Raw genomic sequence first — 72,089 nt, forward strand, 5'->3', positions numbered from 1 at the left:
ACTTAAACCTTTTCTAAAGTCACTTACATCTTTCGTGGAAAAAAAAAAATCATAAAATGTTTAAGTACTTCCATGAAAAGGTGTAAATTTTCAAAAAATGTCTAAGTTTTAGCAAAAGGTGTAAATGTTATGAAAGAAATTATTTGACAAAAGGCATAACTTTTCAGAATTAGTGTAAGTTATTTCATAAATGATGTAAGTAACTTCACAAAATGTATAAGTTTCATTTTTACAAAAAGTGTAAATTTTATGGAAAAAATTATTTCACAAAATGAGTAACTTTTCAGAAACGGTGTAACTATTTCCACGAAAAAATGTAAATTTTCAGAAAAGGTATAAATTTCATTTTTACAAAAGGTATAAATTTTATGAAAAAAATTATTTCACAAAAGGAATAAATTTTGAGAAAAGATGTAAGTATTTCTACGAAAATGTACATTTTCAGAAAAAGTGTAAGTTTTAGCAAAATGTATAAATTTTATGAAATAAATTATTTCATAAAAGGGATAATTTTTCAAAAATTGTATAAGTTATTTCACAATAGATATAAGTAACTTAAGTTTTGTTTTCAGTGTAAGTTCCACTAAAAGTGTAAATTTTATAAAAAAATTATTTCACAAAAGAAGTAACTTTTCAAAATATGTTTAAGTACTTCCACGAAAAGGTGTAAATTTTCAAAAAATGTCTAAGTTTTAGCAAAAGGTGTAAATGTTATAAAAGAAATTATTTCACAAAAGGCGTAACTTTTCAGAATTAGTGTAAGTTATTTCACAAAAGATGTAAGTAACTTTACAAAATGTGTAAGTTTTATTTTTACAAAAAGTGTAAATTTTATGGAAAAAATTATTTCACATAAGAAGTAACTTTTCAAAAACGGTGTAACTATTTCCACGAAAAAATGTAAATTTTCAGAAAAGGTATAAATTTCATTTTCATGAAAGTTTTATTTTGTAAGTTTCATTTTTACAAAAAGTATAAATTTCATTTTTACAAAGGTATAAATTTTATGAAAAAAATTATTTCATAAAAGGAGTAACATTTCAAAGTGTTCATTTCAAAGTGTTCATAAACACAAAAGGAGTAACATTTCAAAGGGTTCATAAACAAATTGGGACAACCACTGAACAGTTACCACCAACGGTTTCTCTGTTCTGTCTCTCACCCACACACACACAGAACAGTCACCACCAAACCTCACCCCCGCTCACCACCCAACCATTGCTGGCCACCGTCGCACGCCACCGTCGCACATCGCCAACGCTGCAAATCACCACCGCCGCTGTTGTAGGTTTTTTTCTCTCTCTCTCTGTCGATCTTGGTCTCTCTCTGTCGATCTCTGTCTCTTCCCTGTCGATCTCCGTTGATCTTGGTCTCTCTCTGTCGATCTCCATCGATCTCGGTCTCTCTCTGTCGATCTCCGTCGATCTCGGTCTCTCTCTCTCTGTTGATCGGTCTATCTCGGTCTCTCCGTCTCTGTCGATCTCGGTCTCTCTCTCTCTCTCTCTCCCTTCCTCTATATTAAAAACAAGTTCTCTTTTACATTGAGATACTTGGTTGGATTTGGACTTGGACTGGTTAATCCAAGCCTGTCTTACTGCCATTACAAACCCCTAAAATCTTGTAGCAATTTACCACTAACATTTCGCCAATCCAAATGCTAAAATTCCTGGAAGATCTTTCTGGTGCAATTATAGGGTTAAATTAACCATGGAGACCTTTTAAAAAGAAAAGAAAAGTTTGTTCCCAGCGCTCAAGGCTCCCATTTATTGTAGGTTTTGGGAGAGGTAGTAGGCAGACAACCTCCCCCCCACCTTTTATGATGTATAATTTACTCTCTTAATTATAATAATCCCGAAAATTATCATCTCATCTCAGTTCATGACATGCTTAATTCGTTTAGTTTCTATTTTGAACGCAATGTGCAGGCATGAGTCAAAGTTTATCCAAATAATTGTTTAGGAGATTGTGAGTAAATTGGATTTCACGGTCTTAAGTGTTACCCCCTATCAAACTGGAATAGATTCTCATGTAAAAGACATTAATCTGTGGTTCCAAGGTGGGTTGAACAATGTCAGCGTAATGGTGATCTGTGGGATGGGTGGAATAGGGAAGACAACCATTGCAAAAATTGTTTATAACCAAAACTTAGACAAATTTGAAGGTACCAGTTTTCTTGCAAATATTAGAGAAACTGCAAAACAACCTAATGGTTTGGTTTGTTTGCAGAGACAACTTGTTTCAGATATTCTGAAGTGGAATAAGGAAAGAATATACTGTGTTGCTGAGGGAATCAATAAGATTAAAGATGCTATGTGCTGTAAAAGAGTTCTAGTTGTTCTTGATGATGTTGATGATTTGGACCAAGTAAAAGCATTATTGGGGATGCGAGATTGGCTTCATCCAGGAAGTAAGATTATGATAACTACTAGACATGTGCAATTGCTAAAGGCTGATGAAGTGTACAAGTCGTATGTGGTTAAGGAATTGAATGATGATGAAGCATTTTGTCTCTTCAGCCGGCATGCCTTTGGACAAGACAAACCTATTGAAGCTTACATGGAGCACTCAAAAAGGGTAATACACCACTGTGGTGGCCTTCCGCTAGCTCTGGAAGTCTTGGGCTCTTCTCTGTCTGGTGAAACTATTGATGTGGAGAGAAAGTGCATTAGCAAAATTAAGAACACATTTTCCTGAGAAAATTCATAATGTGCTTAAAATAAGTTATGATTCTTTAGATGATCATGAGAAAAATTTATTCCTTGATATTGCTTGTTTCTGTAACACCTGCCTCTTACTTATTTGTTATTTTTATGGTTAATATTACTTGTGTCTTTATCTGCACCCTATATGCTTATTTATGTGCATCATGGTTGCTATTAGATACGTTCCTTATGAAAAAGACCTGTCTGATTCGTTAAATGGTAAGGTTATGAATTAACTAGTGGACCAAGTGCTTAGAGCCTAATTTTCCATAATTAGAAAGGAAGAGTTCAGTTAGCATTTTGTAGGTGTATTTCTAATTTAATAGAATTAACTAAGTTAATGAAGTCAATATTCCATAGTTAGGTATGGATGCTTACATCTTTGTTTTGTTTATTTATATTTATATATGTATTGGTGTTAGACAAAAAGAGGGAGAGATAAGAGAGTGTGAGAGAGTTCTAGAGAGAAAGAAGAGAAGTGAAGGAGGTGAAGGAGATCTTGAGCAAATTGATTAACTTAGCTCCTTGAGGTACCATTTCTTTCTAATCTCTTGCATAAGGCTAATTTTCACCTTGAACTCATGGGGTATGAGAAATGTAACAACCCTCACCTTACTCTTGTCATACTTGCATACATTCTTGCATGATCTTGCTTTGTTATGTTAATTTGAAGGTTTTGTCTTGCCTTGATTTGCTTAAAGTTGCTTGCATGATTTTGTTCTTTGCTTAGTGTGTGTGTGTGTGTGTGTGTGTGTGGCCGAGGTCGCCTTGAGCTTAGTTCGCCTTTGAACCCTTGTACTTAGAACTGTTTTGAGACCTTGGTCGACCCCCACCTTCACCTCGGGCATTTATTGCCGAGATGTTTTGCACCTTGTGAACCTTGTCCGCAGGCAGGTATGGCCTAGGCCGAGATGTGGCACACCCCAGCCAAGGTGTGGTACAGCTTAGTCAAGTGTCGTCCTCCCTAGCCGATGTTTTGTTATCCTGTTGCTGGATCCTTGATTTGAGCCGATGTCATCTTATTGCCGATGTGTCTTACCCGAGCTTGCTGCATACGCTTTGTCAGAGACTTGTCTTGTCTATCAATCACCTTTTTGAGCTGAACCAACCCGATAGCGCCACGTGTCCGAGCTGTTTGTTAAGACAGCCGGCAGACCTTGGAACACATCATTTTCTTGTCTCAAATCTTTGTTTTAGAGAGAGAATCTCTAGAGAAGTTCTTGAGTGAGAGTAAGTCTCCCAAGCTTGATCTTTGTGGTTTGAACCGTTGGATCCGAGTTTTGAGGTTAGAATCTTGATCTCCTTTGGTTGTTCTTGCTGATCATCTAGCTGCATTGCATGATCGAACTTGTGTTGCATGTCATGCATCGTTTTGAAGTTAGTTTTGGAAAGAGAAAATGGTTTTCATGTGTTCTTGAAGAAAGTCTCGTTTTGATCCGAAAGTTGGAACGAAAATCATGTTTTTGTGTTTGTTCTTGCATGACTTTCTTGAATGGGTACCCAGGTCCATATTTTGAACTCTTGGCATGAAAACTCAGATTTTTGTAACAAGTTGTGAGCTTGCATCCATCTTTCAAATGATCATGTTCTTCATATTCTTCAAAGGAAAACCCAGGTTTTCCTGACTTTGTTTAGCGGGACCTCGGCATAGTCCTGGACGGTACCCGGTGTGTTTTCATGAAACGGGAGCAGTGATTAAGCTTCCAGCTTGTTTTGCTTTGTCTTTGACTTGGATCTGGCAAGAATGTCGAGATCATTTGCATGTATATAGAGCTTGCTATGAGAATGTGACTTGCCATGTGATTGTAGGTCCTTGATATTTGCTTTGAGTCTACACCCGAAGAACTAGGTGAGTGGTATTTCTAATAAAGCTATGTTACACTTGCTTTTGATAAATCTTGTTTTGTTTGTTTTGACGTGGGTATTTGCTAAGCATGAATAAATAGCCTTGTTTTGATTGTTATCCTCGGAAAGTCCCTTGTGCTGGAGGACTCTAAACTTTCGCAGTACTAAGTATAAAAGGATACGGTCCTTGTTAAATCGGGCTACGGGCCTAAGTAACACAAGTCCCTTGTGCTGGAGGACTCTAAACTTTCGCAGTACTAAGTATAAAAGGATACGGTCCTTGTTAAATCGGGCTACGGGCCTAAGTAACACAAGTCCCTTGTGCTGGAGGACTCTAAACTTTCGCAGTACTAAGTATAAAAGGATACGGTCCTTGTTAAACCAGGCTACGGGCCTAAGTAACACAAGTCCCTTGTGCTGGAGGACTCTAAACTTTCGCAGTACCACTTGAATGATGAATACGGTTCATCCCTTGCTTCGCCGATGTTATGACACTTGAATGATGAATACGGTTCATCCCTTGCTTCGCCGATGTTATGATACTTGAATGATGAATACGGTTCATCCCTTGCTTCGCCGATGTTATGACACTTGAATGATGAATACGGTTCATCCCTTGCTTCGCCGATGTTATGATACTTGACTGATGAATACGGTTCATTCCTTGCTACGCCGATGTTATGATACTGGATGATGAATACGGTTCATCCCTTGTTTTGCCTATGGCAGTAAACATCTTTGGATACTTGTAATATTTGATTGATGAATACGGTTCATCCCTCGTCTTGCTAAAGTTTGATGTGTTTCGTTTTGAAGGACCTCGGCTATATTCATGCAAAACCTTTATTATTAGTACCATTCACTGAGTATTTGTACTCACCCCTCTATATATATGTAGGTGATGAGCAGGACGGCAGCGACGCCTAGATCGTTTTGGATGCTTGTTTTGGATTCGTACTTATGTCGGCTTTGCTTTTGTATTTACGTCGGCGATGCCCTGCTTTGCATGCCGGCAAATCTTGAAAATCATGCTTCTTGACTTGTATTAGCTGTATTTTGTATATGTCGGCTCGAGAAGCCTTTTGATCAAGATGTAACATGTATTTTACCTTGTTGTATTCAAGTTGTAAAGTTAATTGGAAATGTTTGGCATTGCTTTGATCTACGCACAGCTCTTATGGACCACTTGTATATGATTTATTGCTTCCGCATTTGTGAGCCCCGTTCATTATACTCTGATTGTGTTAAGTTTTTGAAAGTTGGCCTTCGGTAATTACGGATTACTGGCCATCACGGCACCAAACTACTAGGGGCGGTTTGGGGTCGTGACAAGAAACAAATGGGAAGCTTGAAAGCTAGGGTAGTTAATTAAATTAAAAACCCTAACAAGAAGAAGTCTCCAAATTTTGAAGAAATTAGAGCTCATCTATTTGATCTTGCTTGACCTTAAGTTAGGTTTCTATAATTTTGTTGAATCATTAAGCTTCACCCAATTTTGAAGTTGTTGACGAAATTCTTGAGCTTGAGGTTGAATTTAAAGGTCTACTTTTGAGTGGAACATGAAAATTGTTTGTGTATCATGATTGTGAAATTTTGGTCTTTAATTTGAGCAATTTTGAGTTTGATTTTGTGGAGTTTGGAACCCCAAAAACAAAGCTGAAACTCAGTTCTGGAGCACCTAGAACCGCACGTGCGGCTAGCGAGCCCGCACGTGCGGGAGAGCATCGTCGCACGTGCGGTTGGTAGGCCCGCAAGTGCAGAAAACAGGGGTGGAGGATGATGCATTCTGTAATAAAAGCACGTAGGGGCGCACGTGCAAATGGGGTCCCACACGTGCGGCCAAGGACCTCCGCACGTGCGGCAGCTTTGCAGCCTCGGTTTCATTTTTCTGTGTTATTTTTCCCACTCTCGAGCCTTTGTCACCATAATTTACATCTAATTAGCTAGTTGTGTGGAAATTAAGTGTTCTATGCTTATATCTGTTTGTGTAGGTCAACCGCCTCATTCCAACCGTCTGCAACACGAGACGGACTGTGAGTAACACTGCTGTATAAATATGTTTAATCCTGATTATCTTCTTCTGCTTCGAACTTATATTTATCTTGAAGGATTCCTATGATAATGAAAGATGATTTTACCATGATTCTCAGTGTTTGCCATTTGGTACCATTAACACTTATAGATCCCTTAGTTCCATCTTTCGGAACTCCTGTTTAATGTGAGGTTGACTATCAAACCTGATTTTCGGTCTTATGACCACATGTTCGGTCTTCTTGACCGTCTGTCCGGTTCCCATGACCGTCTGTTCGTCGTTTCCAGACTGCCTGTGTAACGCCCTCAAAATAACAACAATAAACCCATCAGATAAGACATGCATTTACATATAAACTAACCATACTCTTTTATTCATTAGAGTTCCATTACATAAGTATTACATGTTAACATCAAAAACAAAATGCCCTACGGGCTTACAGCTTTCCAAGTTAACACTTGGTTACAACAAAAGAGTACTAACTCGTTTACACATTAAGCCCTTGGCTTGAGGTTACATGTAATACATCAAAAGTTAAGCGACAAAAGTATGTCCGCCTCTAGCCTCCCAAGCTATGTCCTTGGAGGTGGCATGCTTCCTGCACCTGAAAATGATATTCCCATATAGGGTGAGCCACAGCCCAGTAGAAATACACTAAACCAACCATGAACAATGACTAAAATATTAGCAATTGATAGATGGTCAATACTGATACAATCACATAAATCACATATTTATGTCATACGACTTATGAGTCCAAGTTTCCTTTCATTTTCTCTTTTTCAACAGATAAGCATGCTAGCTCTATTATCTTTTCCACAGATATGTATAAAAACTATATCCCACATTCAGATAAGCATATAAGCTATATCCACATTCTACAACAGATATGTATAACAACAATATCCACAGATAAGCATAAAAGCTATATCCACACATCACAAAGATAAGCATATAAGCTCTATCTTCACTTCTTTAGACAAGCATATGAGCTGTATCTACGGAGTTCATCCCCTATCTTCTCCCAACACTATCCGGTTTAGAGGTACATCCCCTATCTTCCCCTAAACCGCGGAGTACATCCCCTTTCTCCTCCTCTACACATAACGTATACAAACACAATGGTTCTATATACAATCACTCAATACATATAGTTAATGTATTCTATCAACCGTCAAATTCCATGACACATTTCATGATTAGTTTCAGTTTGCCTAATCATCATGCATTGTCTACAACAATCACGACTATCCTCCACCGATAGCCCAAAGCAGTTATTTCTAGACAGAAAATAAATGCACAAATGGATATTCAATCAGCATTTCATTTCCTCATTTCTCCCAATTAATTATCCCAATTAATTAAACAATGTAATTAGGCTATTTTCCATAATTACCATTTCAACCCTTAGGTTCCATTTTCATCAATGATTTAACATTCATTCAATTTCTCTATGCCAAACATGCATCCAGGTTTATTATGAATAAAACCCCAACTTTTGTAAAATTACACAAAAGCCCCAAACTTTCACAAAATTACCAAACCAAGCCCAACATCTCAAAATACCAAAATTTAAAGACAAAATCCATAGAGAGGAGTAGGATATCCCTACCTCGAAGTTTAAGCCACAAAGGAGATGAAGACTCGAAGATCAACTTGCTCCAAATCCAAACTTTTTCAGATTAAATCGAAGCTCTCAACGCCCTCTATCTTTTTAACAAAGGCCCTAGGCTAGATTCACACCCTAGGGAGATCAAATCTTAGAGAGAGTGCAAGTTTAGAGAGAGAGGGTGTCGGATTTAGGGTTTAATCAAAGAAAGGGACTGAAAAAGTGATGTTTAAGACGCTGCTGTCCGCTGATATAAAACACGCTCGCTCGAGCGAAGACTTGGTCGCTCGAGCGACCAGACACAGAAAACTCTCGCTCGAGCCAAGAAGTTCTCGATCGAGCGAATAAAAACCCAGACCGCTCAAGCGAAGGAAGCTCGCTCGAGCCAAGAAATGGAACTCTCAGGTCCAGAACCAGACGCAACACTACTCTCGCTCGAGCGACAACCTCCTCGCTCGAGCGAAGGACCAAAAATCTGGGCAGCAACACTAGGCTCCCAAACACAACCAACCTGTAACAAACCTGCCCAACACATCCCATAACTCAATATACAAAGTACAAAGGATGCAAACACGATAATAAACAACAACCAACATCCACGGACACATGTCCGGATCACTATACAACAAGGGTAAACCCGGGATCGCTGTAGCCTGTATTTGCTGCTTTTGGTACACGCCATGTGAAATGTTATGCTTTTTAAATATTGAATAAGCTTGTTTAGTTTGTGTGTCATTTTACATTATACTTGTCATTTATAATCTCCTCACTCAGTTGTTATTCACTGGGTCTAGCTCACATTTTGGCATGCCTTGTAGGTGATCCAGCTTAGGAAAGGACGTAGCGGCATCGGTCTTACTCGAGTTTTGCCAAGCCAACCATCGAGCCTCACCGCGAGGTTCCTCACCTACTTAAGTTTGAACTGAGCCGATGTCCACCCTTTTGTTATGCATTCATGTGTTTTGGTCATCTGGTTTTTAATATTATAACTGTTGTCATAGGAGTATCTTTCTCCTCTTTTCCTTATATTTTTTTGACGAACGTGTAATGGCTGTTGTACTTATGCGTGTATATATGTGTGTGTATATATATGTATAGAAATGTCATCTGAATGCACAGCTCAATGGATGTTTTGTTTTTACATAATAGCTTCCACTATCCCCTTTTGTTTGCTTTGTCAGTTAGGCCTTCGGTAATCACGGATTACTGGCCGGTTACGATCCTAGACCTATGGGGGCGGGTTGGGGTCGTGACAGTTTCTTTGTTGGAAAGGACAAAGATTACACAATTAAAATACTAGAGGAATGTGATTTCTCCATAACAATTGGTATTCAAAATCTCACTCATAGAGGTCTCATAGAAGTTAATAAAGATAACAACAAGCTGATAATGCACTAAGTGCTTAGAGACATGGGTAGGGAAATTGTTCGCCGGGAATCACAAAAGGAACCTGGAAAGCGCAACAGAGTGTGGTGTCATAAGGATGCCTTCAATGTGTTGAGGGATAAAACTGTAAGAATTGTGCTTCTCTCTCTCTCTCTCTCTCTCTCTCTCAATGAAGGCATAGATTTAGTGCCTTTGATTATTTTTCTTAGTTCGTAAATATTCATGCAATATATATTCATGGCTTGGCCTCATTCCAAGGTACGCCTTTCAATTATTTTCTTCTTCTCATTATGCATGCACTTTGATGATTGATCAGTAATTAATTTTGTTTTGCTTGATTCTTCAGGGAAACTATGAAAAGAGTCAAAGAATTAGTTCAATTTGGGGGATTTTTGGACACTGGATACTTGCAAAGGACACTAGCTAAAGAATTTCAGCAAATGGAATCTTGGTATTCCTTTCTCCCATTCACATTTTTTGGCATACATGATCTTCACTTAGTCTCAATAGAAACTTTGTAAGAAATAAGGGCAATTTATTTCTAAGGCTTCTGACGAAAGGGAAGATTTATATTCTTTTTTTAAATATTGATCTCCACTCTTTCTTCCATCAAACATTAAAATAAAGAGTAATATTCAATGGAGAACACAATGTTGAAGTAATTGTTGCTCATCTATGTTACATGGACTTTGATACGGTTGTACGGATATGTGGCGAAGCGTTCGATTTATCTAATTTCCATTTCTATTCATGCAGGGACACCACAAAATATTCATGTTTCTTAATATTCTTTTTTTTTTTTTAATATACTAAGTTGGAATCGTGTTTTCAAGGTGACATAGAGCATTCCACGCATTACATGGAAGCTTCATGCATAATTATATGGTAAACTAGAATTACAAGACATTTTTTGGGTAAATGTCCAATTACACACAATGGACACCTAAGTATCATAGACACGGGCATGCCTACACGTCAGTTTCCAAAAATTGTAGGACAACACGCGTTTGGGATACGTTAAAATTTTATTTTTGAAAAATATATTATATATCATAAATATATATATATGAATATTTTATTCACAGATAATGGAAAATATATAACATGACACTAATCACATTAAAAAACTATATAGTTCATAACTTAAAAGTCAATATATCATTCAATAATAATTACATTCTAAACAATACAAAACAAATTATAGAACATTGTAATACACATGATGTATTCATTTTATAAATACTTCCAAACATATTTAGAATGCAAAAGTTGTGTTTTCTTAAGAATGTAGGACATTGTTATTGAAAAAATTCATCACATAGGAGGTATTTGGAGGGTTAAAAAAGTGTCGCTGAAGTATCCACGAAGTTTTGGTGAAGTGTCCACTGTCATGGATTTGTTTTTTTAATTAAGACACTTTGAAGAAGTGTCTGAAGAGTGTCGGTGTCGGACATGGATGTTGGACATGACACGCTTCCTTTGCAAAAGTTTTCCATGCTTCTTAACTGAACACATATCCCATACCCTTACCCAAGTGTTGAGTGTCCAAAATGGATACACATTTAGAAGAGTTCATTCTCTAGTCTTTCTTAAAAAATTAGGATTTTTTTCTTTCTTTCTTTTACTCTGAGAAAACTTAACTGAATAGTCATGTGGCTTGTTTCTAGTTATTAATGCCTTATATCATCACTCCACATTGGCAGTTTCAAGCAGGATTTCGAAGTGCCCTTTACTACAATTTCCAAGAAGATTTTTTTTGAGGATTTGTTATGACTGTTTCCAGTTGCATCTTCACCAAAATCTGCGTCCTTAAGTTTTCGTACATCAGTATCATACTACCAGGTATGTCCTTCAGCACATAAGGTTGTCTTTCAAATTTGATACATGCTAGGTTGCATGATAAATTGAATATCTGTTTTTCTTTGAAATTCATGGAACTTAATACAAGTTTTCTTTGTAATTCCTCTTTTGTATGTTTGAAATAGTTCTCCTTTTCTTGTCATCGTGGAATTTATTAGCCATGAGTTGCTGATAAAAAATTAAAAAAAAATTAAATAATAGCTATGACTATGAGTTGGTGCATAGTTAAAAAAATTTTAAAAAAATAAAAAAATAAAAACCTTCATAGTTGACCAATCAAATCATCTTAGTTGCGTTGATATCATCATAAGTGGATAGTCTAAAGAACTAGATCTCTATCACCTTTTGTGCTGGAAGGGGTGGCTATCAATCAAATTTTGAATAAGATTACAGACGCTCTATTTTCTACCGTTTACTCTCAATGGGAGTGGGGCTCATATCTTCAATTGGTGTGGGCCCCAATCCACCCATTTTGCCATTTATGTTTATGAGATGTTGATTGGCATGACGATTTGTAAATTTAAACCATTAATATAGAGCGTGATGATATGACTTCTTTATTATTGCAATTGTAGCAGCTTCAAGCACAATTTAGTTGACCACCACTTAATACAGGAGAATCTCATAACTGGAACATTTTCTCTGAAGGACAGGATATTAACTTGGAGAAAGGGGAACCATATTTGGATTGGTTGCTAATTTACATCTCTAGTTCATTTTTATGATGGTTTCTCGATATGTTTTATGAGTCTTTCATATGTTCTCTGCACAAACACTAACAACTAATAAGAGTGCAAATTCATTGAAATTGTGTAACTGCCTGTTTATGCTATCTGAGAAGAAACTTTTGGTCCAATACCCTTTTTTTGTGTGATGATGAATACTTTTTGAATGACAGAGGCATGTCCATATGTTCAATTTGCGATATGGTACGAGATTAGATTTTATCATAATTGTGCCTTGGTTGGTGATGCCTGCCTAGTAATTTATGTTTAGCCCCTACAAGTAAATTACTCTTAACAGTTTTCTTTTCCTCTATAGGAAGCTTCTGAGGCTGTTACAACTTATAAAACACATGAACAAAGGCTTGTTGATTACATCTCTTTTAGAATACCCGAGGGTTCATTCTCAAATATCAGAAATTGCATAGGCATCGCTAGGGGTTTTATGCATGATTTGAGCAGTGTAAAGAAAGGAAATGCCTCACTGGAAGCTGTCTTGTTATCCGTTCCTGATGGCTACCACAGCGTGGATCTCTGTCTATATGAAGTAATGATCTTAAGAGTTTCCATGTTTATGCCGTTAATTTTCATAACTGGTTTTCTATATGACCTTTTGTTGTCGAAAAAAGGAAAGTCAAATCGTACTATTATTAAAAAAATCAACTACCAGTTCTGAAAGCTCCAGTAACGGTTGTATGATGATTGTACAAGCGAGTGACCTTCCCTTTGTATCTATTTCAAGATCCACTGGTCTAAACTGTTGGAATCTGCATGAACAGAAGGTATATTCTTGTTGAGTTTGATAGAGAGACCTGATATACATGGGTTTATTGTGCTTGCAAAATCTATCAGTTTTGTTGTGTTGGCATGTCTCTGAAATTCTACTTTCTGTGAAATTGAACTTCTGCTTCTCCTCACATGCAATTTTGTTTGTGTTGTATCTTTAAAACACATCTGATGAATTTATACAGCATAAAAAGTTGTAGGTTAAACTTACCTCCTACAACTGACTGCTCACCTTACTGCATCTCTTTCATTGTTTTAGTTGTTTGTCCAATTTGCCTTCAAGATAAACTTTTAGCTCACAAATATGTTATTTCTGGGACTCTGTCGTGTACCTGCAGATGGAGAATGAAAAGGTTCAGAATATTCCTCACTTTGTGGTTGCTCCCTTGGCGGTCAGTGGTAAGTGCTTCTCACCTCATCTCAAACCTCTATTTTTAAGAAGTTTTATAAAGAACAATAACTTTTATTTCTGCCATATTAAATTGAACTTCTTTTGTATGGAGTCTTAGTTACTCTCTAGATGCTCGTGGTATGTGGGATATGTGTCTGACGTGCATCCAAATCGGTTATAAAAAAAATAAAAAATAGAGGAACAGCAACAATTGAAGGCCTTAGCCTCAACTTAAGAAGATATGCCAACCAAGAGTGCAAGCGGTGCACAATCCCAAAATTAAGATTTTGTTGCAGAACATGCAATGTTTAACGAAGGCAATTCATTGAAGCGACGTCGCCGAGGCTTATTCTCTTTTCTCTGTGTTATTCCTGCCTTCACAGAATCATTTTCAGAATCAGATGAAGATGATTTCAAAACTGATGCATGTTCACAGATGCACAATTCAAGACTACTTCAGCTTAATAATGTAAGACTCAATGTTCGATTCATTAATATTTATTTGTTTGTATTTATTTGGTTGTTATATTCCATCTACTAGTTATTTATTTGTTTGTTTATTTGGTATGAACACACTACTATTTAGTTTTTTGTTTATTTTGGTGAACAAGAAAAAGAAATGACAAAGAAAGCATCAGTGTTAAAGTAAAACCAATATTTTGGCAAAAATTTGACACTTAAAGAAGGAAGAAGCATTCAAAAATTTGACACTTAAAGAAGGAAGAAGCATTCAAACCAATAAAAAGGCTAGTAGTTATATAGAAAGATAACAAAAATAAGGAAGAAGCATTCGAATGGTAATTGACACTTAAAGAAAGAATACCATTCGGCGAAGACCAAGTCTTTCTCATTAAAAGTTTCTTGGGATTTTTCTTGATACATGTTTATTCTCTTGATTGATCTCCTGCAAACATAATTTGCATGGTTTATTGGTTCTTAGTTGGAGATTAGTTCTCAGATGGTTGGCCGGAAGGACACCTCAAAAAGTGTTTTTGACGTATGGACAGAGGTAAAACAATAATTTGTTAAACTGTTTAATTGTCATTTTTGGCATTATCAATTTGCATATAAATTCTCTTTTTATTACTATTGCTATTTTTTTTCTGGATAAATTTTTCAAAAGAGAAAAGTAAAACAAGAAAGGAAGACAGCTAGTGGCTGCAGCAGCATCCCCAATGAATTTGACTTTCTACACTCCATGATTTCTAACCGGTAGGTTAAGAACTCCAGTTAAAACTTTCATTTTTTCTTTCATCATTTCTAGTGAAAGGTCATCTATCTTGACTGTTCAATGATTGCCAACTATCCAGCGATGACTACAATTTAATTTTAGATGGGGCCCATGAAAATAGTTTACAACTTCACTATCATGATCCAGTTATGCGAAAGACTGTAAGTCATAATTGCAATAAAAACCTTTTGTGCTATGAAATCTGATACGAACCCATAAAGTAGCTTCCCTTTGACAAATAGGACTTGTGACAACTGGCAGCATGTAATTCGGACCCATAGGTTGGGAGTTAGAGCCGAATACGCCTTAAACTTAGTTGAAATAGGGCATTCCGGGGGCGAAAATTGAAAACAGCCCCCGAACCACTGTGTGGCTCTCACGGACAGCTTCCCCTTGACAAATAAGACTTGTGATAACTGACGGAATGTAATTAGGACGCGTAGGCTTGGAGTTAGACCCGAAAACGCCTTAAACTTGATCGAAAAAGGGCGCTTCGAGGTCAAAAATTCAAAATAGCCCCCGAACCACCGTGTAGCTCTCACGGACAGCTTCCCCTTGACAAATAGGACTTGTAACAATTGACGGCAGGTAATTCGGACCCATAGGTTGGGAGTTAGAGCCGAATACGCCTTAAACTTAGTCGAAAGAGGGCGTTCCGAGGGCAAAAATTCAAAATAGCCCCCAAACCACCATGTGGATCTCACCAACAACTTCCCCTTGACAAATAGGACTTGTGACAATTGTCGGAATGTAATTAGGGCGCGTAGGCTTGGAGTTAGACCCAAAAATGCCTTAGACTTAGTCAAAAGACGGCGTTCCGGGGGCGAAAATTCAAAACAGCTAACGAACCACCGTGCAGATCTCATGGGCAGCTTTCCCTTGACAAATAGGACTTGTGACAATTGTCGGAATGTAATTAGGATGCATAGGCTTGGAGCTAGACTCGAAATTGCCTTAAACTTAATTAAAGAAAGGCGTTTTGGGGTCAAAAATTCAAAACAGCCCCAAAACCACCGTGTGGCTGTCACAGACAGTTTTCCCTTGACAAATAGGACTTGTGACAATTGATGGAATGTAATTAGGATGCGTAGGCTTGGAGTTAGACCCGAAAATGCCTTCGACTTAGTCGAAAAAGGGCGTTTTAGGGTCAAAAATTCAAAACAGCCCCTGAACCACCGTGTGGCTCTCACGGACAGCTTCCTCTTGATAAATAAGACTTGTGACAACTGACGGCATGTAATTCGGGCTCATAGGTTGGGAGTTAGAACTGAATACGCCTTAAACTTAGTTGAAAGAGGGCTTTCCAGGGGTGAAAATTCAAAACAGCCCCCGAACCATGGTGTGGCTCTCATGGACAGGTTCCCTATGAAAAATAAGACCTGTGACAATAGACGGAATGTAATTCGGACCCATAGGTTGGGAGTTAGAGCCGAAAACGCCTTAAACTTAGACGAAAAGGGACGTTTTGAGGGCGAAAATTCAAAATAGCCCCCGGGAGGGGAAAACTTGGGAGTATGAGACATAGGTTGGGAGTTAAAGTTGAAAATGCCTTAAACTAAACTGAAAAATTGCATTTCGGGAGGGGAAAACTTGAGAGAAACTTGTCTGGACATGCAACATACGATTATGACTATAAATACACAATTTTGAAAACATTATATACATTCTAGTTTTATATAGTTTTCTTTTATAATTTGAAATGATAGTGTTATTCAATCAATACTAATGGTTAATTTTATTTTAACAGATGGTTTTTGGCGTGGAAATGTGAATATTCTTTATTTGTGTGTGGAGGACATTGCTTTTTTTTATAATCTGTTATTATGTTGTCCTTTATTTTTTGTGGATTACTATTGTTCGTACAGATAACTATTGGCGTCGTACAAATTAGCTTTGGCATAGAACATATTACATTTGGCATGGTACAGATTACCATTTGACATGGTATTGTGGATATTTCTTTTTTTGTGTACGGAAGACATAGTTTTTGTATAATCCTCTATTTTGTATAGAATTATTATTTTAAATTAGATTATGCTTGGTTTGTATGGAATTTCTATTATATTTTGAATTTGACATTAAAAGTTAAATTTTCTTAGATTGTTATTATTTTGCTTATATACAGGGTACAGGTTGCATAGAATAAATATAGGGCGAAATTAATATAAAACAAAACTGAAGAAAGTTTTTAGTGACTAAACATTTAGTAGCCAAAAAGAAGTGAAGTTGTTGACGACGAACCAAATTGGTAGTCAAAAGGAAATCAAGGTTTTTTGGCGAATAAATATTTGGTAGCCAAAAGAAATCAAAAAATTTTGGCGACTAAATAATTAGTAGCAAACAAAAAAAAAAAAAACGAATTTTGTTTTTTATAAACGTTACCAATGACTATTTGTTTTTATAAATGTGATGTAATTTGGATAGTTTCTTTATAGATGATGTAATGTGAATGTAAATTTGATTTTGGTAATCCATGTATGTGTAGATTATTGATGTGTAAGGTTGTAAATTTGATTTTGGATGCCGATCTATTCGGCATAAAATGCATCCATATTGCAAGAGTACAGAACAATTGATTGCACAAATGATTGTGAGATTGGAACATTGCCTAGTGCCTACTAGATTCACTATGATTTGATTGTATACAATATTTAAGCAGATTATACAAGGATGCCAAACTTTGGCATGTTTTTTTTTTTTTTTTTTTTTGTCATGGCCATGGGTTCCAAAATGATTGGCTAATTGATTGGTGTTATCACTTTTTTTGCAAGAATTGATTGACTAATGGGTCCCCAATCAATTTTCAAATCTATTGGAAAATGCACTGCCTTGATAGAAATCAATTGGCCAATCCATTGGCCATAATCCAAATAAAAGCTAAAACCCAAAATCTTGAGTGTTTAGCCAAGCTATGGGCTTCCAAATTAGATTTTTTTTATAATGACAAGGTTTGAAGTTAACAAATTGTATCATTCACAATCTCCTCATAAATTACTATTCAATACATTAAAACATCAAGCAAAATACATCATATTTCAAACATCAAGCAACTTATCCTCATTGACAATTTTCAAAAATTTAGAAGAAGATAAATAAATAAATAAAGAAAAAGGCAATATACTACCATATTTCAAACAATAAACAACCTGGTGAGGTCATATTCACCAAAACACCACCCATAAGAATTTTTTTATACACAAAACATATCATACTAAACTCCCAAAAGTAAGCAAAAAGTGTTCATAAATAAATTGGGACAACCACAAAACCCATAACATATTCAACTATCAATTTAGTCTAAGCATAGTAAAACAATGAAAAGGCCAAGGTCAAGGCTCCTTAGAAAATCCATCTCCGTCTTTAACATCTTCTGTTCCCAACTCTTCTTCGTCTCCCTCATCATCATCATCTTCATCTCTTCCAACTCTTCTTCGTGTCCCTCATCCTCACCTTGTCCTCCATCCTCGTGAGGGATATCTACATTTTTTTTTGTCAATTCATTCAATGTCACTTACACACATTTTAGATCATTCTTTTCTTTCTCCTACATCTCTTCTGAGATTCTCAAACTTGAATGTCGTCCTCCTTAAATTTCAAACCAACATGCAACTCTTCCATCTTTGAGTTTAAGCTCTCCATATCCAATCTGGTAACAGATACAGTTGCTTCCAAATGCTTGATCATAGCATCTGTGTGAAAAACAAGAAGCAAGTCTATTAATAAAAATTTAGATCAGAAGCCAATTGCTGATATCATGTGATAAGACTTACAACTCCTAGACATTAATCCACTAAAAAACACTTCAAGCACATGAGTATAGAAGTATGCCTCTGTTTGCAATTGGAATAGCTTATGCTTCCAATTGGAATAGCTTATGTAAAACTCCAAATGCATTAAAATTCATTAAATAAATCATTAAGTTAAATGTTTGATATTACTATTATCACTAATATAGGAAGAGCGTGGTGGCAGCAGCAGCAAACTGGTAATAGAAACTGAGCTCAATTCAACTCACTCAGCACTCCTTATTGTTACAACAACTATTCAGATTGTCTTCAAATGTTAATGATATTATGACAACCCATATTTTGGTCAAATCTATTAATTTCTCAAATAAGGAAAGGTGGTCACGTGAGGCATAGACCTCGGCTGCACCTTACTCTAGGCAAGATGTGAACCATTAGGGATGTTAACCTCAAAGTGTTTTCATGCAGCTTTTTTAGGATGCAAGCTTTAATTTGCTACTCATTAATACATTATTTCAATGAATTTGTCTTGAACCAAAGTAATTTGAGTCCTAATGGGGTAGCCAGTCCAGAAACAAACCATAAACAAAAGCAATCAATGAAGACGCTACCTTTTTCCTCAATGACATTGGTAGTTTTGCACTGTTTATCTCTGAAATATTTCTCCCTCTCCTCTTTTTCAATGCCAAGTTCTTTCAACTCTCTTTTGCCTACATTCAGAATTCAAACACATTTTATAACTCTGAAAAAAAGTGAAGAAAATGGAAATACCTGGTTCTTTGCTTACAAATTTATGATAAGCTTCTGTTTGGCAGCATCGATAGTTTTTATTGTTGGAAATTATCTGAAAACTTTTTATGATATAGGAAAAAAGGATAACTTACAATTCCCAACAATTTCCTCTGAAGACTCAAATCTCAAAGACGACGTCTTCATTTGGTTGTGCAAATTATCAAGAGCTACTGCACTGGAAGATAGCTTATCTTCAAAAAATTCCTTGTCTTTCTCAGCTGGTAAAGCAGATGTAAAATACTTACACCTTCGAAAAACATCATAAAGCCAGTTGTCGGAAAGTTGAATAAACTAACGAATACCTACCATCATGAACCTCATTGTGCCAACACAGTTTTTTTTTAGTCAAGCATTTTTTTCAAACAGTTAGAGGACCCTTAATATCAGATAACATTTACAGACTACCATCTATTACATATATACAGATATACATAGCATGTATATATTGATGAGAAATAAATATATAGGAGAGGCTGAAATGTCCAATTGAAATTAAACTAATTTGAATCAAATTGAATATTTAAAGGACAAAATTAAAATTAGAGGCTGAAAGTGGCATGAACTTATTTTAGGAAGCATAAATGTATTTTATTTGGAAAACAAATTAACTTTTTTTAGGTTCAAGATACTTACATGGTCCAGTAGGAGATTTCCATGCCTTTCTTCCATCTTCCTTACCTACAACGACAGATAAGAGCAATGATCCAAATCCAAAAACAATTTCAAAATGGGAACAACAAAAAAGTGCTAGAAACAATTGCATGTTCTAAAATTACTATTAGATGATGCACTAACCTACTTCCTGTAAGTCTCTGTCTGAGTTTTCAACACATGGTACTGTTACAAAATTCATGAAGCTTTGGATAGTTAGCTAAATTGATGCAAAAAAATTCCTATGTATTCATTGTAGACATAAGAGGAGAGATTATGAGGGAGTAGGAGAAAGCATTGAAGCAACAAAAAATGGGAAACTCACACAAGGAGAATAGGAAGATTGAAATGACATTATGTATATAAAAAAAATGCAAAGGAATAATTTAAAATAGAAGGGAAAAAAAGCTCAAAAAGGCTGTTCACACCAACTGTATAGACAAAACAAATCATTAATGAGCCTCTAGGGTGGCCCAGTGTCAGGCCCTTATGCCCAGCTCACCGGAGTTGGGGGTACAATCCCCAACTCTACCAATTAGTGAAGCTGTATTGTGCAAGATAATTTATTTATAGTTTTCAAAAAAGGTCTCCAATGAAATTTTGATGAAATTGCAACAAATCAATGGAAAATATATGAAAAGGAGATAAAATGGAAAAAAAAAATGTGACTTGAATCGGAAACCAATATCTTAGATCACAAATAAAGGGTTCTAGATCTTTGAGAAAAGTAAAAAAATGTATGTGCCTGGGAGTTAAGTTCAAACACACTCATCATCATGTGCCAATTGGATCTATAGAATGATGTGGATTTGCAAAAAGAAAAAGTAACATTTTTTCCATGACTTGAGTCAATAAGCAATCAATTGCAGCATTTACTGTTACTGACTTGATGCATTTAGATGCATATGCATTTTTTGACTATGTTAACCATGCAACACTATGTACCATAAATCATAACAGACCTTATAAAAGTCGTATAAAACAAGCTAGATTTCACACTTCGCTGCTAACCTTTGCTATAGAGATTAAAAATAAGAAATGATCTATTTTGCACAAAAAACTGTAAATGTAAAGGTGATAAAAAGAAGCGACGATGAAGAAGAAAAATAATTGAAGGGAAGAGAAGAGGAACAAAATTCTACCTGTGAGCCACACAATACGATAGTTCTCAACCATCTAAGCCCACAACTCTTACCACATCGCTTCAAACCTACATTTATGAAGACAAAAAAAAAAAAAAGGATGGTAATGTCTCTTTTTCTCATTTCTTTCTACTATCATTATACTATTTAGCTTCTAAATTTTAATTTCAAATTTATTCTGCTCATGTTTAAAAGAATCAAGCACATTCTTAAGTTGAAAAAAATTTCAATTGTAAGTTAAGTAATCTCAATTTTTTTGGGTTAAAAAAGTTGAAAAAATCAAATAATCTAGAATCTAGAATTGTAATCAAACACCATTAATTGACCTTTTTTTAATCAAATAACAAAATATGCTTGCTCTCAGTTTCTAGCTTTGTTTTTGGACTGCTCTTATTTTTGTTGTCCAATTGTCAAATTGTCTAACTCACAATCACACAGACTTCAGACAAAAATTTCAAAAGAGAAAGGGAAATAAAGAATCATTTTCTTCCATAAATGTCTCAAATTCTTAATATGAATAGAACGTAAGGAAGTAGTTTATTTCTTGTACTTGATTTCTGACCTCTGTTCTATTTTGTGGACAAACAATCATATGAAGAGACAAAAAAAGTCACCCAAACAATCCTTCCCCTTCCCCTTCCCCTTCCCCTCCCCTCACCCCTCACTACAACAAATTTGCTAGTCAATAGATATTTCAGCTTTTGTTTCACACTATTGTACAATTCCAAGTAATCTCTTGTGGTCAACCATGACAATAATTTGAATTTTGGTTGCACAACACTGCACAAATGCCCAAGTCCTTCAATAAAAAAAAACTGAAACAAATTTAAAATTCAGGGTCTATTTGTTTGCCCATAGTGTAGGTGGAAAGATAATGAAACATTAATTGATAAACTTATGTACTTGCAATTCTTTAGCATTCAGTAACTAAAACTACTCATCATGAGTTCATTGATAGAGATCAGTAGCATTCTTTTTACACTCCTCTCATTACACTCTCCTATCTCATCAATTCTTAATAACCCTAGAAATTGTCGTCTCTACCTATACCAAAACGCAATAAAACTCAAACCCTAGCATAATTTTTATCTACAAATTTAAACAATTCTCCTATCACACTTCCAATCATAGTTGAGCAAAAAACCAAAATTCACATGCATAAGCAATAAATAGGTCAAAATAAAGAGACCCATCTTCCATTTGAAGACAGCCAGAGAGGGGCAAAAAGAACTTCCTTTTTTTTTTCCATTAACGAAGAACAAGAAAATTAAAATTGGATTTAGAGAAGCATATAACCACAAAAAATTAGAAGGTAAAAATAAATTAAAAAAAAACTCATCTAGCTCAGCAGTACCCAAAATTTATACATCCATTCAAAACACACAAAGTGCAATATCTAAATTCTCAACATAAAGTTGAAATTTTGGTAGTTAAAATATTTGTAAATGCCCTTGCAGTTTTCTCAACATCTAAGTTCTCAACATAAAGTTGAAATTTAGGTAGTTAAAATATTTGAAAATGCCCTTGTAGTTTTCTCAACATAAACTTGAAGTTTATGAGGAAAGCATAAATGTCAAGTATTTTGATAAATGGCTCCTCCAACACACATCCAAGCAAATGCTGTAGAAAAAAGGAAAGAATATGCATAGCAGCTTGTATAAAGGACATTGGTTCCAAAATCAACTCAATTATCATTCCACTTGTGATTGTTCAGTCATCATGGATAAGCAAACACAGTTTTTTTTTTTTGAGTCAGGCATTTTTTCAAGCAATTAGAGGACCCTTAATATCATATAACATTTGCAGACTTCCATCTATTACATATGTACATATATACATAGCATGTATATAAATAATATGTAGGAGAGGATCTTGACAGGATAATACTACTAGGATGCTTGTTATATTTGATTCAAGGTTTAAGATATTGCTATTTGAACATGCTTTATAATTTTCCACTTTGAACTCCTTGTGTTGAGTTAAAGCTCAGATGGATAGAGGACATTATATATAGCGATCCCGGGTTTACCCTTGTTGTACAGTGATCCGGACATGTGTCCGTGGATGTTGGTAGTTGTTTATTATCATGTTTGTATCCTCTTTACTTTGTATATTGAGTTATAGGATGTGTTGGGCAGGTTTGTTACAGGTTGGTTGTGTTTGGGAGCCTAGTGTTGCTGCCCAGAATTTTGGACCTTCGCTCGAGCGAGGAGTTGGTCGCTCGAGCGAGAGTGGGGTTCGTGTTTGGTGGGTCCAGCCAGAGTGGCTCGCTCGAGCGAGCGGTTGCACCTGGTTCTGGACCTAAGAGCTGTCTTTCTTGGCTCGAGCGAGCTTCCTTCGCTCGAGCGGTCTGGGTTTTTCTTCGCTCGATCGAGAACTTCTTGGCTCGAGCGAGAGTTTTCTGTGTCTGGTCGCTCGAGCGACCAAGTCTTCGCTCGAGCGAGCGTGTTTTATATCAGTGGACAGTAGCGATTTTAAACATCACTTTTTCACTTCATTCTTCTTTCAAACCCTTGATCCGACACACTCTCTCTCTACACTTATATTCTCTCTAAGATTTGATCTCCCTAGAGTGTGGATCTAGCCTAGGGCCTTTGTTAAAAAGATAGAGGGCGTTGAGAGCTTCGATTTAATCTGAAAAAGTTTGGATTTGGAGCAAGTTGATCTTCGAGTCTTCATCTCCTTTTTGGCTAAAACTTCAAGGTAGGGATATCCTACTCCTCTCTATGGATTTTGTCTTTAAATTTTGGTATTTTGAGATGTTGGGCTTGGTTTGGTAATTTTGTGAAAGTTTGGGGCTTTTGTGTAATTTTACAAAAGTTGGGGTTTTATTCATAATAAACCTGGATGCATGTTTGGCATAGAGAAATTGAATGAATGTTAAATCATTGATGAAAATGGGACCTAAGGGTTGAAATGGTAATTATGGAAAATGGCCTAATTACATTGTTTAATTAATTGGGATAATTAATTGGGAGAAATGAGGAAATGAAATGTTGATTGAATATCCATTTGTGCATTTATTTTCTGTTTAGAAATAACTGCTTTGGGCTATCGGTGGAGGATAGTCGTGATTGTTGTAGACAATGCATGATGATTAGGCAAACTGAAACTAATCAATGAAATGTGTCATGGAACTTGACAGTTGATAGAATGCATTAACTGTATGTATTGGGTGATTGTATATAGAACCATTGTGTTTGTATACGTTATGTGTAGAGGAGGAGATAGGGGATGTACTCCGCGGTTTAGGGGAAGATAGGGGATGTACCTCTAAACCGGATAGTGTTGGGAGAAGATAGGGGATGAATTCCGTAGATACAGCTCATATGCTTGTCTAGAAGTGAAGATAGAGCTTATATGCTTATCTTTGTGAAGTGTGGATATAGCTTATATGCTTATCTGTGGATATTGTGGTTATACATATCTGTGTAAAATGTGGATATAGCTCATATGCTTATCTGTGAATGTGGATATTGTTTTTATACATATCTGTTGAAATGATGATAGAGCTAGCATGCTTATCTGTTGAAAAAGGGAAAATGAAAGGTAACTTGGACTCGTAAGTTGTATGACATAAATGTGTAATTTATGTGAATATATCTGTGTTAGCCATCTATCAATTGCTAATCTTTTAGTCATTGTCCATGGTTGGTTTAGTGTATTTCTACTGGGCTGTGGCTCACCCTATATGGGAATATCATTTTCAGGTACAGGTAGCATGCCACCTCCAAGGACATAACTTGGGAGGCTAGAGGCGGACATGTTTTGTCGTTTTACTTTTGATGTATTACATGTAACTTCAAGCCAAGGGCTTAATGTGTAAACGAGTTAGTACTCTTTTGTTGTAACCAAGTGTTAACTTGGAAAGCTGTAAGCCCGTAGGGCATTTTGTTATGATGTTAACATGTAATACTTATGTAATGGAACTCTAAGGAATAAAGGAATGTGGTTAGTTTATATGTAAATGTACGTCTTATCAGATGGGTTTAATGTTGTTATTTTGAGGGCGTTACATTATAAACTTTGTATTAAGTAGCCCACAACTACATTTCTACTCCCACAAGAACTTATTAAATAAGATAAAAATTAAGGTGAATTTAGGCATTCTAAACAATGCTAATGTTTAAAATTATAGTCAATTTGGTTTGAAATTCATGAAATCACCAAATGTTCATAATGTGAATAGCATCAAATTCTATAACTAAATTAAGTGGCCCAGGATTGTACTAAAATGCTTACTCAATGTACTCATCCCACACAGTAACTATCACCATCAAAGATCATGTACTTGTTCTTCCTAGCTTTTGCTTCTCTACAGCCTGTCAATGAAAAAAATAAAAAATAAAAAAACTCATGTTGCTGAAATTGCATCCCATTTTCGTGCAAAAACAAAAACTATTAAATGTGAAATAACCATTACCTATCTTCGAAATCACCCAAACTGGAGAGAAAAATTAGGGCAAAGATGAACTGTCCATCTTCTGATTTCGTTTCTAACGCGTTAATGTGCCTCGCCGCCTGGTCTTTCTCATCGCAATCAGCCCGTTCGAGATCGCCGTTCTGACGAGTCCGACGATAGTCCTTTGTAGACAAATGTTCTGAAACAGTTGAGGGAAGTGTAGGGTCTGGATTTGAACATATGGCTTGTGGAGGGATTGGAGAAGATCGAAGGTAGGGTTAGGGTTTTAGATCCGACGACGAGAGTGGAGAAGACGAAGACGACGACCGGTGAAGAGAATAGGAGAAGAGAGAGAGGACGGTGAGGGAGGAGGTGTGGCGGCGGCAATGGTGGTCGCCGGTGGCGTCACCAGAGCCGACGACGTAGGAGGCGGAAGACATAAAAGAGAGGAGAGTGAGAGGGAGTGTTAGGTTAGGGATTGGGGATTTGAGATCGTGAGAAACAGAGGGGGGGAGAGCGGGAAAACGAAAGAAATTTTTTTTGTTAATTTTTATTTTTTAATTTTTTTTTGTAGCTTATGATTTTTTTTTTTTTTGATTTTTCAATTTTTTTTAGGTTACTACTCGTTTGGGTACCCTTTTTTTTTTAGCCAAAAAGCAAAAAAGTTACTAAATTAACCAAAAAACCAACAACCCATACCAAAAAGTCAAAGATTCTCTTTTCTCTCTACTTTTTGCACATCTTTTCATAAAAAACTAAAAGTCATCCCAAACATACTAGTTTTTTTTAGCTCATATTTTAGCTAAATAGCCAAAAAGTTACTAAATTAGTCTGTTCCCAAACGAGGCCTAAAGGTTGAAAATTTATTTGTTTCATTTTTATTTTATTAAAAAAATTTATTATTTTTTTTATTTGGTAGAAGTAGGGGTGATATTTTAATTAAAAATATTTTCTGTTAAAATAAAGTTAATTTTTTGTGAGCGGGAAAATGAAAATAAATTTTTTGTTATTTTTTTTTTGTAGTTAATGATTTCTTTTTTTTTCATTTTTTTTTAGGTTACGAAGGTTGAAAATTTATTTGTTTCATTTTTATTTTATTGAAAAAATTTATTATTATTTTTTATTTGGTAGAAATAGGGGTAATATTTTAATTAAAAATATTTTCTGTTAAAATAAAGTTAATTTTTTGTGGTCAATGGAAAATATTTTTTTGCAGCCCATTTTTTTTTGTTACTATAAATCAGGAACTAATTTTTTGTAGTAGAGGAGAGAGTGCGGTAGTAGTGGTGAAGGTGGTGGATAAGAGGTAATAACGAAGGAGATTAGTGGTGAAGTTGTGGTAGTGGTAGAGGTAGAGGAGATGGAGCGACGGTGGTGGAAGAGAGGTAATGGTAGTAGTAGTGGCAATAGTGGTGGTGGTGGTGGTGGTAATGAAGTGGTGGTGATGGTGGTAGTAATGGTAGTCATAGAGGTGGAGTGGCAACAGTGGTAGTAGTGGTGGTAGTGGAATGACATTTGCAGTAGTGGTGAAGGTACTAGAGGAGATGTGTGGTGAGAGGGAGAGATGAGTGAGAGAGAGAGAGAGAGAGAGAGAGAGAGACAAAGTGTTAAGCGAGAGAGAGACAAATTGGTCACTAAAAGTGCATTTTCTTATAGTGGATTGATAAGTCCAGAGGGAGCTTGGTAAGTAGAAAAGAGGAGAAGGAGAAAGTGAGCAAGGCGAACACATAAACATATATTTGCAATTGATCAAAGAAACATAAATGTGAAGTCCCAACACAAAATACTTTTCGAATTACCAAATCTGGAAATTAACATATGCCCAGAACGAAATATGGTGGCTAAGAGAGAAAGAGGAAGATATTAGGGCACGATGGCAGGAAGCAAGAGAGGATGAAGATGGACAACAAAAGCAATGGAAAGCAGGCTTACCGGTAGGATTGGCTGGTGGTAGCAATGGGTCGTGCGAATGTGGGGACTATGGCGACGGAATGGGGTTCCACTGTATTCAGAGAGACGGTGCCAACGGTGGCATGGTGCCGTAGTGATTACAGGGTGGTGAAGGTGTGTGAGGTAGAGATTGCTAAGAGAGGGAGTCGATTTGTGAGAAATTAGGGCAAATAATAAGATATAGAGAAAGAAACAGAAATCAACTTACCTAGTCAGAATGAAATACTCTAAGTTCGTGAATCGGCGGTGTCGACTTTGGATTTCGGGTGGTACAACGGTGGAATGGAGCAACAAAATCGTCCGTGAGGGAGGAAGAATGAGAATAAGTAGTCGTGTGAGAGAGAGGAAGAGAAAGAGACATGAGAAACGTAGGAGGGATTCGGGGCAAAACTTGGAGGGTCCCAAATTTTGAGAGGGAATTTCAAATTAACGTAAAATTTTGGTAATTACACACATTATACAATTAATTAGACAACAAATTAATTAAGAAAACTAAATTATTGTTAGCTAATTTAAATGATAGTGACAATCACTTTTTTGCCAACGAATCCATTGATGACATCTCTCTTTAACTCGTAAGTTTTCCATTTACTCGCTAGTTCATCTTTGCCTTTAATTTTGTAATTTTTATTTCTTTAGTAAAAATTTCACTTTTTTAATAATTTCACCTAAATATTAAGGTTAAATTTCACTATTTGAAGATAATGAAATTTTACTACTTGAAATGATGGTATGTTTTATGATAACGATGACAAGGATAATAAAGGTGGTGGTAATAACAATGGTGGTTTCATAATGGTGGTGGCGGCGGTTCTGACAGTGACAGTGACGGTGATGATAGTTGCGGCAATATTAGTGATGATTGTAGCAATTGTGAGGTTATAATGATGTATGTTGATGCTTGTGTATAAATATTTACAAATTCAATTAGCATTAAATAATTATGTAATTTTATGTGAGAAATTCGTCATAATTTAAATGAATTTTATCCTACAAACTCAAACTCAATTATAATTGGATTCGAATGGATTGGACAAAGGGTACCACCTCTTACACCAACACTGCAAAATTATGATAATAAATTTTAAATAATATATACTTTTGAAAAAAATATAAAATTATTATTTAGAATTATCTTCACACTATGAAAGCATGGGTATAAAAATTATCATCTAGAATTATCTTGACACTATGAATTATCTTCAAACTAGTTACACACTATAACAAATTGCACATTTGAAAACTAAATTTTTAATTGTTAAAAATTATTTTTAGTTGACTAAAATTATTTTAGTAGCCAAAAAATACCATTCGTCGACTAATAATTTAGTCACCATAATTTTTTTAAAAAATTTATTTTGAACTTTTATCGACTAAATTTTTAGTCGTAGATAAATTTTATCACTACTATGTTTTATTTAGTGATTAAAATATATAGTCGCCAATTCTTTTTTCCATTATCAGAGACAAATTAATTTTGTAGCCAAACATCTAATTGACTCCTTTAGCTAGCAACCAAACTTTTTTGTAGGCAAAAGATTGTACTTTTTTTGGTGACTAAATGTTTAGTCGTAAAAAATATCGAAGAAGCCTTTATTTCCTTTTGGCTACGAATTGGTTAGTCGCCAACAACTTTACTTCTTTTTAGCTACTAAATGTTTAATCGTAAAAAACTTTCTTTAGTTTTTATTTTTATTTTTATACATATATATATTTATTTCGCCACAACTTGTATTTATTCTATGCAACCTGTACCTTGTATATAAAGAAAATAATAACAATCCAAGAAAATTTAACTTTTAACGTCAAATTCAAAATATAATAGAAATTTCATACGAATCAAGCATAATCCAACCTAAAATAATAATTCTATACAAAACAGAGGATTATACAAAAATCATGTTTGTCGTACACAAAAAAAAGAAATATCCACAATACCATGTCAAATGGTAATCTATACCATGCCAAAAGTAATATGTTATATGCCAAAAGCAATTTGTACCATGCCAATAGTTATCTGTATGAACAATGGTAATCCAAAAAAAAAAACAAAGGACAACATAATAACAGATTATAAAAAAAGCAATGTCCTCCGCACAAAAATAAAGAATATCCACTTTTCCACTCCAAAAACCATATGTAAAAATAAAATTCACATCTACATCAAAATACAATACATCCACATCTACATCCACATCTATTAATTCATTCCCGGTACAAATTATTAATATTTTCTAAAATACAATACATCCACATGTACATCAAAATTCACATTCAAAAAATCATTTACCAAGGCACTGACCGGACAACTCGGATCATTGTCACCCACAATGAACAATACAGGCACCTTTATATTAGCAACGACAAATGGGTCAATTCTTGTGCCATAGAATGAAACTCCAATGCCAAAACAGGTACCCCCGTCCTGGGCGAGCGCATCTATTAGTCGGCCACCTCCAAAGCAGAATCCGATGATATCAAGCTTCTTTGAGATTCCTGCAGCTACAAACTCATCCATCATCCATTTTTTCGAGGTTGTAATGTCTTTTGCAATCCTTTCCGGGGTTTGTTGTGCCAGCCATTCTTCAAATAAAGTCTTTGGTCTGTCCTTTGCCCATGGATCCCCACGAAACAAGTTCGGTACTAGTACACTAACAATATTTATTTCAAGAAAAACACCAATAAAAATTATATAAAGGATCATTTTAAGAATCGTTAACAATGCTGACAAAGATATGGAAAGACAAGACAACATGGATATCAATGCATAGACCAGCAGCATTAGATACAGAATGCTCAAGTTTGTTCAGGTGCCAAAGGCATAAAACCGTAAATGAAGCCTTTTTAAAAATTTATTTGAAATATATTTTTCTTTTTTGTTGAAATGCAAAACAAGTTTGTTCAAGTGCCACAGGCATAAAAAACTTAAATGAAGCATTTTTAAAATTTTATTTGAAATATATATTTCTTTTATGTTGAAATGCAAAATTACTAATTACATTCAAGTTTAAAACTTTCAATTCCCAAAACGAGTTAAAACCAACAGTATAATATTTTTTTAAAAAAAATCGAGATTAAGATAGCTCCCCCTACTTTTTTAATTGTTAGTGTGATCACAAATGGAAAATCTTATTTGCCTAGCACTAAGGCCACTTCTGACTAGATACATGTATGCCCTATTCCCAGTGTATCAAACATCATCAAATACAAGTGTCTTTGGTAGCTGTAGTGTAGTAAAAATGTATTTTCACATATGATGTCTAAAAATTAGGAAACATACTTGTAACCGTTGCAGGCAACACGATATACGAAATCTCTAGTGGATGAATCCTCAAATCCTAAGATATCGGACAAGAGCAAGATGCTGGTTCCATTGTTGTTCTTCACTGCCGTGAAAAGACAAGCAAGGATACTGTCATCTCCCTCCCCTATCGAAATCTCAACTCCATTGACTAGCTCACAAGCCTCATCACTTATACCGTCTTCAACTTCCACTGGGCTGCGAGATACTTTACAAGCCGTAGATTTTATAAAGCATAATGAGGGCAGGCGAGGATTTGAAATTGCAGATTCTCTGGACAATAACTGAAGCCCTTATAGTCTAAAAATGAATAAGATATATAAATTGCAGATCCAAAATATACATATTTGACCAGACCAATTATGAATAAGATATATAAATATTCCATTTTACAGCCAAAAAAAGACAATGACAAGTAAACAACATATGATTGGCACTCCTATCGTTTTCTTCTGTAAATTGTAGAACTAGTTTCCCCTACTTGTTTACAAGTGATCCTGGTATGGCTATAAGAAGAAAAAGTTCACTTGAGTTCGAATGATAACAAATTAAATTGATAAATATACCAAATTATCACAACACACAATTTACATGTTGAAGCATCATTTATTTTGCAAGCAACATGTCACTGGGATGGGATGGGATGGGAAGTGTTGCAGTTACCATTTAACAAATGCATTTTCGGGTCAACCTTGGTCATGGAAACTCTCTCTTTATACATCAATTTTTCTCACCATATCATGCCAAGCAAAATATACCAAATTAAAACCATCAAAGGTCGTATACCAGAAACTGTATGAGGCCAAGTGAAGGTTAAGGTCACAAATCATAATTTTTGTAAGTTTCAAAATCAAGAATAGACCATTTTACATTTCTAAAGATCAACAACATAAAGCATCCATCCAACCAAAAACTCAAATATGGGAGCTCTTACTATTAAGATGGTGGTCTAAAGAGAGAATTTGTTCCCCACAAATCCTTTTGCTTGGAATCCTTGATGTCCATTTTGCAAATGACGCTAATAACGGTGCCACATGTAACGTAAGCTTCAAATTTCCAAATGTGTTGACATTGAAACTTCTATGGATCTTTTAGAACACCAAAATGTCATTCTATTTTCCTTGTACACGAATGTGCTTAAATTATCAAAATTATCACTTAAAACTTTATTCACATATGGAAGCTACATTTCACACACACCAACCATGAACAAAGTAGGTGGAGGGGGCGGGGGGAGGTGCTATGGCAGAAGGGTCAATAAACATGACAACAATACCAGATACATCTACCTTGCTTACTAATGATTCTAATCTGGTTCATTCCTCAGCCCACAACCACTTCCCATCCCCAACCCTTGCCCAAATCTTGACTCATACATAAATTTGAGTAAACAACCACTAAAACCCCCTCCACTCCTTTACTCAAACCTATACCAACTTGAGTTTCACTCAAATTTTGACTCAAATCAAGGGTGACTCATTTCCATTACTCAAATTTATATCCAATCAAAACTTGACACATAGGTGCATTTACCCAAATTTTCCAAATTCTTCTTTACTCTGACTCCTGGCATCCACTCAAAACTTAACACTAGGTAATTTTACTAAAAATTGATTTTATCAATTAGAGTGTTTCATATCAAATGAAGCCTTTTACTCAAACTTCTAGTCAATTTATTTATGTTTATTTTTATGTTTATTGAATTTTTTTTGCTGATTACAGAGTGATTCTTTAAAACAAAAAAAAAAAAGAAAAAAAAAGTGTAATATCATTTAATTAATTCAAGACTCAAAACTAAATCAACCCAAACTATAAGAACTAGATCAGTAATATAATAAGCATGAATCTCAACAACCCATTAATATTTCTTCAAAAATCTGAACAATCAATAAAAAAAACAATTTTAATAATAATAAAAAAAAGCAATGGAAACAAACTTATAGAAAAGGGAAGCTGAGGAGAAGCAAAAGTTGAAAACTAGTGAGGGTGGTGATGGTTGAGCTGCTTTCTAAGTAAGATTGGAGCCGAAAACAAGGGTGATGATGCCAACCCCATAGCCATATCCCTCTACTCTTTTACTCTAAAAATGGTTGCAAAATTCAACTGTAGAATGGAAAAAACAAACAAGTAGAATTGACCTAAACTAACTTAAGAATATACATCATTCTATCCATCAAAGAGCAATTATATTGACCCAACTGCATGTTATCAATAAGAGACAGCTAATAATCTCTTCTTTCTAAAGAACTCAATTGAAGGAAAATAGTCAGTTAACAATGTATCTTCCCAATTGCTTAGGTTTTCTTCATCAATTACAAAAGTCAAGAAACGATGGATCTTGATACCTGCTTCTGTGGGAAAAGAAGTAACATTTAAAACAAAAATTTCCCAAATACAAAGGTTCTTGGCCAATATTCACCAAGTGACAGTAGGTTTCCATCTCTTCTCAAGAAACAACAAGGCTACTTGCTCTCAATTTCAGATGTGGAAACAAGCTACTGTGGAAGAAAACTGAATATTGTGACTTGTGAGTAACATAGTAAGAAGAAAATGGATTTCCTTGCAATTAAACAAGTATTTTCTCTTCTAAAGATGAACCATGAAAGTACTGTCAAGCATTAAATATGATTGCAGAAGATCAGACATCAGTCAATTGAAAAAATTATTTTCTCACCAGTCCATGCAGGAGAAAATAAAAAGAAAGAAGTAACAACAAAAATGGCAACGAAACCTATGGCCCGTCCAGCTATGGATTTGCTATCCTCACAATATGCATAAAATTCAACTAAAAAAGGGTGACCCAATGCACAAGTTTTCCACTATAGCGAGGTCTAGGGTGGGCAAGAAAAACACAGCCTTACCCTCATTTCTAGACAGGAGGTTTCTGTAACTTGAACTTGCGCCGCCAAGGACACTAATGACAAAGCTTATAGTTAAGCATGGGTAAATACAAAATAAGGTCATTGAAAGATATAACAAAGCAATTTCCTCTTACACTAAGGGTAGTGATAATGGACAGTCATATAAGTCAGATATGAGAACCATATGGGTAACTTTTTCCCATAGAACTGGAAATACTTTACATAGCATTATTATGCCTGGACTTTGAGTAGTTTGACATATTACCATGATTCAGAGGCATTACTGACATAATATGTAGAAGAATGAGATAAAATATGAGATGAAAAGTTCACAGACATGCAGATGAGATCAAAAATATCATCCTTCTGCGTAGGTCGCATTACCTTAATAAACAGACTAAAGTTTGAGTCTCTCTACCTTACCTAACAAAAACATGACAAAGGAAAAGAAAATACGATCAAAACAATTTATAAAAGAAGAAAAAAAAAAGAAAAAAATGAAGCAAGAAGAGAATATAGACAGAGGACAGTATATCATGCAACACTAAACTCAGGTTGCTATCCAGCTCAATTTCCCCAAGGTATAGTTTGGAAAGCAAAGAGCATGCAGGTCAGGCCTCCACCAAGGAAACACAACCACTATAGCACTTGTTTATCTATCCTAATAAATGTACTTATCAAAAAATTAAATAAAATTGAATTTCATTAAGGTAGTGTCATGTTACTAAGTGAACAACCTCAATCTCATCATAGGGCACAATCAATGCTAGAAACTATCAAGTTGTGCTAGATACAATTTAATTTATGAACTCAATTTTACCTTTCATTTTGGAATGGCTTCCCAAAAATAAAAGTAGAGGTGGAGATTATAAAATACTAGTGGATGAAGTCAAAGCAACCCAACATAGTGTGAAAACCCACATGCACTTGCTTAGGGCTTTATTTTTCCAGTCAAAAAGTCTTATTCAAACTTGAAAACTAAAGCCATAGTTGTGTAAGTATCAATGCACCTTCCCTATTAACATCCACCCAACCCTAGCTTCATCAAATTAACTTCATAAACCCTAGCTTCATCAATTAACAGCTTTCAAAACTCAAAATTATACAAAATTAAAAAACCAAAATCAGAACCCTAGAAACTTTTGTGTTCTATACCAGACACTTGAAAAAACGTACACACAAAATCAACTTACAAAACCTAAAGAAACAGAACAAGAACACTCTAGATTTATAGATTAATATAAAATAAGCATCAATTGACCAAAATATAAATTAAAATTTCACTCTTAACAGCAATCAAAATGATAAAAATCAAACAAATTTGAATGAACCAACGAGAACTCACCTCACGCACAGATAACCAGTGTGATCTTGAAAGCATCTTCAATGACATTGAAAATGTACAATAACAGAGATTGGGAACATAGCTCTGTTCGTTATGAGAGAGAGAGATTTGCAATTCGCACCTCCAGAAGATCGTCGACCGTCAATTGAGAACAACTTGAAGGAACTTGATTCAGAACAACCTGAATTGCCTATTTACCATTGCTCCACGAGCATTGAATAATTTCTCCTATTTACCAACTGAATGGAAATCAAAATCAAGTTATACAGACAATTTAATCAATTAAAAATATATTAAGTTAACTACAATGGATACAGAAATAATCCCAACCCCAAACCTAATTTTTTCAATCCCTAATTTTTCAATTGAAACCCATGAGGCAAGAGACGAGATAAAATATAGAAAACAAAATTAAAAAAAGAACAAGTAAGACAGTAAGTAACCAACTAGGCAAAGAATCCATTATTAGATATAATGTATCAAATTCTACCAACAAATTTCACCCAATATATCTTATAATCAAGTTGTGCGAGAAACAGTTTGATTCATTGAATTGCCTATTTATCGAGAAATAGAGCTTTAGGGATTTCAAGCCATACCTCTTCAATGAAAACTCTTTTGAACCAATAAGCTACTGGAGAAGACAGAGATCTTCAAGAAGCCTTCGAAAGCAAGAGACGAGAGTGACAGATGATAACGAGAAAGAGAACGGACAGATAAATCAAAGAGAGAGGGAGAAACCATAGATTCGGAGCAAAGGGAGAAATTTTTAGGGATTTCAAAGCCCTACCTCTTCAATCCTTGCATAGCCTGCGACTTCGATCTCCATTCATGGAAGACAACCAGAGAAGAGAGAAGGGAGTCCTGTTTAGTCAAACGACACAGAGAGAGAGGTGACTGATGAAAGTGGAGAGAATGGCTGGGAAAGTTTCAATCGGTTGAGCAGGTAAATGGTATAAACTGTATAAAATATTGAAGGGTTTAGATTAATTTAATCAAATCTAATGGCTGAGAATTAACTTGCATATGGTGTGCAAGTTTCAAGCCTTGCACACTACAACAGCTCCCATGATATATATCCGTGGTGGGCTTTATAAGTTTTTCAAATTCTCTTAAATTTATATTCTCTCTTCAACATAAGATGTGTCAATCACCACATAATGTGCCAAATTAAATAATTAATAAATGAGAGTTGACACATATGAAATGTGAGAGTGTTTAGGGCAAAGAAACATGAAAAATAAGGACAAAAGATCTCATGGCCAAAAAAAAACTAGTAAGGTGACATTTACATGAAAATGCTAGAGAAGAGATTTCATGTACACTATGCAACAATTAATTCATAATTTCATTATAAATGCTATATACTCAGAAAAAATATCAAGAAAAATACCTAAAATTTAAATCGATGGTGTAGATTTAAATTTAGTGTGACGTGGGCATTATTCTGAATACGTAGCATTGCGATAATTTGATGTACTCAGATAGAAACAGATGCTCTTGATGGAAGAAGAGAAGGACTAGCATGAGAGAAAAGAGGCTGTCAAACTAGCCAAGATGAATGCCTGCAGAGAACCAAATAAACAAGGACTAATGATCAATGGGTGGCTGCAGGCAAGTCATCCTTGGCTACCAAACTAGACTCTTGCCTTCATGTAAGACCTCTCTTCCTCTCTCTCTACTATTACATACCACTTCAAGCTCTCCAAATTACATTGCAAAATACTTATTGTGTGTGTCTGTATTTATAGAGGCTCAATTAGAGAGAATAGACATCTGATTCGGATTCAGTAGTTTCACACAATAGTTTGGCTCTTCTTTCTTTCCTATTCTTTGTGATCTTCATTCAACCTCTCATTTGCATATGCATGAGTAGTGAGTGCATCATGTACCTTGCATGCCCATAAAGGGGAATATATTCTATTTTTATATATTTTTTTTAAAAAGTAATGAGGAACCAATTTGTGCGTGTGCTTCTTGACCTTCCTGCTTTAGATACCTGATGGATATATGGAATTTCAACAGTAAAAAAATTTAAAAAAAATAAAGGATACCTTCAAAGCCTTCTTTCTTAAGACCACAAAATTGATTTGATGGATGAATTACTTTTTTTATCAAGCGTAATGTATGAATTTGAGTCTTATTAATTGTAAGCACTTCACTTTCTTAATTCCTCTCCTACGAATTAAATATGAAAAAAAAAAAGAAAAAAAAAAAAACCAAAAACTTCTTTATGACTCCAGTCACCATTGGATTGCACATTGGCAGCCCAACTTGCACCACCATGCACCAAGTCAATTTAGCTGAACTTTCAACTCCTTAGTTTTGTAAAAGACAAAATATTTTTAAAACATAATATATTTTTTACTAATTTCAATACATTTTTATTTGAAATATTTTTTATACATTTTCCAACATCAAACAATACCTAAAGACACTTGTTAACATTTTGACAACTTATTACAACCAATGCAAAAGAAAAGGGTTATTTAGGCCTGGTTTGGCATCCTTAAAAAAAGATAAAAAGTCAAAAAATTACTATCCTATTTAGGTCACATCATCTTATTTAAGTCACATCACCTCTCTATCCCATTACTTCAAACCTAACCCATACCCAATCCATATTTTACAAAAAATCAAAAAATATATTTATTTAGAACATCATAAACAACCTTAGAGTATCCCGCGTGCCATTACGTTAAATGAATCGAAATTATTTATTTGATTCATCAGTAACTGAAAGGACAAAGGTGCTTATATTGACTCTGTGTATTTCTTTTTCATTAAAATAAAAAGAAAATCTTCATTTTTTTTTTTGGTAAACAAGAAATCTTCATTTTATTCCAATGTTTAGGCCTATATACGACCGAACCCTCCTTTGTGCTTTCGTACTTCTCTGACCCTTTCTATTCATGTTTGAATTTTTGACTTCTACTAATGTTATCTTTGGTTGAGAAATTTGAAGAGAGATTTAAAAAGAGAAATAAAAAAAGTAAGTGAAATGTGAATAAAATATACATATATTTCACTTAACTTTACATACATTTTCCTTTTCCCTTTCCAAATCTCCTCTCCAAATCTTTTAACCAAACACAACGTAAAGGAAACAAAAAAATCTTCAAAAATGTCGTACTTGGAATTTTACATCTAAATGCCATCTAGAAATCTTTACTTTTTAAAATAAATAAATAATAAAAAAAAATATCAGGATTGATTCTTTCTCTCAACTGCCCCATTTGAGTAACCTCTTTTTTTCTTTTTTCTTTTTTCGTTTTTGTGTGTGTGATTCAGATGAAAACATAAAACAAAGAAGGGTCTCAAAACAAACAACAGTTTAGAGGGCTAATCCCTCTCCAAATGAGCTCCAGTCATATCGTCTATGACCAAAGCTGTTACAGCTTCTACGGAATCCCCCAGAAGCACCACATGTTCATCTTGTGCCACTCCTATGTTTGCCAATCAATCAGCAACTCTGTTTCCTTCCCTCAGTGTGTGACTCATTGTACAATTACATCTTTTCATTAAGTACTTTGTATCTTCTATGATGGCCTTGTAAGGAGAGTTATGGCTTGGCCCATCTTGAGTTAACTTAATGGCTTGAGTAGCATCAGTTTCAATTTCTACATCCATGGTGCCTCCTTTGAGTAACCACTGATATCAAAGCTTTTGCCACTCAAAAACAGAAATTTGTTTATCCATAAATTCACATTTTAAGCTCATAACAATAAGTTCACATTTCTCAGAAGAACCAAGTCCATCAACTTCTATTTTAACAGCCCACCTCTCCCAAAATAAAAATAAAGCAGTTGATTTTTCTAAAAAGCATACTGCTAATATGTTCTCAAATATCAACTGAATTGAGAGTTTATGCACTGCAAATATCTCCTTGAACTCATTCACCATCCATAAGCCTTGGTTTGGATCATGGATCCATGATCCAAACACAGCCTAAAAAAATATCTCCATTCTGAGTGCAACTTGGGATGGAGCAATAGAAGGAATTTGACCACAAGACCCATTAGGGAATAGCTGCCAACTCATTGACCCTTTATAGATCCATTGGAGATTATGGCCACCATGAACGTGGGGTGAACATCCCATGAATGGCTAAGAAAGAACAACAAATGTCCACCATCTGATATTTCAGATAGCTTGCTTGATGTAGAGCACATGGATCAATTTGTCAACCGTGGAATAGCTGCAGTACATGCTTTATACCAAGGCATTACCATCATCTCCGCATGGATGACAAAGATAAACCCTGTAGGAAAGTATGTGAAAGTGGAAACATATCCTGTCCAGAGTCCAAGCATTTGGTCAACTCTTTAATTTGATGTGCTAACATATAAACTTCATCAGCTTGTTTCTTTGTTACCCATTCTTCTATCATCCTGCATAAAGCTCGATTCTACGTCATTCCATTAAATAACAGATACAAAATAATGCTGTATTATGTGTAAATAGTTAACAAATTTAGACAATCATGTAAAAAATCATTTTTTAAGACATGATAATGACGAAGTATATCCATGAAAACAAAATTGAAGAGGCTTGTAGTTACAAAGAAGAGTTCTGTTAATCATTTTCCATCTCAATTCTTTCACATAATACCAAAGAAGAGGGCTAGCAAGAAATTATCCTAGGAAATATAACAGATTAGATAACAGGTTTAAAAACACATTATTAAGGAACATACACAAAATGATGACGAGTTGAGAGCATTTTACATTCTTCTAAAAAAAAAAAAGATTTTGAAATTCAGTTATAGATGAACACAATTCAGATAAAAAAAAAAAATGATAGAAACAAGAAGTTGAGCCACCAGAAATCCACCAAGTCAGAGAATCTCAAGTTCTCATGTATAGTGTAGCAGGTAAGAACAGAAAAACATCCCAATGTAACAGAATTTGTACTAACCTTAATTGAGATTCACTACAGCTACTGCAGTCCAAAAATAACACCTTGATTGCAGGGAACAGATCTACCTTTCCAACTGGTTCTGTTTTGTTGTCTGTCCCAAAACAGTAACTATTGCAATGAAATGAATTAGAATTTAAGAGAACTATTTGCAACATAGCAGACCCAGTTTGCAGATCCCTAACCACAGTTCGGAATGATAATTCATGCTCTGCATTTTCCAATAGCTGATTTGTGAACATCTTTTCCAAGGAATACTTCCTGTCCATGACAACGAAATTAGTTTGTGCATCAAATCAATGCCTTCTCCACAAATACTTATTGGAACAATTAAAAAGGAAAAGAAAAAAGTTTCTCGTCACTAACAAGATAAATGGGCTTTAACTTTATACTTATTTTTTCTGTTCTCTGTCTTTCCTAAATCTATGACTTGTGAGACGTGGCAGTTCCAAATTAATCACAGCTATGTGGAACATCAATAATAGCAAAAAATAATATAGAGAACTTTTTTTTCAAGGAAGAAAAAGTGAACTCTATCCAATACCCATTCATCATAAACCATAATAGAAACTGTGCTTGAATAAAAGGGACTGCACCATTGATTTCTCAAGTTACATACTCAAATAATTGTTTCATCTCTCCAACACAGTATTTATATCATCTTATTCCACTAATAACATTCACAAAATCTCCAAGACATACTTTCAGTTCTCAAACACAAACTCAAGAGGTTAAAAAGAAGCTTTTCTGTCATGAGACATTTTATTCTCTCGAACAGCACCACACATTTTTGTATGACGTGTTTGACAGCTATAAAATACAATCCAAAAAAAAGTACTTACATCCATAGTTATCAGAATCCCAATCCAGATCTTACGATCCATTTGCGTACAATCAATCCGGATCATGTAAAAAATTCCTTATAGGTAGGATCTTTCGATCCTGGTAATGGGATCTTATAGGATCGTGGAATCTTGATCCGAATCCGATGATCAAATTAAATAATAAAAATTAAGTAGTATTGAATCAAATAGACTAAGAAAAACAAATTAGGAAACAAATATTCAAATATTGTGGTAATAAAATTAACTAGTCGAAAAAACAAACTTAGCTTTAGCGGAGTCTAAGGAGGGTAAAGATGATTGCAATTTTATCCCAAATTTTGAAGAGATTATTTTTGTGACTCGAATCCGCTCCACCTAGGATGCTAACAACAAACCTTATCATTCGGTTAAGCTGCCCTTTTGAGTTCTTAATCTATTTTCATATCCAACTTTGTTAAATATTTTTCTTCATTTTTTATGCATTATTGTAGATTGTAAAATATTTTGTTATAGAATTCTTCTTCATCACCTTCTTTTTTGATAAAATACAAAATTTTTACCATCGAGTTTTCTATTGTATAATATTATATATACATTTTACATGGAGTATTATATTTTTCACAATATCTTCACTTCTTTTTAATAGAATATAAGATCATTTTGTGTATACTTTTTAAGAAATATTTATTTAAATTAAATTATTAAGTAATTTGTCTTTTTTGGTAGGATCTTACGATCCTCGATCCGATTCTACGATCCAATCCTATAAACACCTCCAACGGCCCAACGTAGGATGCTGATTTTAACAACCTTGCTTACATCAGACATATACAACAAAAATATCAAAAATACATAAATTTCTAACATCATTTTTGTCAGCAAAACCAGAACTGGATGCACTTGTGTAGAACATTATTTGCTTACCTAAACAGGTCTTTTGATCCACCAACAGGCAGACAAGTTGAAATGTAACACTTGAATAATCGAATTCCACCATCCAATGGTGCATGGCCATCACCAGAAGGGTATGCTCCAAGAAGACATGAACACTGAGGACACAAAAATTCGACCCACCGAACCTCTTTTGAAAGATACGAGGGTTTAGCCATGAAAACATCTCCAAGAAATCCATTAAGTAAAGATTTCTGATTTGCAAGGAGTTCAAAATTTGTAGTAGGTGTTTGCTCTGAAGAAGTTCCTGATGTTTCAAGCAAACAGTCTTCCAGCTTACGGGTTAGAAGGCTTGCACTATCACCACAACATCCGGATGCTGACAGAACACATTTAGAGAATTCCAAAGCTGGAAACATGCAGGATGAATTCTCCCCATTAATTACTTTTTCAAAAACTTGACATTCTAAATTTGCAGACAGGTCGTCTTTCTTCCCATTAATTACTTTTTCAAAAACTTGACATTCCAAATTTGCAGTTAGGCTGTCTTCCTTGGGATCACTGCAGCTTAAGTTCCCATTAAAATGAAGTGTGCTGTCTTTTTTATTGTCACAACATACCAGTCTTCCATGGTTACATCCGTAGTCTGGCATAGTTTTTGTCAAACAATCGTGTCCATTAAAATCGGCTTCAGACTCACATTTTTGGTTCCTATGCGAGCAAGGAAATTTACATCCCACCAAGTCATCTTTGCAGAGAACTACCAATGTGGTACTTAATAGGCACATACCCGCTGCATAGGTATAGGAATTTGCATAGCTAGTCACCAACTTCTCACTTATACCTCCAAATGAACAACAGCAAGCCCCAAACCAGTTGTCTGCCACCTCACGCCAGTCAGTTGATGGCAGTTCTGCAAAAAATCTGCATTTGTGAAAAAATAATTATTTAGAAAACCATTTAAATATAACAAATTCCAAGCATCATATACAAGAACACCATGTCCCCATAACCAAAATAGGCCCCTAAATTAATCAGGTTGCATTAAGTTTCCTGCAAGCCATTAATCTAAAGAACATCCAAAAATTCACAAGTAGTGAAAAAACAAGAAGTGGGAAAAAAGCAAGTTTAAAACAAATATTACAACTGCGCATTAACTTGCCTGAAGAATGATCTCAAGTGCAATAAATATGAATCCGATGGTCATATTGCAAGCTGCAGTAATTGTTTTGTTTGTTTGAGAGAAAGACATCAAAGCTAGAAAAAATAATTATCACCAAGCACATGCACATTCGAGAAATAACCTTTGCTCCATTCATATTTTGGTTGTTTAATTAATTAAAAGGAACTCAAAAAAATTTACAACTGTCACAGAGTGGATTCTCTTTTCGTACAATGATGAAAAACTCTAGACAACATTATCATGATAAGCACAGTATCCATATTCCTAAATCCAACATCACCACCCAGGGCATCACCCAGCTTACTAGAGCAGGGGGGAAAAATCTTGTCAATGTTGCCTGTAAAATCATAAAATACTACTTGATATTGCTCTACGTAATACTTCTGATTCAAAATTACTTCATTTTGAAAGTAATATTGAATTCCTGATTTGTCTTTTAGTCTTAATCATAATAAGACAACGGCTCTGTTTGGTTGAGCAGTTTTCAAAATCTGTTTAGTTTGGTGGGGAAAAAAAATATATTTTTCTTTCCTGACTCAGAAATAATTTTTGAAAATTTAGAAATATCTTTCTGGTTGTTTATTTGTGTAAAACTAAGTTCTAACTTTTCACCCCAAAAATAAAAATAAATAAATAAAAATTCAGAAAACAAGTTTTGTCAGAATAGTTTCTAATTTTACAAGAAGTTACACTAAATGCTAATGAATTGATGGCTATGAAAGAAACCAGATATATCAGAAGAAGACGAACTTCAATGCAACGCAATGTAAACTGTTAAGTCCACTACACTACACTACCTTCATAACTAACTCAACCACATCTAACTACCTGATCTATTCCACGGGGTGGATAACTGTCTAACAGAACCCCAACAACCTACAATTACATTCTAAGCCTTAATCTTAGGTAGATAGATAGATAGATAATAATACAAAAAGTCGATTACACTGTGATGTGAGAAACAACTGTGAGGTTAGTTGAGGGTTTAGGGTTTAGTTTTTTTTTTTTTTTTTTCCATAATTAGTGAGACAACACAACTGTGTGTGAGGTTGTTGGTTACTTTGGTTTCCCAGAGATCTAATGGTGCTCAATTCACAAACAAGAAAATGCTTTGCTTTCCCACCTGAGAGATCTTGTCAATTGAGTCGAGCAACTTCTGCAGTAGAATCGCACCCCTCCCATGGACGACAAGCTTTGAAGATCTGAATCCATCGATAGCACTCTATGATCATCCGATAAAGTATTTCCTCGATTAGATTCATCTTCAGATAAACTCAATACGGAATCGAAGTTCGCAACGATTGGATGATCAACAGGAAGAAGCAGAACGAGCTTAACTTCGACATGATCGTCCAGTGCCCTGAACTGAACTGGAGATTCGGCATCAATCAAAACCCTGGGTAGCGGAACACCAAGAAAAACCTCGGATTCGGATTCGGATTGGGACCAGCTCACTCTGAGCAGAGATTGTTCGAGAACCAATTCGACTTTGAGGTTCTTGCAGAGAATCGATGGTTTGGTGTTGGGGTTGAAGAGGAACAATTTGAGGGTTGGGATGTGAGATTGGGCTTCCCATGTGAATCGCCATTTTCTAGGGTTTTCCGAGGCGCGAAGCTCAGATGACATTCTCTCTCCTCTGGTTGAGCTTTCGGAGATTTGGCGGTAATATGATTAATGTTGATTTCGGGCCGAATGGAAATTGGGCTTTTAGCCCGAGTTTTTTCAAAGTTTGGTCTGGAATAATCCAACTTATTTGTTGGATCGTAGAAACAAAATTGTCCACTTGTCTAAAATCTTGTTGTCCATTATCATAGGATATTTTTTTAGAACAATACCACATGCATAAAATCGTATTAAAAATTTTACTTAAAAACATGTTTATAAACATCATTGGATCATTGGATGGACAAGTACTAGTATATTTTTTAACATCCAATCATATTTAGCCTTTTATATTTGTAATAAGAGTGTTAGTGTCTATTTAATTTATTTTATTTTTTTTATCAAATGAAGTAAATTTGAAGTTTTTTCTGAATCATCTGAATATGAATTATAATGAATCGCTATTGAATCTTACGATATACTCAATTCAAGATTCAACAATACAAATCTAGTCATTTTGATTAAAATTCCTATTTAATCGTATGAGCCGAATCATAAATCCAATAGCCAAGGTTTGCTGCATTTTAATTCCTCAACTATTTTGAATAATGCCTGCATTTTTTTCCTGAACTTCTTAGATTATTTAAAAAGAATTGTTTAATGTTATTCATACATATTGATTTTTCAATAATAAATTTTAAGAAAACTCCTAACAATCGATATTTTCCCAAATAAGTTTCAAATAAAAAATAATTGTAATACTAAATAATTCCCGAATTCAATATTTGGAACTTTTTTAATATTAGCTTTGCAATTCTATATGCGCCAGCCCAATAGATATTTGCCTTGGGCAATGCCCTCTGGTGCATCTCATGGAGTGTGTTTAAGACTTCTTTTAAATTTCATAATCCATATAACAGTGTTTTGTGCATTTTATTCAACATTCATTTTTTCTTTGATTTTTTCTCACATTGCATCCAAAATTCACATTTTTTTATCATTAAAGGGATTTGAATCTTTAGTGTCCGCTTCACAATAATTCCCACATTATCGCTGAGCTCAAGACAATAGTTATATTTAGAGTCCACTTTATAATAACTCTCATATTATCACTAAGTAATAGATACCTGGTAAATTTCAAGTACAAATTAAATGAGCAAAATTCAACTATCATATTGAAAATAATGATAATTTTCATTATTTCTTAAATATATGATAAATTCTATATATATATACAGATAACATGTTGTATGTTATTGTGAATTCACATAAAAAAATTAAAATTAAAAATCCGATGAAATTTAGCTAATGATACATAATAATCCGCTTTCATAAATGGTTGGTCACATGCGCTCTCATCACTTCTATTGTATGGATAATGAGAATAATATTCTACTTAATTAATTAAAGCTTTTGCAAACATGCAACAAAATCTTAAAGATTGAAAGTCATGGTAGGTGACCTCATCTTGGCTGCAATGCCTTTAGAAAATGTGCTTTAATTAATTATTATTTTTATGATGGATTAATTTTTTAAATTAATTAATTTAAAAAACTACTTTCTAGACCTAATTCACCCAACTTGCCTTCTTTTTCATTATATATAATGTGTAGAGTGGGCTGTCATGATTCAGGCAGTCCAACGCCCTTATAAAGCAAAGAGTGGACAAGCAACCAGGAAACCATTGCTGAAAGTTTAAAACTACATTAAAAAATAGGTTTAACAAAGGGTTTTGGATGTTTCAACTTTTTGTTCTTTAGAACATCCTCTCTCTATGTATATATTTTTCTTTAGAAAAATTATGCAAATAGTCGTATAATTTACATAATGTATTAATTTGGTCTATACAAATTTAATTTGCTCGATTTTGCCCCTTAATTTAACGGATTGTATCATTTTAGTCCAATAAATAATGGTTGTTAAATTAATTTAACGGAATTTGGTCCCTGTATTTTTCATAATGTGTCAATTTAGTTCCTGTCAAAATCGAGAAAATTGAAACTACAAGGACCAAATTGACACATTGTGCAAAGTACAGGGACCAAATTGACATATTGTTTGACCTTCCGTTAAATTAATTTAACAACTGTTATTTATTGGATTGAAATGACACAATTCGTTAAATTAAAAGGCAAAATTGAGTAAATTGAAATTACAGGGACCAAATTAACACATCGTGTAAACTACAGGGACTATTTGCATAATTTACCTTTTTGTTTTTAAAATAATTAGTAGGAAGAGGTTTGGATGCAGGGGAAAAAATCTTTTTACAAAGTGGCATAAATGCATGAGAAATTCATGCACTTAAACCTCCATAGGACCCAAAAATAAAACATCCTGCAATTAATATTGTGTTTGATTGGAGAATTTGGGGAGGAATTTGGAAATAAAAAGGGAAAAGATGTGTAAAACTAGGTAAAATATAGGTATATTTTATTCTCATTTCACCTACTTTTTCTTTTTTCCTTTCTAAATTCTTTTTCAAATCCCCCAATCAAACACGCGTAAAAGATACTTTATGCCCACCCATATTTTTGTAGCACTAGTCAAATGCAAACAAGCACTACTCAATGAAATAATCTTATGTTCTTAAGCCATTTTATATACTTTGATTTGGAATGTTTTAAATAAATATATTTTTTGACATTTTATAATAAAAAATTGTGTAGAAAAGTAGAAAAGTGGGTAAAAAAATAAAGAGGATATGTTAATTGATGTGACCCAAATAAGTATATGTATACAAAAAAAAAATGTATTTTTTTAATGCATGCCAAACACCTACTTAATTAATTGAGCACACCACAGATTTTTAAAAAGAAATTTGAAATAATATTTATCATGAAATGAAGTTTACACGTTTTTTTTCCCCCTTCTCTCCCTAATATCTACACAATAAATAATGTCTAAAATTTTTTCAGTGATACAAGGCAACTAAAATATACATATATATATATATATATATATATATATATATATATATATATTATACTACAAATTGATGTGTCATGCAATAATAAAACTGAAAAACTGAAACATAACAAAATTTAGTAATATGATAGGTATTACACAAGTAAATATTTTTTTATTTTTAAAATTTATTAATTTATATAATATTATTTTAAGAAAAATATAGACTAATCGCCTTGAATTGGACAATAAGCAATGGACAAACCTTTTAATTTTCTGACTAGAGAGAAATTTCCCAAGTCCAACTTTGCATGTGTCATTGGTTTTTTCAAAAAGATATTGTTGAATAATATATAACAGAGAGATTAGTGATTAATTAAGAAACCAAAGTTAGAGACATCGTCAGATCTTGACCTTCTAGCAATAACACTAATTTAATGAATTTAATTTAGACATCTAGGGGCGGATGACTTATTACCGTTTGGTTGTAGCTTTGGTCCAGTCCAAGATCGGATCGGATCGTGTTGTTAGGTTCGTGGGGGTTCATTACGGGTCTCGTTTTGATAATCCAAACCGTCAATGTGTAGAATTCGTCGAGTACTATATGTCTGTAAAAAATCACGTTAATCGGATATCGATAACTATGTGAATAAAACAGTTTTTTTATCAACCGTTAATTGTTTTACCGTCCATTTTTTTTTTATACAAAACTGATTTGATCACATAGCTATTGATATCCGATCAACGTGATTTTTTACAGGCATGTAGTAGTCGACGAGTTCTACACATTGACGATTCGAATTATCAAAACGGATCCAAAAAATGAGCCCCATGAACCGAACTGGACGGATCCAATCTTGATCTCAACTTGAGACAAGCTGAACCCTTAATATTTATAGAGGAATCTTTGGTTCTTCTAAACTTGAGATGGGAATTATAAAATGAAGGAAGATAATCAAGAGAGATAACACCTCCTAATCACTTTATTTGTTTGAGCATTTCTAAGAGATTTTTTAAACGAGACATGTTGGCTATTATAATTGACATTATCATATGTTAATCACTACAACAGGTTAGCTATTAGAATAAGTATTTTAACAAAATTCTTAAAGATTAGATACATTTAAAGAGTAACGTAAGAGTACATAGATTTAAAAAAAAATAGATAAAATAGAAAATCTGCCATTTTCATATTTTAGATATCTTTAAACAGAAGTGATTGGTAGCTCGAAAGAATAAGGGCTCGAATGGCCAGAATTTTTTTTTTTTCTTTTTTTCTCCTTGCCTTCTACTAACACAGTTTCCTCTCTCTCTCTCTTTCAAACATAACTGAGTGAAGTTTCAACTTTCTAATCTGTGTATACAAACAAACCCACAAACAAAATCAAAATCCACAAACAAATCAAAACCGATCAACAAACCCACAAACAAAATCAAATCAAAATCCACATACAAAATCAAAATCAACAACTGATCACAAACAAACCCACAGCAAAAATGGTCTGTGTATATATACAAATCAAAACCAAATCAAAATTATATACAAATCAAAACCAAATCAAAATAAAAAACAAACCCATAAATCAAAACCAAATCAAAATAAAAAACAAACCCACAAATCAAAACCAAATCAGAGACACACATAGATTTGTTGAGAGAAGAGGGAGAAAGAGACCCACCACCGTGCCATCACCGTCGCGCCCACCGCCCCATCACCGTCGTGCCATCGCCTTGTCTCTCTTCCTTCTCTTTTCTCTCTTCCCTCTTCTCCTTGTTTCAAAGAAGAGAGGGAAAAAAAATCTCCTATTTCAGAGAAAGAGAGTAGGAAAACACAAAAAAAAAAAAAATAGACAAAACGACGTCGTTTTGCAATTCGAGGGAATCGGGCCGCAATAATCTCGAGCTACCAATCTTTATTCATCTTTAAATAGGTAAAATAAAGAGTATCCATAAAAGTACATAGATAAAATAGGGAATAGACATTTTTTATATTTTAACTATTGAAAAATTAAGAGTATTATCTATTTTGCCTAATTCCTCTTATAATCCATTTTTTGAATTTCTTCAAAAAAATAAATTTAAATTAGAGAGATTGAGAAAGAAAAGAAATGAGATAATTATTAATTTTATATAATACTAAAACTGTCCATCTACGTATTAAGAAAAAAGAACCCTAAAATGTTATTTTGGTAATATTCAAAGAAAACAACTCAAATTTAAATATATGATAGTTTATATATGGATTTTAAAATTGAATCTGATATATTACAATAAATTTGAAATAACAATGTAAAAGAAATTATTTGAAATTCTTCATGTTAAGGATTACAATTATACAAAGATCATAATAAAATTATTTTTTTCTCCCTGCTCAATCTTCCCTTTATTTGTTAGGTTTATTGGAAATAACTCCATTTTCTCTTTAGTTTCTTCTAGTCTATTTATCATTTAGTTTCTCAATATATCAATGAACTGAGATTACTCTCTCCATTACATTGTAAAATAATTATGAAGATTTATCACTATTTTAAATTTAGAAAAAATTAAGGGGATTTGGTCAAAATCTCTTCATAATAAAATTTTAATGTATTAAGGACAAGTACAAAAAAATTTCCTTAAAAAATCTAACACATACTACTATTATCAAAATACTAAACTTTAAAATAATATAACTTTTGATCTAAATATCGATTTTAATAAAATTAGTATTTTTAGAATCATATCATCAAGATTTATCAAATAAGATTCATGTTGACTATGAAATTCTTAAAAATATATATATGTATTACATTCAAATTGATGTAAACAGTAACATATTATTCTGTTTGACAGTAACGTATTACTCTGGCAATATTGTCCAAAAAATATATATATATTTTACTTTTGTTCTTACTGAATTATGCACTTCCTTCCTAGGGAGTTTATGAATCAAAATAAATTGAGTTGTCATTTTAATTAAATAAGATCCAATGAAGAGGTTTTGACTGAATTTCTCAAAAAAAATTATTACAAATATTTGAATAATATAATGGAGATATTCAATTATAATTTTGAAATCAAAAAGATCACAATCCTCAAAACTGAACCTTAGTTTTACAATAAATTTCTAAAGAAATGCTAACATGTTGAGCATGTGAGAAATTGATTTCCCTAGCAAGTAAGCTATGACAAATTAAGACAAAAGTGCAATAATCAATGGGGGTTCATATAATTGAATGAGGTGTTTTGATTAGGAAACAAATGTTTGGTTGTTACATTTTGTTCTATTCCATACCAATAATGCAAATTTGATGCCATCATTTAAGCAATTTCTTTTTGTCTATTAGTCAAAATTAAATAACATTTTCTTTTCTTTTCTTTTCTTAAACTTACATAATTAGTAGGAAACAAACACCCAACCATTCAGCAATCATACTTTAGGATCTGCACTGAGTTTGTCCCCGTATAAGTTAAATCTAAAAACCATACAAAAACAAATATTGTGACTAATATATTCATATTCTTTGCCCACAACAACAATAGTGATGACAAAATAAACACAAAATACATAAACAAATAACCTTATTCTTCCATCAAAGGTTAATCTAAAATTTTCATTGCTTTCCGTTATTTGTATCTTATTTACCTTAAATTTTAATGGAAAAATTACAAATCAACCAGTGATAAATTTTACGAACATTAATAATTAAATTCATAATTTTTTTAATAACTGTATAGCTATTTTTTTAAAAAGTATATTGTAATTTTTTCTGTTTTAACTTCATATGTTAAACAATTGTGCTTCAAAAAGGTACAATATTTGGTTGTACTTACCATATTTTTTGTTTATATATATTTTTTCAGCATAAAAAAACTCAAAAATCTAAAATTGAATTTAGATATTTTTAATTAATTTTTTAAAAAAATACTACATATAATCCTATTCATACCATATTGTCACGCCTCTAGAATTAAGTGGGTGAGTTTTATATGAAATTATTAATAAGGCAATCTAGAAGTGAAAAAATAGGATAAGAAATAAGATTATGTATAACATATTATTCTCTTTTTTTGAATGTTACCAAACGTGGCCAAGAGAGAGACTTCATAACAAATCAATAACGCTACAAGAAAACTTATTTGAAAAATTATTTACAAAATAAAATGTGTGAACTGTGTCCATTTTTAGACCTAAATCACACACTGACAAATTTAATTTTACATCACACACATTGTTTTTAGATAATTTTTCAAAATACTTTTTTTGATCCTTTAACTCTTAGATTGTCATATGCCATTTTTCTCCCACTCTTTTATATTGTAAGATTTATATAACGCGGTCAGTAAAAGAATTCAAACCTTATCTTATGTGATAGAATCCGAAACAAAGAATTTTGTGGGTAAATTACGTGCTTCACAACCACGAACTAAGAACACTCAACAATGAAGTGATTCCACAGTATGAGAATCACCCACTCTAATCACAGTGCAAAGACTGTATTGTTATTCTAATGGGAAAGAGTTAGAGAGAGAGTGTGGGAAAATTAATTCGATTCATGTCCACATCCCATATATCGTATATGATATATAGACCAAATATCTAACCATCTATCCATATCTCCTAAGGATAGGATAGATATAGATAGATAGTGGGTTAACCTAACAAATAGAATAATCAAGAAATCAAATTCAAATTACATAGGTAATTTGAATGGGCCATGGGTCATGCCACATGGGCGTCCAAATTCAGGTCCAATACCCGGCCCAATTTCCAACATCTCTCACTCCCACATGAGTTGGACTGTCACATCTCTATCTCAATCTCTCCAAATATTGAACAATCCCATACTAGCCAATGAACCGTACGACCGCTAAGAATACCTGCATGTGGAAGCTCTATACTAGAAACTAAAAATAAGCCAGCATAGGGACATCAACCCAAAAAGAATAGAAATAGTGTCTCATATACCCCAGATCCATCTAATTACACCGGTCTAAAAAACATCTCTAATCCCTCAAAAGAGAATGTTTAACCCTCTCAATTCTTGCAATATATTTACACTCAATTCGCCTCTCATACAGAGCGATGTGAGTTGCCGGCAGTGAATATACAACAGTGGTGTAATACTAGATGATCTTCCCTTTGCCCTCATGCCATTTAGTTTAGGATTGACTGCTTTCCCAGTGATATCCCTTAAGGCTGAATCATACATGATCGCAGGCAACATACCAAAGTAGCAGAACATCAACCCCTTACCTCATGACATAGTCAAAGGTCACAAAATGATACATAAGTGAAAGTCGTATCAATAATGACACGTAATACTCACACGGTGAGGAAATAGAGATCCGTTCTCTCACCTCATTACTCGGTCGCCATGCACATGTAGTATGAATACATGCTACGGTGGAGTAACTTTTCCCAAGAGTGATATCATACTCAATACACCGTACAGATCTTAGTCTAGTTACTTTCTAGTGTCTAACTCGAATTCTCTATTTGCTCGCTTACTAAGTGCAAAATGAGATTTCGCATCTAGCTAATCATAATAGGCACAACATAAAAAGTGGGTACTAACATTCATGTTTGGTCTTTAACACGACCTCATCTTGGTTGTAACCAAAGCGACATACATAGTGGATAATTTAAGCCTCTTTTGGTTTAAAAATAAAATAAACCGTTAGTCTCATCCTTACTCCCTCCCAAGTGCCAAGGATGATTGCTTGTGTAAGTGTGCCAATATTGCCTGCTGACATCATCATTTGCTAATCATTATGACACAAACCATAATAGTATCAACATCCCATAATCTTGCAAAAATAAGTGATTGATTGAAAAAACACAACTACAATTTGTGCAATTCTAGACTCCAAACATAAGCCTAATTAACACCTCTTGTGATAAGCATATACAACAGAATCTATCATGTGTGCCTCACATGAAGTGATTCAAGATCACTATCTCTTGCGCAATTACCTCTCTAAAGATATTTTGGTGACCAATTTGCGTTCATTTAAGATGCGCCCAACTAGCGCATTGAATCTTACAAGGGGCAAATTTATATACTACTAGTAAAGTATTCTATCTGTAGTCTAATGAGCAAGGTCAATGTTTAAACTACTCAGTTAACCATTTACCAAAGATAACACTCATCATGTCGAATACACCCACATAGCGTACTTCAAGCTCCCACTACAAAAAGGATCAAGAAGTATAGGTCATATGTTTCTCCTAAAGACAATCCGAGGATTCACTCAATAGCTAGGGCTCTAGCTTTTACCGATGGGTAAGTCAATGGGTTTGCAATTTCGCATCTAGAATCATTCTAAGATATTCCTTATGTAAGTCATCAAAGACAAACCGAGAATTCTCCCAAAACAATCTCTAAGGATCTTACATCCAAGCATATAAATTACATCACCCATGTCCATCATGTCTAAAACAGAGAACTGCCAACCTTAGGTGACGTCAATTGTATAAATTCTTGGCTCACAATGACTAAGTAAGGAAAAACTTCTTTTGGACCATTGATCATGTCTCAGTGGTCTTCATTGACCATTGTTGGCCTATCATGGCTCAACGAAATCTAAGAACCACTATTTGGATAACTGTTTTAGGCCATAAAAGATTTATTGTAACTAGCAATTCTTTTTGTGCTCCTAACTTTTCACTATAAAAGTAGAAGATAAATCCCTATGGATCTATTTATCCAATTCTCCAACGAGAAGTTGGTTCACAACGTCCACAAATCAAAGTTCTAAACTCATGTCAATCATAGTCTAAGTCAAAGTAACATCACTCCCCAAGAGGAAGTCTTCTCATGGTCTACACCTTCCTCAATGGTGCGACTTTTCGGTATCTAACGAGCCTTATGCCTAAAAAATGACTATCCAAATCGCGCATAACTTTAGAACAGTTTCGCATCATAGCGGAAAGTCAACCAAATCCTAGAAATGGTTAATCCTAAAAAACGTTGTCTTAAAATGCACAACATTGATCTGCTTTCTAAAAACAAGGGACTAGAGCCTTTGGCATTATCCTAGGCTCTTTATCATCTTGCAGAGTAATCATGAATGTTTCCCTCTCAATCACCTAGTGATAACGTGAAAAATTTTCACATTCGCTACCACACAACTAAGAATGTAGAGTATTCTTCTTTAATGGAGTAATCCACTAGTAGACACATCACTCTCACTGTCCCTAGAATATTAAAATTTTCTTTCCATTCTCAACTAGGCTACATAAAACGCTATACTTTGAATTCTCTATCTTATAGAGTTCCAAAACTCTATTCACGTCACATTTACTAAGAAAACTTTATGTGACTTAGTTACACTACCACAAAGTTGATAACCTATAAGCACATGACCCGGAAGGTTTACATGACAGCATACAATAATGCGTCACATGACCCTAAGTGTTTACAAGACAGCATACAATAATGCACCATAGAACTTTAGGTCTTAACTTCACAACCTTATGAGAAGTAAAATAAAGATAAGCTGCTTGATGGTTACAAATTACCCACAAATGGCTCTCTGCTAACCCATTACTTAAATGGAGTGTAAAATCTGATAGGGAGAGCACTTAGTTAGGGATATAGGCAACAAACTAAAGTGCAATCCCCAATTGGGAAACGCGTTGCTCCATCATTCACCTAACATAACAATACTTGATCCCTTATCTTTATTACACCATTGTGTTGTCGAGTACTAGAAATAATCAATTTTCTAAGCATCCATTTCTCTTCACAGAGCTTTCTAAAAACAACTCAAATAGATACTCGTCACCTTGGTTAAAACTAAAAGCACGAAAGCTCTTATCTAATTGATCTCGACCTCATATGTGCAATGTCAAAAATCATCTCAAAACTTTTGACTTATGGAAGATCAAACAGTCTTGACTAAGATGCGTATCGTAATCTATAAATGTGTCGAGATTGGTGCTAGCTATCATACCCTTACACATATCCAGTCACAAATATCATAGTAGTCTAAATATGCCAATACAAATGCCCTTCTGCGGCTTTCCTACTTATGCGCAAACATTGCGAACAAAGTTACACATTCACGTGAGAGTAGGATTTCACAAGCAAGTGGGCCCGAGAGGGCCTACTCAAACCATCCATGTCATCTTCTCATTGATATGATTAAGTATAATAAGCCACCAGTTCATGACCAATGTCATAAACTAATTTCATTCATCTTAATGTGTGAGTTTTCAAAGACAAGTGTAAAGATTTAGGCCCAACTAGGTAATGACTCACGACTAATTCATGTTGATTAGATCATAAAAGGATGTCATAGAGATATCAAGTGTGCCTAAGTAGCAAATTTAACTACCAAGTGCTAATCCCCTACACTTTCAAGTCAAGTTTATTCTCCACACACTATAAATATTTACACTTCAACGTGAAAATATAAAATAAAATTGAAAAAAGTGAAAATCGACTATTTCAAATGTTCAATGATAACAAAAATGATTGTTCAACTAACAAGCATAATAGGAAAAACAACAAACACACAATTAACTTTTAAAAAAACAAAACTTCCACTACAAGAATTTTCACTTTTGGCGACTAAATTTTTAGTCGCCAAAAGTCATTTTTTAGTCGCCTATAGTCTTTAGCGACTAAATTTTTTGGTCGGTAAATTAGTAGCTAAAGAGTAGTCGGGAAAGCTAATTTGCGACTGAAATTAATTTAGTCGCCAAATGCATTCATTTCCTGACTAAATATTTAGTCGCCTAGAGGTTGGAAAATTAATTAAATAATTAATTTTTGCCAACGAATTTTTTTGTCGCTAAAAGCCATTATTTAGTCGCGTAAAACTTTTTAGCTACTAAATTTTTTAGTCACAAATACTAGTGTTTTAGCTACTAAAATTTTAGTCGCCTAAAGTCAATCTTTTTTGGCTACTAAAATTTTAGTCGCCAAATACTATTTCTTTTGGCTACTAAAATTTTAGTTGCCTAAAGTTAATCTTTTTTGGCTACTAAAATTTTAGTCGCCAAATACTATTTCTTTTGGCTACTAAAATTTTAGTCGCCTAAAGTTAATCTTTTTTAGCTACTACAATTTTAGTCGCCAAAAGTATTTTTATTCTTCAACTTTTGTTTTTAGTTACAAAATATTTTAGTCGCCAAATGTTTAATTTTCTTTTTGGCTACAAAACTTTTAGTAGCCAAAGGTTTCATTTTCTTTTGGCTACAAAAAATTTAGTAGCCAAATGATTGTTTTTCTTTTGCCTACAAAAAATTTAGTAGCCAAATGTTTAATTTTCTTTTGGCTACAAAACTTTTAGTAGCCAAATGTTGGTTTTTTTTTTTCCCCCCATTTTATTGGCTACAAAACGTTTAGTTGGCAAAAACATGATATTATGTTTTCTCCATAAGCTCTCTGTATTCCATGCAACCTATAATACGTATATAAATAAAATGATACATAAACTATCAATCATTCCACAATCTGTATCCGTATACAAAAAATAAATTACTTTAACTGTCTAAGTACAACAAACCAACTATTGTTCAAACTAAAATAATAATTCCATACAACATATAGAATCATACAAAAAGTAAAGCCCTCCATATACAAAAATTACATTTACTATACCATGTGAAATGACCATTTGGCATGGTACAAATTACCATCGTAATCTGTACCACGATAAAAGGTGATGTATGTACCAAGCCAAAAATACATCTATGTATCACAACAAGAAATCATATATCTGTACGGCGTCAAAAGGTGATCTATCTACCATGCCAGTAATTATCTGTTCGCTGCCAAAAGTTTTCTGTATCAGTAATAGTTAGCTGCACAAAAGCCGGAGACGACAAAAGTATTATATTACTTCTATACAAAAGTACAATTTCTTCTCCATACACCAAAATATCTCTGCAAGTCCACTCAACAAAAGCATCTACAAAAAACAAAAAAAACATTAGAATTAGACCCAAAAATGCCCAACTTCATGAATGATTTCAGGAACAAGTGACAAATAAAAATAAGTGAGAAGCAACCTTCCATGATGAATCAATTATCAGTCATTGTACAGTCTTTCTAAAGTCGATGTGTTATAAGGAACATTGTTAAATGCAGAATAATCATTACTAAGTCTTTCATTAGTAACATAAAGCTAATGTAACAATCTTCTATTTGTATGCAACATGTATCCAAATTCTGTGGCTAACCCAATATCAAAGCCCAATGTGAATATAAATTTTTCTTTTCACGAACTTTCGCATTATTTGTTTGCAAAAGGCACTTGAATCGTTAGATTGGATATAAAACCATCGGTGCTTATTAATGTATGTCAGTGCCATTTCAGAAAGGATATTAGAACATGTGACAAAAATAATAACAAAAATAAATTTCAATCATAAACGGAAATATATAGCAATATATGTTGACACACCTATAAATGGTTCATCAAAGAAAGAATACTTGATTTCTCATGACGCACATTGCCTCAAAAACACCATGAGCATGTTTCATACTTGTATGAAAGCTTAAATATAATATAACACACAGGTGTACGTTCAAAAAATTAGCAAGTTTCAAACAAGGTGTAAACTGAGTTCATATTGGTTTCTGAATATTTTTCTCATAATTTTCCATTACTATACATCTCCAATACATTCCGTCAATTGTCACAAGTCCTATTTGTAATGGGGAAGCTGCCCGTGAGAGTCAGACGGAGGTTCGGGGGCTGTTTTGAAGTTTCGCCCCCAAAATGCCCTTTTTCAACTAAGTTTTCGGCGTATTCGGCTCTAAATTCCAACCTACGGGTCCGAATAACATTCCGTCAGTTGTCACAAGTCTTATTTGGCATGGGGAAGGTGTTCGTGCCGGCTACACGGCGATTTGGGGGCTGCTTTGCATTTTTGCCCCTGAAACACCATTTTCGATTAAATTTTGAGCATATTCGGCTCTAAATCTCAACCTACGGGTCCGAATAACATTCCGTCAGTTGTCACAAGTCATATTTGGCATGGGGAAGGTGTTCGTTTCGGTCCCATGGCGGTTCAAGGAGTTTTTTGAATTTTCGCCCCCGAAACGCCCTTTTTTGACTAAGTTTTGGGCGTATTCGACTCTAAATCCCAACCTACGGGTCTGAATTACATTCTGTCAGTTGTCACAAGTCCTATTTTCCATGGGGAAGGTGTTCGTTTTGGCCCCACGGTGGTTCAAGGGCTGTTTTGAATTTTCGCTCCCGAAAGGCCGTTTTTCGACTAAGTTTTGGGCGGATTCGTCTCTAAATCCCAACCTACGAGTCCGAATTACATTTTGTCAATTGTCACAAGTCCTATTTAGCATGGGGAACGTGTTTGTGTCTGTCACACGGCAGTTCGGGGGCTGTTTTCAATTTTCGCCCCCGAAACGCCATTTTTCGACTAAGTTTTGGGCGTATTCGGCTCTAAATCCCAACCTACGGGTCCGAATTACATTCCGTCAGTTATCACAAGTCCTATTTGGCATGGAGAAGGTGTTCGTTTCAGCCCCACGGTGGTTTAAGGGCTATTTTGAATTTTCGTCCCCAAAAGGTCATTTTTCTACTAAGTTTCAGCATATGCATCTCTAAATCCCAACCTATGGGTCCGAATTACATTCCGTCAGTTGTCACAAGTCCTATTTGGCATGGAGAAGGTGTTTGTGTCGGCCACACGGCAGTTCGGGGGCTGTTTTCAATTTTCACCCCCGAAACACCCTTTTTCGACTATGTTTTGAGGGTATTCGGCTCTAAATCCCAACATATGGGTCCGAATAACATTCTGTCACTTGTAACAAGTCATATTTAGCATGGGGAAACTGTTCGTGTCGGCCACACGGCGGTTCGGGGCCTGTTTTCAATTTTCACCCCCGAAACGCCCTTTTTTTACTAAGTTTTGGCCATATTCGTCTCTAAATCCCAACAAACGGGTCCGAATTACATTCCGTCAATTATCACAAGTCCTATTTAGCATGGAGAAGGTGTTCGTTTCGGCCCCACGGTGGTTCAAGGGCTGTTTTGAATTTTCGCCCGCGAAGGGCCATTTTTCGACTAAGTTTCGGCGTATTCGTCTCTAAATCCCAACCTATGGGTCCAAATAACATTCTGTCACTTGCAACAAGTCATATTTAGCATGGGGAAGTTGTTCGTGTCAGCCACACAGCGGTTCGAGGGTTGTTTTCAATTTTCGTCCCTGAAACGCCCTTTTCGACTAAGTTTTAGGCGTATTTGGCTCTAAATCCCAACCTACGGGTTTGAATTATATTCCGTCAGTTGTCACAAGTCCTATTTAGCATGGGGAAGGTGTTCGTATCGGTCACACGGCTGTTCGGGGGCTATTTTCAATTTTCGCCCCCGAAACGTCCTTTTTTGACTAAGTTTTGGGCAGTTTTGGCTCTAAATCCCAACCTACAGATCCGAATTACATTCCGTTAGTTGTCACAAGTCCTATTTGGCATGGGGAAGGTGTTCGTTTTGGCCCCATGGTGGTTCAAGGGCTGTTTTGAATTTTCGCCCCCGAAGGGCCGTTTTTCGACTAAGTTTCGGCGTATTCATCTCTAAATCCCAACCTACGGGTCTGAATAACATTCCGTCACTTGTAGCAAGTCATATTTAGCATGGGGAAGCTGTTCGTGTCGGCCATACGGCGGTTCGGGGGCTGTTTTCAATTTTTGCCCTAGAAATGCCCTTTTCGACTAAGTTTTGGGCGTATTCGGCTCTAAATCCCAACCTACGGGTCCGAATTACATTCCGTCAATTATCACAAGTCCTATTTGGCATGGGGAAGGTGTTCGTTTCGGCCCCACGGTGGTTTAAGGGCTGTTTTTAATTTTCGCCCCCAAAGGGACATTTTTTGACTAAGTTTCGGCGTATTCGTTTCTAAATCCCAACCTACGGGTCCGAATAACATTCCGTCACTTGCAACAGGTCATATTTAGCATGGGAAAGCTGTTCGTGTCGGCCACACAATGGTTCAGGGGCTGTTTTCAATTTTCACCCCGGAAACGCCCTTTTTCGACTAAGTTTTGGGCATATTTGGCTCTAAATCCCAACCTACGGGTCCGAATTACATTCCGTCAGTTGTCACAAGTCCTATTTGGCATGGGGAAGGTGTTTGTTTCGGCCCTATGGTGGTTCAATATGTGTTTTGAATTTTTGACCTCGAAAGGTCGTTTTTCGACTAAGTTTCGGCATATTTGTCTCTAAATCCCAACCTACGGGTCCGAATAACATCCTGTCACTTGCAACAAGTCATATTTCACATGGGGAAGCTGTTCATGTCAGCCACACGGCGGTTCGGGGGCTGTTTTCAATTTTCGCCCCCGAAACGCCCTTTTTCGACTAAGTTTTGGGCGTATTCGGCCCTAAATCCCAACCTACAAGTTCGAATTACATTCTATCGGTTGTCACAAGTCCTATTTGGCATAGAGAAGGTGTTCATTTCAGCCCCATGGTGGTTGAAGGGTTGTTTTGAATTTTCGCCTCCGAAAGGCCATTTTTCGACTGAGTTTCGACGTATTCGTCTCTAAATCCCAACCTAAGGGTCCGAATAACATTCTGTCACTTGCAACAAGTCATATTTAGCATGGAGAAGTTGTTCATGTCGGCCACACGGTAGTTCAGGGGCTGTTTTCAATTTTTGCCCCCAAAACTTCATTTTTCGACTAAGTTTTGGACGTATTCGGCCCTAAATCCCGACCTACGAGTCCGAATTACATTCTATCACTTGCAACAAGTCCTATTTTGGAAACTTTTATCAAAGATTATCAGAGATTATCTAAATTAAGTATTATGCTGTCATGAGAGGCATTGTTATTTAGGTCCAATGAAATTAGGACCAAATATCAATAATTTTACAAACAAATTTGCTTACGAACAAATCAACCACATTTTATTCTGACCAATAACTTTAATTATTATCTTCACCAATCAACCACATTTAATCCTTACAAGCAAAAATGACTAAGTTTACCTCTTTTTCTTCCTCAAAAGAATTTAAGGTAAATACAGATTGTGAACATCGTTGGATACCTGAAAAAGGTAATTCTAACTGTCACGACCCCAAACCGCCCCTAGTAGTTTGGTGCCGTGGTGGCCAGTAATCCGAGATTACCGAAGGCCAACTTACAAAATCCACACACAACAGAGTATAAATATATGGGGCTCACAAGTACGGAAGCTATTTATACAAATAGATTAGTCCATAAGAGCTGTGCATAAGTCAAATGAGATAGCAACCATTTACATATGGGTTATAACTTAATTACAAACGAAGCAAAGTACAAATTACATTTTACATATTAGCAAAGGGCTCCACGACATAAACAAATTGTACGAATTACAGGTCTAAGAACACAGTCTGCCAGATTGCCGACATCTTCCTTGCCAACATAACAATCATACAAAACACACGTTTTGATCAAAGGGCTTCTCAAGCCGACGTATGCAACATACAAGCAGTACAAATCGAGAAGCATAATTTTCAAGACTGTCGACGTTAACACAGGTTAAGCCGACATAATCAAAAATCCAAAATAAGCTCCAGAATCACATCTAGGCGTCACCGCCTTCTTGTTCATCACCTACATATATATAGAGAGGGTGAGCTTAGATACTCAGTGAATGGTATAAATAATAAAGGGTTTGCATGAATAATAGCCGAAGACCTTTCAAAACAATACAAGACAAAACTTTATATATAACAAGGAATGGACCTCGTCCATCTAACAGATCTTCAAAGCTTCAAGGGATACTTACTAGCATCACATATTACAAATAATAACATTCCGGCAAACGTATTTACGCGGTAAACCGTTCGTGGCAAGACAAGACAAAGCAAGAGAGGCATCTCAAACAAGGGGGCTACAAAAGTTTAGAGTCCTCTAGCACAAGGGACCTATGTTACAAAGGCCCGTAGCCTTTTAACACGAGAGTGCTGCGAAAGTTTAGAGTCCTCCAGCACGAGGGACTTTCAAGGCAAGATGTGCTGCGAAAGTTTAGAGTCCTCCAGCACGAGGGACTTTCAAGGCAAGATGTTGCTGCGAAAGTTTAGAGTCCTCCAGCACAAGGGACTTTCAAGACAAGATGTGCTGCGAAAGTTTAGAGTCCTCCAGCACAAGGGACTTTCAAAACGAGATGTGCTGCGAAAGTTTAGAGTCCTCCAGCACAAGGGACTTTCAAAACGAGATGTGCTGCGAAAGTTTAGAGTCCTCCAGCACAAGGGACTTCCCGAGAAGGTCATCAAAACAAAATCACGCTTAGTATACAAAACAGGGACAATCATTCACGCTTAACAAATACTTTTCAAAACAAGCAAAGGGAAGCTTTAACAAAATGTTATAACATAGCTTTATTAGAAATACCACTCACATGGTTCCTCAAACGTCGGGGTCGAGGTCAGTCCCAGTCCTACAAACACATGGTAAAGTCTATTGAATGCACTACTCAAAATAAGTCTAGCATGCATGCAAATTACCTCGGCATTCACCAAAGACTAAGTCAAATCGAAACAAAACACAGTTTCTTATCCCCGGAAAACATGCTGGGTAACCACTAGGTCTTGGCCGAGGTCCCACACCTTCTCGCCGAGGTGTGGTCCCGTCGGCCATATTCAAAAGCGAAGTCGGGAAAATCTGGGTTTCCCTCTTGATAAACATGAAGAACATGAGCATGAAGAACATGAAGGACATGAACATGAGGGAGATGAATACAAAGATCAAAACTTGCTATTACAAAAGCTGAGATTTCATGCTATGAATTCAAAAACATGGACCTGGGTACCCATAATCAAGGACCTTATCAAAACAAACACAAAAACATGAGCCTTAATGCAAACTTTCGAATCAAACGAGGCTTTTCTTCAAAAACACTTGAAAATCGTTTTCTCTTTCTAAAACTAACTTTAAATTGATGAATGGCGTGTAGAACAGGTTTGATCGTGCAATGCAGCTAGATGATCAATAAGAACAACAAGAATAGGTTAAGATTCTAACCTCAAAACTCGAATCTAACGGCTCAAGCTCCAACGATTAAGCTTGGAAGTTCACTCTTTCTAGCTCAAACTTATCCTTCTTCTTCCTAGAGTTTCTCTTTCTAAAAGGCAAGATTGATACAAAAAGATATGCTCCTCACGACAATCACTGACTTAATCCCTCTGCCGAGACACGTGGCATCGGCTGATTGGCTCTATCTAAAAAGGTGACTGACATGACAAGACAAGACCAAGACAAAGTGTACTCAACAAGCTAGGCGGCAAGAACACACCGGCAAGTAACGACATCGGCTAACAACAAGACTCCGGCAATCAAGGGGCAAAGACATCGGCTTAGAAGGACAACACTTGACTAAACTGTGCCACACCTTGGCCTAGATGTGCCACACCTCGGTCTAGGTCGTACCATTCCAGGAACAAAATCACTCATGCAAGGATCAAGGATCTAGAACGCCTAGATATTAACATCTCGGCCTAGGCGACGCGAACCTCGGCCTAGATGGTGACATCTCGGCCAATATGCCAGGGTGAAGATGGAGGTCAACCAACGGGGTTCCAAGATAGTTCTAAGTGACAAAGGTCTCGAAGGTGTCTAGGCTTAAGATGACCTCGGCAACGCACCAGACGAGAACAAAGCATGCAAGTAATCATTCAAGCAAAATAAGACAAGATTTGCAAATACACATATTAAAACAAGATCATCCATAAATGTATGCAAGTATGACTAAGTCAAAATGAGGGTTGTTACATCCTACCCCCCTTAAAGAAGTTTGGTACCCAAACTTGAGTTACCTTGTTCCAAAAACAATTCTGGATGTCGAACTTTCATTTCCTCTTCCATTTTCCATGTAGTATCCTCTTCGTAATGCTCCTTCCATTCAACTTTCACCATTGGTATCGACTTGCTTCTCAACTGCTTCACTTGCCTATCGACAATCCGTATCGGCTTCTCTTCGTAGCCTAAATCTTCATTAATTACAATTCCGAAATAGTCGATCACATGTAGCGGATCTCGAATATACTTCCTCAACATCGAAACATGAAATACATTATGGACTTGGCTCAATCCTGGCGGCAAAGCAAGTTTGTAGGCAGCGAGGTTAACCTTCTCAAGAATTTCAAAAGGCCCGATGTAACGGGGTGCTAACTTACCCTTCTTCCCAAATCTTGTAACTCCTTTCATCGGCGAAATCTTTAGGAACACGTGGTCCCCGACTTCAAATTCTAACTCTCTTCTTCTTTGGTCAGCATAACTCTTCTGTCGACTCTGTGCGGTTTTGATTCTTTGCTGAACGAGCTTAATCTTCTCGGTTGTTACTTGAATTAGCTCGGGACCAAGTAGAGTTTTGTCTCCTATCTCAGTCCAACATATCGGCGACCTGCACTTTCTTCCATATAGTGCCTCATATGGCACCATGCCAATGCTAGCTTGATAGTTGTTGTTGTAGGTAAATTCCACCAAAGGCAAATGTACTCCCCAACTTCCTTGGAGGTCCAATACACATAGTCTAAGCATATCTTTAAGTGTCTAAATCATCCTCTCTGCTTGCCCATCAGTTTGGGGATGAAAGTTGTGCTAAACCTCAACTCGGCTCCGAAAGCTCTTTGTAGGCTCTACCAAAATCTGGAAACCAACTTCGGATCTCGGTCTAACACAATTGACATCGGCACTCCATGAAGTCTAACGATCTCATTCACATACAACAAAGCAAGTTTATCGGCATTGAAGGTGGTCTTAACAGGCAAGAAGTGTGCTGACTTAGTTAGTCTATCCACAATAACCCAAATCGAATCCATACCCATTTGTGTCTTCGGCAAACCAACCACAAAGTCCATAGAGATGTGCTCCCATTTCCACTCAGGAATCGGTAAGGGTTGAAGAAGTCATGCTGGCCTTTGATGTTCTGCTTTCACTTGTTGACAATACAGGCACTGCGACACGAACTCGGCTATCTCCCCTTTCATGTTCGACCACCAAAATGACTGCTTCACATCCTGATACATCTTGGTGTTCCCGGGGTGAACAGTAAACTTGGAACCATGAGCTTCCTGTAAAATTTTTCTTTTCAAATCTGGGATGTCGGCCACACACAATCTTCCCTCAAACTTGAGCACTTGATTTTCTATGGTGTACCCTGATCTCGGCTTTGTGATGATCTCATCGGCTACTTTCTTCAAGAATTCATCCTCCATCTGTCTTGTCTTTACTTCCTCAACAATAGTCGGCTCCACTAAGATTGCGGTTAGACATGCCAAATTTCCAACCATCTTTCTGCTCAAAGCGTCGGCCACGGTGTTAGCTTTACCTGGATGATATTGGATCTGCATATCATAATCTTTCAACAACTCAAGCCATCTTTTCTGCCTCATATTCAATTCCTTCTGAGTGAACAAGTACTTCAAGCTTTTATGATCTGTGAAAACCTGACAAGAAGCTCCATACAAATAGTGGCGCCAAATCTTCAAAGCAAATACCACGACTGCTAATTCTAAATCATGGGTGGGATAGTTCTTTTCATGTGGCTTCAACTGACGAGATGCATATGCTATAACCTTACCTTTTTGCATTAATGCACAACCCAGACCCTTATGCGAAGCATCACTGTAGACATGAAACTCTTCATTACCTGATGGTAGTACAAGAATTAGTGCTGCGACTAATCTCGTCTTCAACTCCTGGAAAGCTGTTTCTCTATCCTTAGTCCATTCATAAGCCACTCCCTTCTTAGTCAGTTGTGTCAACAGAATTGCAATCCTTGAGAAATCTTTTATGAATTTTCTGTAATAACCAGCCAATCCCAGAAAACTACGAACCTTGGACACATTAGTCGGCCTCGACCAATTCACAACGGCTTCAATTTTACTAGGATCGACTGGAATACCTTCTTCGTCAATCACATGGCCCAAAAATGAAACAGTGGAAAGCCAAAACTCACACTTGTTAAATTTAGCATACAATTTCCAATCTCTCAAAGTCTGTAAGGTAAGTCTCAAATGCTCCTCGTGTTCGGCTTTACTCTTAGAGTAGATCAATATGTCATCGATGAAGACAACCACAAACTCATCTAGATATGGCTTAAAGACTCTGTTCATCAAATCCATAAAGGCTGCAGGGGCGTTGGTCACTCCAAAAGGCATCACTAAAAACACGTAGTGGCCATACCTCGTCCGAAAAGCGGTCTTCTCGACATCCTCGACTTTGACTTTAAGTTGATGGTAGCCCGATCTAAGGTCAATTTTGGAAAAGACTCGTGCTCCTTGCAACTGATCGAACAAATCGTCTATCCTCGGCAACGGGTACTTATTCTTAATGGTTACCCTATTTAGTTCCCGGTAATCAATACAAAGACGAAGAGTACCATCCTTCTTCTTAAAAAACAAGACGCCTGCTCCGCAGGGTGAAGTGCTCGGCCTAATAAAACCCTTATCTAGCAACTCTTGTAGTTGAAGTTTCAATTCCTTAAGCTCGGCGGGGGCCATCCTATAGGGTGTTTTAGAGATGGGCTGGGTTCCCGGCATGATGTCAACAGTAAACTCTACCTCTCTATCGACTAAGTGGGCAGGCAAATCATTTGGGAAGACGTCGGGGAATTCATTAACCACTGGGACGTCAGCTAACTCAACACTTCTATTCAAATTATTTAGTATGCTACACAGATAACCTTGACACCCTTTTTGGATCAATCTATAGGCTTTCATGGATGAAATTAAGTAAGGTGGGGATACTACCCCTTTTCCTTGAAACGTGACTTCGACTAGGTTTGGGGGTTTTAACGTGACACTCTTTGAAACACAATTTATGGACGCGTGATTTGCCACTAACCAATCCATCCCCAAAATAACATCAAAATGAGTTATGTCCAATGGCATTAAGTCAGCTAACAGTTCAACATTCCCAATCACAACAACACATGCTCGATAGATGGATGCAACATTCATAGATCTCCCAGATGGAGTAGATACAGATAATACATAATCAATGGGTTCTAGTTTCCTATTAATTTTCTCGGCAAACTTAGCAGAAATGAATGAATGCGTAGAACCCGAATCAATCAATACATATGCACTTTGAGAGCAAATTGGAAGCATACCTGACACCACTGTCTCAACATTTTGAGTGTCCCCTGGTACCAATGCAAAAACTTTGCCTTGTCTCTGCGGTCCCTTCCCAGCGTTACCTTTTTGCACGGAGCCCGAAGTATTCTCATCTTTCTTACTTTCCCCAACCTTCGTTTTTAGACAGTCCCTCACAAAATGACCTACTTCACCACATTCGTAACAAGCCCCAGACGCCCGACGATAGACCCCGAAATGTGGCTTCCCACAACTGGAACATATCGGCTTAGTACCACTCTCTTGTCTTGGGTTGCTTGAACTGCTGACGTTCGCTTTCTTCTTGGGACCAAACTGTGCTCAACGATTGTCATAACTCTACCTCTTCCTCTGGCTCTCTCCCGAACCCTGGTATCTGTTCAAGTTGGTTTCAGCCAGAATAGCTTTGTCCAACACTCCGGCATAAGTCGGCATGTTGAGCATGTTAACCCAGTCTTGTATCGGTCCACAGAGTCCACTTTCGAACTTCTTAACCTTCATATATTCATCATTGACCATGTGGGGTGCGTACCTTGCCAACTCGGTAAAGGCACGGTCATATTCAGCTACTGTTCTACTGCCTTGCGTCAAAGTCTGAAACTCGGTAGCCTTGCGATTCCGAACACTTAAGGGAAAATGCTTGGTGTAGAACAATTCTAAAAATCGGGTCCAGGTCAAGTCTGGATTGCTTTCTCGAACCATCATCCACCATCTACGGGCGTCGTCATCTAGTGTAAAAGTTGCTAATGTCACCTTTTGGGTGTCAGTGCTGGGAAAGATCTCGAACAACTTTTCCATTTCCAAAACCCAAGCTTCGGCTTTCATCGGTTCTATACCCCCCTGGAATCTTGGTGGCTTCATTTTCTTGAACTCCCTGATCAGAGCTATCGTGTCGTCCCCATATAAAGCTGGCTGTAGGGGCACTAGTGGTACTGGAGGAGGTGGAGGTGGAACTGCATTTCGGCCGTTTGTCTACTTGGCCTGAGTCGATGTAGCACTAGCATACTGTTGTCTTGTCTGCCTTAACTCGCGGGCCAAACCTTCAACTAACCTCTCTAGTCTGTCCAATCTGTCCTCGGACTGATCTCGGCCAACTGGAGGTCTACCTCTCCTCATGATGCTATGAGTATGCAAAATGTGACTTTTAAACAAGACGAACAAATAATCACGTAGGCAGGTAACAATTAAGCATGCCGAGATGATGCACACCTTGACCACATAACAAGCAATATGATGCAGTCCTACCATCTTTCTAAGGGGAAAATCCTATGCTCTTTAGGACTCAAAGTGTGTGAATAACGTATACCAAGGAACTTGTGCTCTGATACCATTCTGTCACGACCCCAAACCGCCCCTAGTAGTTTGGTGCCGTGGTGGCCAGTAATCCGGGATTACCGAAGGCCAACTTACAAAATCCACACACAACAGAGTATAAATATATGGGGCTCACAAGTACGGAAGCGATTTATACAAACAGATTAGTCCATAAAAGCTGTGCATAAGTCAAATGAGATAGCAACCATTTACATATGGGTTATAACTTAATTACAAACGAAGCAAAGTACAAATTACATTTTACATATTAGCAAAGGGCTCCACAAGCCGACATAAACAAATTGTACGAATTACAGGTCTAAGAACACAGTCTGCCAGATTGCCGACATCTTCCTTGCCGACATAACAATCATACAAAACACACGTTTTGATCAAAGGGCTTCTCAAGCCAACGTATGCAACATACAAGCAGTACAAATCGAAAAGCATAATTTTCAAGACTGCCGACGTTAATACAGGTTAAGCCGACATAATCAAAAATCCAAAATAAGCTCCAGAATCACATCTAGGCGTCACCACCTTCTTGTTCATCACCTACATATATATAGAGAGGGTGAGCTTGGATACTCAGTGAATGGTATAAATAATAAAGGGGTTTGCATGAATAATAGCCGAAGACCTTTCAAAACAATACAAGACAAAACTTTATATATAACAAGGAATGGACCTCGTCCATCTAACAGATCTTCAAAGCTTCAAGGGATACTTACTAGCATCACATATTACAAATAATAACATTCCGGCAAACGTATCCACGCGATAAACCGTCCGTGGCAAGACAAGACAAAGCAAGAGAGGCATCTCAAACAAGGGTGCTACAAAAGTTTAGAGTCCTCTAGCACAAGGGACCTATGTTACAAAGGCCCGTAGCCTTTTAACACGAGAGTGCTGCGAAAGTTTAGAGTCCTCCAGCGCGAGAGACTTTCAAGGCAAGATGTGCTACGAAAGTTTAGAGTCCTCCAGCACAAGGGACTTTCAAGACAAGATGTTGCTGCGAAAGTTTAGAGTCCTCCAGCACAAGGGACTTTCAAAACGAGATGTGCTGCGAAAGTTTAGAGTCCTCCAGCACAAGGGACTTCCTGAGAAGGTCATTAAAACAAAATCATGCTTGGTATACAAAGCAGGGACAATCATTCATGCTTAACAAATACTTTTCAAAACAAGCAAAGCGAAGCTTTAACAAAACGTTATAACATAGCTATATTAGAAATACCACCCACATGGTTCCTCAAACGTCGAGGTCGAGGCCAGTCCCAGTCCTACAAATACATGGTAAAGTCTATTGAATGCACTACTCAAAACAAGTCTAGCATGCATGCAAATTACCTCAGCATTCACCAAAGACTAAGTCAAATCAAAACAAAACACAGTTTCTTATCCCCGGAAAACATGCTGGGCAACCACCAGGTCTTGGCCGAGGTCCCACACCTTCTCGCCGAGGTGTGGTCCCGACGGCCATATTCAAAAGCGAAGTTAGGAAAATCTGGGTTTCCCTCTTGATAAACATGAAGAACATGAAGGACATGAACATGAGGGAGATGAATACAAAGATCAAAACTTGCTATTACAAAAGCTGAGATTTCATGCTATGAATTCAAAAACATGGACCTGGGTACCCATACTCAAGGACCTTATCAAAACAAACACAAAAACATGAGCCTTAATGCAAACTTTTGAATCAAACGAGGATTTTCTTCAAAAACACTTGAAAACCGTTTTCTCTTTCTAAAACTAACTTTAAATCGATGAATGGCGTGTAGAACAGGTTTGATCGTGCAATGCAGCTAGATGATCAATAAGAACAACAAGAATAGTTTAAGATTCTAACCTCAAAACTCGAATCTAATGGCTCAAGCTCCAACGATCAAGCTTGGAAGTTCACTCTCTCTATCTCAAACTTCTCCTTCTTCTTCCTAGAGTTTCTCTCTCTAAAAGGCAAGATTGATACAAAAAGATATGCTCCTCACGACAATCACTGACTTAATCCCTCTGCCGGGACACATGGCATCGGCTGATTGGCTCTATCCAAAAAGGTGACTGACATGACAAGACAAGACCAAGACAAAGTGTACTCAACAAGTTAGGCGGCAAGAACACACCGGCAAGTAACGACATCGGCTAACAACAAGACTCCGGCAATCAAAGGGCAAGGGCATCGGCTTGGAAGGGCAACACTTGACTAAACTGTGCCACACCTTGGCCTAGATGTGCCACACCTCGGTCTAGGTCATACCATTCCAGGAACAAAATCACTCATGCAAGGATCAAGGATCTAGAACGCCTAGATATTAACATCTCGGCCCAGATGATGCACATCTCGGCCTAGGTGACGCGAACCTCGGCCTAGATGGTGACATCTCGGCCAATATGCCAGGGTGAAGATGGAGGTCAACCAACGAGGTTCCAAGATAGTTCTAAGTGACAAAGGTCTCGAAGGTGTCTAGGCTTAAGATGACCTCGGCAACGCACCAGACGAGAACAAAGCATGCAAGCAATCATTCAAGCAAAACAAGACAAGATTTGCAAATGTACATATTAAAACAAGATCATCCATGAATGTATGCAAGTATGACTAAGTCAAAATGAGGGTTGTTACACTAACCAACCTTGCTATATTTGTTTTAACTACCAATCACCAAAATTACGGACCCAATGCACAAAACGTTTTTGGTTAGGCTGTATTAAATGTATTGAAAATAAATACCAATGTATTATACCTAACAAACCTGATGTCTCTTGTTATGGTATACCCAATGCGTAGTTTTGTTTAGTGAATAAGTAAATCTAAGTGTGTATAAGTGTTAGTATGAGACGAATGAAATTCTTCTTATCAAATACGACGATGCCCGTCTGAACCCTCTAATAGTGTTGATAGTCGTAAAACCACAGAGTTCAAATGATTCAGTTGTTCTTGTTGCGCCTCCCTAGCTTTCCCTTTTTCTATTTCTTTCATCAACTCCTCTCTCTCCCTCGTCATCTCTTCACGATCTCTCTGGCGCTCTTCTTTCTCCTTCATCAAATTTTCTTGAGGAACGTCAATCTCAGATCGCATTGCCTCCATTTGTTTGTCACGAGATCGTGTCGCACTATTAGATGGCGAATAGGGTCGTGGGTCTATTCCAAATCCACACAAGTAATTCTTTCTCTGTCCAAGTACTTGCCGTGAGAGTTCCTCATGTGTCAATGGGATCCCCGCATCTGTGGCTGTTGCTTGTAGATTCACCATCGCATCTTGTCATTAACAAAAAAAGTAGACTATTCAACAACGGCACAAAGAATCACATGCAATTCTGTGCTAAGATAGGTATTAATATTACGGCCGTAGGCGAAAAAAGTTTACTCCTTTACATGTAGCTCACCACATTTCGGATCAATCCATTCGTTTGTTTTCTTCGATTTGTGTGATTTCGAATAAAATTTCAGAAAATTCAACTCCCTATTTTCATCTGCCTGCTAGTTTCAAATAGCAAAATTAATTAGTCACAATAGTAACCATGACTTTCATCTTACATATATAAGTGAAGAAAAATTTGCTCCAAATGTATGTAACTCACCATGAGCGACATTGCTATTGGAAAAGAGCGAGATCTACTGGTGTGATTGTATGGTAGCAAACTCCG

At 35.8% G+C, this 72,089-nt stretch overlaps 4 protein-coding genes across 4 annotated transcripts; 1 reads left to right on the forward strand and 3 right to left on the reverse strand.

Annotated features, from left to right (window-relative positions):
* The first annotated feature begins 2,079 nt into the window (after window positions 1-2,079).
* LOC114301128 (disease resistance protein RPV1-like) lies at window positions 2,080-2,694 on the forward strand. The gene has a single exon (XM_082918976.1). It carries the CDS (start codon window positions 2,080-2,082, stop codon window positions 2,692-2,694), a length of 615 nt encoding a protein of 204 aa, XP_082775102.1.
* Window positions 2,695-17,665: 14,971 nt separating this feature from the next.
* On the reverse strand, window positions 17,666-20,963 carry LOC114310729 (synaptonemal complex protein 1-like). The gene is made up of 6 exons (XM_082868519.1): window positions 20,896-20,963; window positions 19,898-19,939; window positions 19,736-19,780; window positions 19,195-19,320; window positions 18,922-19,020; window positions 17,666-18,253 (listed from the first exon to the last, which is right to left on the reverse strand). Exons 1-6 carry the CDS (start codon window positions 20,927-20,929, stop codon window positions 18,129-18,131), a joined length of 471 nt encoding a protein of 156 aa, XP_082724645.1. The 5' UTR covers window positions 20,930-20,963; the 3' UTR covers window positions 17,666-18,128.
* Window positions 20,964-29,387: 8,424 nt separating this feature from the next.
* On the reverse strand, window positions 29,388-30,841 carry LOC114312619 (uncharacterized; the record flags this gene model as incomplete). Its single annotated transcript, XM_082893364.1, has 2 exons — window positions 29,388-29,898; window positions 30,528-30,841. Coding segments are annotated over 2 exons (741 nt in total), but the record flags the coding sequence as incomplete, so codon positions are not given.
* A 7,577-nt stretch (window positions 30,842-38,418) lies between these two features.
* LOC114312613 (HECT-like ubiquitin-conjugating enzyme (E2)-binding protein) lies at window positions 38,419-44,278 on the reverse strand. The gene is made up of 4 exons (XM_028258872.2): window positions 43,693-44,278; window positions 41,420-42,310; window positions 39,672-39,932; window positions 38,419-39,145 (listed from the first exon to the last, which is right to left on the reverse strand). Exons 1-4 carry the CDS (start codon window positions 44,193-44,195, stop codon window positions 38,986-38,988), a joined length of 1,815 nt encoding a protein of 604 aa, XP_028114673.2. The 5' UTR covers window positions 44,196-44,278; the 3' UTR covers window positions 38,419-38,985.
* Between the last annotated feature and the right edge of the window lie 27,811 nt (window positions 44,279-72,089).

The sequence above is a fragment of the Camellia sinensis genome, chromosome 1, assembly GCF_055761805.1.
Source record: "Camellia sinensis isolate YWXY chromosome 1, ASM5576180v1, whole genome shotgun sequence".
NCBI classification, from domain to species: domain Eukaryota; kingdom Viridiplantae; phylum Streptophyta; class Magnoliopsida; order Ericales; family Theaceae; genus Camellia; species Camellia sinensis.

Excerpts from the sequence above, each read along its gene's own strand:
- LOC114301128 (XM_082918976.1), top strand. The coding sequence starts at position 2,080 with ATGGTGATCTGTGGGATGGGTGGAATAGGGAAGACAACCATTGCAAAA.
- LOC114310729 (XM_082868519.1), bottom strand. The coding sequence starts at position 20,929 with ATGGTTGAGAACTATCGTATTGTGTGGCTCACAG. Across the intron at positions 19,940-20,895 it reads TCGTATTGTGTGGCTCACAG|TACCATGTGTTGAAAACTCA; the intron begins GTAGAATTTTGT and ends ATTTTGTAACAG. Across the intron at positions 19,781-19,897 it reads CAGAGACTTACAGGAAGTAG|GTAAGGAAGATGGAAGAAAG; the intron begins GTTAGTGCATCA and ends CTGTCGTTGTAG.
- LOC114312613 (XM_028258872.2), bottom strand. The coding sequence starts at position 44,195 with ATGTCATCTGAGCTTCGCGCCTCGGAAAACCCTAGAAAATGGCGATTC. Across the intron at positions 42,311-43,692 it reads CAATTGACAAGATCTCTCAG|ATTTTTTGCAGAACTGCCAT; the intron begins GTGGGAAAGCAA and ends TCACAAATGCAG. Across the intron at positions 39,146-39,671 it reads TGTAGTGAATCTCAATTAAG|GATGATAGAAGAATGGGTAA; the intron begins GTTAGTACAAAT and ends AGCTTTATGCAG.